The sequence below is a fragment of the Eurosta solidaginis genome, chromosome 3 (assembly GCF_040869045.1).
Source record: "Eurosta solidaginis isolate ZX-2024a chromosome 3, ASM4086904v1, whole genome shotgun sequence".
Classification (NCBI taxonomy): domain Eukaryota; kingdom Metazoa; phylum Arthropoda; class Insecta; order Diptera; family Tephritidae; genus Eurosta; species Eurosta solidaginis.
Window position 1 is genome coordinate 141299510 of NC_090321.1, and position 72089 is coordinate 141371598.

General features: G+C 38.2%; 1 pseudogene; it reads right to left on the reverse strand.

The window, feature by feature from the left end:
• Positions 1-27318: 27318 nt before the first annotated feature.
• LOC137246010 (vacuolar protein sorting-associated protein 33A-like) lies at positions 27319-49658 on the reverse strand (annotated as a pseudogene).
• Between the last annotated feature and the right edge of the window lie 22431 nt (positions 49659-72089).

A 72089-nucleotide genomic window follows, 5' to 3' on the forward strand; every position in this document is an offset into this window, starting at 1 on the left:
TCAGTTATCAAAAATTTTCATTGTTATGAAAAATAAAAGATATTGACGCATACATTTAGGGGTATTCTTTATTGAATAAACAGTTGTAGGTTATAATTAAAAGTTCTTTTTTTTAAACGTATTTTGAATTATATTTTATTTTGATCTTTTAACTTTTTTATTTTACCAACTTCCAACAATGAAAATTTTTGATAACTGAAAAATCTATATTGAAACTTAAAATATTGATAATACATTTAAAAATTACAAAGTTCAAAGTAACTAAAATACAAAGTTAAATAAAAATAATAAAAACCCTACATTACTCCCCCTTAAAGAAAATTTAACATTAAACAAATTGAACGTAACTTTCTTTTTATGTAAATTCTTGGTATTGTTTGTGTCGGTTGTTTCAATTATTACAGGTTCTAATCTGTCAATAGGAATAGTTTTAATATTATTATCTATTTCAAGTTTAAAACATTTTTGGTCTTTTTCCACAATTTTGTAAGGTCCTTCATATGGTTGTTGTAATGAATGTTTATTAATGACTCGAACAAATGCAAATTTACAATTTTGAAGATCTTTTGGAACGTAAATTCCAGTATAAGAATCTTTATGATGACTTAAATTTGATCTAACATTTCGAAAATGTTCACGTAAATTACTTAAAATTTCAGTTGATGAGAAATTTTTAGCTGATGGCACAACAAGTTCCCCACGCAAACGTAAATTCTGACCGAAAACCATTTCCGCTGGTGTAGCTGAAATATGTTCTTTGTAAATAGATCGCAAACCAAGTAATATGACAGGTAACTCGTTATATCAATTACTTGTGTCCTCTCTAGCTATTATAGTAGTCTTTAATTGTCTATGAAACCTTTCAACCATACCATTTCCTTGAGGGTGATATGCGGATTTTGTAATTTGGTGACTACCAAGTAATTTAGTTAACTCTGAAAACAATTTCGGAACTCCAAAACGAGAAATATATTCTCTAAAAAACTTATTTGCAATTGTAGTTGCTGAAATATCTTTTAATGCATATGCCTCAAGCCAACGGGTAAATCTTTCAATAATCGTTGAAATATTGGCGATTTACTTAAATATAAAACATTTTAGATATCTTTTGGAAGGACGACAATTTACAGTTTATACGGACCATAAACCTTTGACCATAAAAATAACAAACAAACAAAAACAAGAAGAAACGTAAGTCACAACAATAACGAAGATAGATATAACAGGCAACAACAAATCAAAATAAGAAAGAAATGGTGAGTTGTATCATATTATTCAAAACTATTTATATAAATTTTCATATATTTTAAATATAAATATATGTACATAGCTATATTAATCAAAATTTATCTGAAATTAAAATTTAATACATTTTAAATAGTTGCAAACTCTCTCCTCAGGAGATTTAAAAGAATATTTACCATTTAATAACGTTGAGTTTTAAACGTTATTTAATAAAAAAAATTTCTGATAGTCCATTTGAATTATGCTTCGCACGCGACCAAACGATAGAAACATGTCTACACCAACACATCGTGTTAACGATTCGCTTATTGATTTAGAAGGAGCTTCTTCGCAAAATGACCTAATAAATCCACATGCGAATCCTAACAATAACGAAATTTTTTCCACTTCAGTAAAACTTCCACAATTTTGGACTATTTGTCCAGAAGCGTGGTTTATACATGCTGAAACACAATTTTGTACCAAAAATGTAACACAAGAGAATACCAAATACGAACACATTATAACAGCACTTCCACAAGAAGTAATAGTAACAATTTTAGATTTTATATAAAATCCTCCCCTTACTAACAAGTTTAGTGAACTTAAAAAAGTTTTGATAGAAAGACATTCGCTTAGTGAAAATTCAAAGCTAGACAAAATTTTTGAGTTTTATAGGTCATTAATTTTATTAGCCGGTTCAAATTTTAGTGAAAATATTTTAAAGAGAATTTGGTTGAGAAAACTTCCTAAAAATTTAAATGCCATTTTGGCTAGATCAAGTTGTGACAATATTAATGAGTTAACAAAATTAGCAGATAACACTTTTGAAGTTATGAATAAAAACGAAGTTTTCTCAGTAAATACAAATTCAGATACAAAAGTTCAAAATTTGGTTGTTGAAAATTTAGTTAAAACCACTTCTTTAATGTGTGAAAGTTTCCAGAAACTTTCTTTGGAGTTAGCAGAAATTAAAACAGAAGTGTATCGGAATAAATCTAGGTCGCGTTCTAATTCTAGGAACAATTTTAGAAATTATAGGCATCGTTCTAACTCGCGTAATAATCCAAATTTGTTGTGTAGATTTCACTACAAATTTGGAAGTTATGCTAGAAGTTGTGAACAACCTTGTTCTTATAACAGAAACAAAGATTCAACAAACTAAATTCTTCCGTTGTTGCAGCGATGAACAACGGAAATTTAGAATTTTCGACGCGTCGCTTATTTATTTTTGATTTTTTAATTGATAGTGGAGCAGAAATTTCGGTATTACCCGCGTCTAAATTTTCTCATACGATACGTTCAGACATAATTCTCACTGCAGCTAATGGCTCAACAATTACCACTTACGGGAAAAGGCTTTTAAACGTAAATTTGGGTTTAAGAGGTGAATTTCCATTTACATTTTTGATTGCGGATATAGCCAAGCCAATAATTTGCGTTGATTTTCTTTGTAAATATGGTCTTCTTATAGATATTAAACATAAAAGTTTAGTAAATCCATTAACCAATCTCTCAGTTAATACAGTATCTTACTTTTGTGATATTCCATTACCCAAATTATTTGTGGTTCACAATAAATTTACAAAATTATTAAAAAGTTTCCGTCACTTATTTTAGAGCCAGATTATACTAAACCTGTTAAACATACAACAGTACATCGACTTGTAACAGACTTTATATAACTGTAGGTAAGGCTGGTGAGCAAAAAACTCACCCCACCCGACGAGCTAGCAGGGGCCCGCCACCATGACACATGCCACCTCCGCCTTACCCCAACAGTCAGTTATATAACAATGGCGCCCAACGACATAGCCCAGTTTTTTTATTCTTATTTTTCCCAAATGTCTGTCTATTTGCAATTTTATTTACTTACTTTTTTTACTTACTAACTGTAACATCAATAGCCCATTTCTCAGTCTCCTTAATTTTTTTTTACTTCATTCAAGTTTAAAAAAAAAATAGTTTTGATTTCTCTGTCACTTTCTTTAACAACCTTCTTTTCTTCGACTGGGCAGAAGACCGTTATAGTGGCAACATCACTTGGACGCTTCGATGTGATTAGTGCCACTGTAACAAATACGAGGGGGGATACTTAGCCTACAGTAGGAGTTCCTTATATAAGCTGCAACGCTTGTACAAGTGGGATCCTTCGGTAAAGCAAGTATAATAGTAGGGACACGCTTCGAGTGAAGGCCACTGTTTAAGCTACTGTGCAAGCAGTCCAGCACTGCTTGTACATGAGGTCTACAGTGAGCCTTCATCACGGTTGTTTGCGGCAGTGTGGCAGCCAAGCTTTGGGTCATGGCTTAGAGGTTTGATGTGCCACGCTGAGCAGACGGAGTGACAAAAAAAAAAATACAAAGGACCTGGACTTAGACAAATCACTGACAGACGACTCGCATCCACTACGACCTTGCCGAGGTGCAACACCGACACACACCAATAGCATAAACGGAATATTTAACAGATATAACAACAACAAAGAAATCAGAAAGATTTGTTTACTACACGTGTACTTACTTATAATCTACATAGATTCTGATACATTTGTATGTACATAGATATTTACATACATTATTTGCAGTTTATTTAATTTCTTGTTGCAATTTTTCTTTTATGCGCAAACGTTTGTCTTTCTACAGAATTTCCTCTTAAAGAGTTGTTGGAATTTTAAGTTTTTTTTTTTTATTTAACCTTTTTGTAATATTAGTGAATTTTTATACCAAATTGGTTGATAGTAACTAAGACCCTTTTCTGAATTTTTTTTATATTTTTATGAATACAATCTTATATTTACATATATACATTTTATTATTAAGAATTTAATTTTTTTTTTATTATTTTTATTTTTTTTATTTTATTTTTTTCATTTTTTTTATTTTCTATTTTGCTTAGTTAGAATTTTTTTTCGAAATATTCTCTTCAGTTTTTTTTATATTATTATATTTTTTACACATCCTTTGTTAGTATATTGAAATTTTATCTCTACCTATTTATTATTATTTAAAATTTTGTTTTAATATAGTTTGTTGTTATAAATACATTTTTATTTACAACCCCTTGAAGTAGTGGCTTTTGGGCTTTGAATTTAATCTGGTTGAATTTTCAAAAACAATTTTCTTTATAGGACTACTTGCTGATTACCTATTTTGGCAAACCTCCATAATATTTTTTTTTGATTCTTATATATATTATTTATTTTTTTTTCTTCGTTGAATTTCATTATATATTCTAATAGCAGTCTTGAAGTTCAGTTAATTGCTGAAAAATATTAATTATTTTTAGTTTAACCAAATCGTTATTTTTGGGTACCTGGGGTTGATTACACAATCCCTCAAATTTTGTTGTGATTGTTTTTGCCTTTTTTTACTATCGCTAAACCGATCAGGGTTGGAATTGGTCTTGGCGTGCTTATTTATCTCTGTGTTCAACCCCAAATTGTTCAAGAAAGTTTTCCTTTTTCTTGAGTGTCTGTCTTCGTGTATGGAGGAGGAAGACGCACCGGAATGAGTTGCTGGTGGGTTGGGGTTATTCAACGCAAATAAGAGAGTGACGAGGAGCGTGAGCAGAGCACTGCAGAACCAGGTCGTCGGATCCATCTTCACGCAGATCGACACGGGCGTACCCCATTCCGTAGACTTCTTACCCACGGACTTTTTCAACAGGTGTACTTCGCGGGTTTTCGGTTCCGTTATGGAGGAAAACATCCGTCCGCCTAGGGTTAGAGTTTCCGACAGTTTTTATTTTAGTGAAGGAGATAGCAGCCTGAATTTTTCGAGGAAAATCGAGCAACTGTTTGAAATGTCTGACACGGAGGAGTCTGGTGAAACTGGCGGTGCAACTGTAGGTGTAGCTGTAGGGGCAGCTGGAGGGGCAATTCATAAACGGATTGGGCCAGCAGCGAACGCGGGTGTTGCGGTGTCAGAACCTCGGGGTAGCAGAGCCAGCACGACAGCTGCCAACATCGAACAACTTAACCACATGATGCAAATGATGGCACAACAGAATGAGCTCATGTCGCAATACATGAACGAGGTCCGCCACATTCGAGACAACGTTTCGAACCTCGGCACACGCGTCGCTGACGTGGAGACATCGGCACAGGCGCTAGGGCACCGGTCAGAGCGGGCATCTCCTGAGCCTAGAAATGGTAGGAATGAATCAGCCAACCAGCGTCTCAGCGGGGGGGGGGGGGGGGGGGGTTTCGGGTAGCAATAGGAATGTCCAGGACCCACCGAGATGAAAGAAGTTGGACCTGGATAAGTGGCATGTTAAATTTGACGGTACAAGTAAGGGGATAACGGTGGAGAGCTTTCTTTTTAGAATTGAGAAGTTGCGGCAACAGCACAACATATCGCACTTCCAGCTCTTCACCGATTTCCATTGTCTCGTAACGGGCTCTGCCTTGAAGTGGTACTGGCAAGTTCTAGAAGATCATGCCGATGAACCCGACTTTGGGTATTTAGAGCTGAAAACAGAGCTTCTAGCCCACTTCAAGAAAGCAGAGTCCGATTACGAGATAATTCGGGAAATTATGGAGCGTAAACAACAGCCACAGGAAGGGTTCGACGACTTCTAAGGTGAGGTCCATAACCTGACTTTCCGCCTGCGGAAAAAGATACAGGAGAAGGAATTAGTAGGAATAATCCGAGGAAACCTGAAACCCTACCTTGCGAACTTAACCTTCGCATCTAAATTGAAACGCTGGTTGAGCTTAAGGCGGAATGTAGGAGGGCGGAACGGCTAATTAAAGAAAACCGTAGTAGAGCTAAACCGGTCAACGAACTCGAATATCCCGAAGCGACACCTGGGGATGAGGGGATTAACCGGAAACCCGTAGACGCGATCGCCAATCATGTGAAGCCGAAGGCAGCATTCCAACAACAAACACAGTCAATGCCCGGAAGTGCGTCTCAAATAAAGCCTTTTTGTAACCCCAAGCCCGCCACCAATTCCTTTTGTGCGTCCCCTTTCCATCTCATGTTATGTTTTTCGTGTGGTATGCCTGTCGAATTTTTTGTTAAAAATCCGTCCGAGTTGAAGAAAGAGAACCATTGTAAGTCGTCCTTCCATAACATGGTATGTTTTTCGTGTGGCGGTGATATGTCTTTTTGTGTATTCAAAGCGGGTAAGGGAAACTCCCAGCTGGCGGAGATTGCCGGGAGCTCTCGCCAGGGCACAGACTGCCCGGAGACCAACCCAGCTACCAAATTTTAAAAAAGGTTGATAGTAGTTTGTCTAATGAAAATGCGCGGGTATCGAAAGTCGAGCCAAAAAGTCTACATCAAAGAAAGTTGGATTATGGGGCCGCTAGACACCGAATTTTTTGTGAGGAAATGTTAGCAAGGAAAACAAGCAGGAATTAAAATAAAATAAAGAAAATGAGAGAAAAAAGAGAAATCATGAAAAGAATTTTTAATAAAATAGTTTCAACAATCGTCACGTTGAAGGGCGACAACCGTTTCTTCGCTCAAACGAAGATCGGTGATAGGGATGTCTTAGCCTTGCTGGATTCAGGTGCTGGCGCGAGTTGCCTAGGGAAAAATTATGAAAAGGTGATAGAAGGCAGAGAGGGTAGCATCATCCCATTAAATAATCACAATATACGTACAGCGAATGGCGGCGAAACGCCGGTGGTTAGTGCTATCACTCTGTCTGTCTTTTGGGATGGAGTGTATAAGGACCTTGAGTTCCTTATCGTGCCAGGCCTCCAGCAAGAGGTTTATTTAGGGGTAGACTTTTGGCAGCCTTTCGATCTGGATGTTGTTAGTCGAGGAAAGATGGTGCGTTCAACCCGCACTGCCGTTGCGGAGTTGGTCCCCGCTGCGGGCGATTTGTCGTTTGATGCCGTGCAACATGTCCTCAGGAAAGAGCAAAGTATTGCCTTAGAGGGGGTCAAGGCGCAGTTCCCATCCTTTGCTGTATTGGGGTTGGGAAAAACCAACGTGGAGGAACACGTGATCGAGGTCTCGGATGAGAATCTCCCCGTGAAACAGAGGCACTATCCGATATCACCAGCTATACAAAAACTTGTTTTTGCTGAGCTAGACCGCATGCTGGGTCTACGGGTGATTGAGGAGAGTAATAGCAGTTGGAGCTCTCGCGTATCGCTGGTGATAAAGGGTGAAAAGAAGCGTCTCTGTCTCGATGCGAGGAAGGTGAATGAGCGAACTATAAAGGACGCTTATCCCCTTCCGAACATTGATGGGATTCTCAGCCGACTCCAAAATACCAGGTTCATTTCGGCCATCGACCTAAAAGATGCCTTTTGGCAAATACCATTGAAGAAGAAGTCCCGAGAGAAGACTGCATTTACAGTACCAGGGCGTCCCTTCTACCAGTACACAGTCATGCCGTTTGGACTGTGTAATGCAGCACAAAGAATGTGTAGACTAATGGACAAGGTTATACCCGCTTCTTTACGTGATTGTGTTTTTGTGTATTTAGACGATTTGTTAGTTTGTTCTGTGGATTTTTCGTCTCATTTATGTTTGTTGGAAAAGGTCGCTAAGTGTTTACGTGAAGCCAACCTTACCATAAATGTCGAGAAAAGCAAGTTTTGTTTCAGGGAAGTTAGGTACCTAGGTTATGTAGTGGGCGATGGATGCATTCGAACCGATGCGAACAAGGTTGCGGCGGTGAGGGATTTCCCCGTACCAAAAACGCCAAAACAGCTCCGACGGTTCCTAGGGATGTCTGGCTGGTACCGCCGTTTTATCCAAGACTACGCAACCATTGCATCGCCGCTTCACGACTGCCTCACAAAAGAAAAAATCAAGAGGTTTATGATGACAGAAGAAGCAAGAAACCCGTTTGAGCGACTAAAAGAGAGCTTGATTTCCGCTCCCGTACTGGTACACCCTGACTTCAACAGACGCTTTTATATCCTGTGCGATGCTTCGGCGGACGGAGTGGGCGGGGTACTCCTTCAGTTAGACCACGAGAACAACGAACAACCCATAGCTTGAGTTTAAAACTTCAGGCGTACGACTTTCAAATCGAGCACAGAAAAGGAACACCCAATGTTGTACCCGATACGCTGTCGCGAGCTCACATGGAGGAAATGCAGCTATCAGACAGACTAATGGAAATTGACTTGGACTCGGACTACTTTAAAACTGGAGAGTATGACGAACTTAGAAAAACCGTGACAGAAAACCAGGACAAACTTCCATATATATGCGTGTCGGACGGTTACGTATATAAACGGACTCAGTTTTACCGATCTTCAGCAGGACCAAGCCTGGAAACTCTGGATACCGTCGGAGTTGCGCGCAGGGTTGGTGGAATCCTCCCATAGCTCACCTTCGGCCGGACACGGGGGCATCCACAAAACCTTGGCCCGAATACGCGAAAAGTACTATTGGTCTGGTATGGTAACCGATGTACAAACCTTCCTAAAAGAGTGTGAAGTATGCAAGGGAAACAAAACACAGAACGTTTTTCACAAACCGCCCATGGGAAAGCAACACGTAACCGAAAGACCTTTCCAACGCTTGTATATTGACTTTATGGGTTCCTACCTACGTACTAGTGATGGTAATGTCTATGTGTTTGTTTGTCTTGACCACTTTTCCAAGTTTGTCCTTTTAAAACCAATGCGTAAAGCCACGTCTGTAGATGTTTGTAAATTTTTGGAAAAAGAGGTGTTTCACATCTTTGGGGTTCCGGAGTACATTCACTCCGATAACGGAAAACAATTTGTCTCCGACATGTTTAGCAAATTTTTAGAAAAGTATGGAGCGAAACACATTCGAACCGTTTTTTATTCCCCTCAAGGAAATGCAGCGGAGAGAGTCAATCGCTCGGTGCTCCAGATAGTGCGATCTTTTGTTAAGGACAATCAAAAGAATTGGGATAGGTGTATCAGCGATGCGGCTTTTGCCCTTCGCAGTGCGATACACTCTTCCAGTGGCAAGAGAATCGGCATATATCACGCTAAAGACATTTTTTTTGCTTAAATCTGTGTTGCATGTGGTTTGTGTAGAAGTGTTGCATGTTTTATGTTGTAAAGTCTTGACGGTACATAAACATGTTGACAATCAGTTATACCCTTTAGTTTTACCCCTGTAATTATATTCGTATTTATATATTTTTTGTATTATTATTTATTAATCATTTAATTATTTTTTTGTAATTATTTATTCATTTATTTGCCTATCTATTGATTAATTTATTTACGCATTTGGTTATTGACACCCTTTTTATTAACCTGCAAAACTATGATATAGATATAGATTCTCACCTGTGATTTAGGTTTAGATACTTACCTGTGATATAGCTTTAAGACTGCGCTTTGAACCCTTCTATGGACACTCTCCATGTTGCATGCAACATCGGCGGCATCCGAGCCTGTAGCGGCAGCCTGTGGGTCAATGCAACATTGCAAAAGTCCGAACACCGCTGTATCTGTGTGTTAACAGCAACGGAGTTACCCTTATGTGTGTTAGTAACGTGATTTGGATGTATGAATATGTATCTGTTAGTGTGGGTGAAATTAGTATCGTGAAAGCTTATGTCTGTCGTTTCCCGCCAAAATAGGATTGTATGTATTTGTGTCTTTCGTTCTTGAGTGAAAGTGGTGAGAAAGAAATGCTTTCGATCTATGGCGTACGATTGCCAAACGATGACAGGGCATGTCTCAAATGTAAAGTACATTCAAGTGAGTACGGAAGCTACTAAAGTCGTGGTAAATGCAAAGTTAGTCTTTTGTGAAAAAAAAAAAAATAACTTTCGGTTTACGGTTGTTGCTAACCGCGTTATTGGCCCGTTAAGCACCGGTACAGAGAAAAAAAAACTCGGTGTCCTGGATCCTATTCAGATTGCGGCACAAAGGTTTAAACTTGCCACACCAGCCACCATCATTAGTGCCACGACACGCACGCACACATACAGACATCAAAGATAAGCAGATAAGCGGGGTAGTATCTGAAGTCCAGCAGGAGGGGAAACATAGAGCCGGTGCCGGACTCCACGCCGAAGGGTATAAAGGAGGGGAATTTTGGCGCTCCTGTCCCGGCACCGCAGCTTCGCCTGCAGAGAGAACAACGAAGGGGAGGAGCAAGTCTCGAGCTACCGCCGAGCAGAGATCAAAAATTAATCAACATTTTTTTTTTTTTGGTTTTTTTTTTGATTTTTTTGTTAATATAATATTTGCATTCGGGTTTTTTATTAGACGGTTTAGTTTTCCGCATTTGAGATTAATTTTGATTTGGTCATTTAAATTTGAGAAATTTTTCGGTAAATAATTTCAGTTTCCTAAATTATTTTTTGGTTCAGATATACATACATACATATGTACACATATGTGTATATATGTAGATAATTATATGCATATAACTAGGCACTAACTTGGCCCCTCCTGTTTTATTTTTTGTCGTTCATATTAATTATTTATTTTTTTGTTTACATATTTTTATAAATGTTTGATTCTTGCCAAAACCACAATTCCCCTTTTTTTTGTTGTTTGTCGATCATTTGCCTTTATTCGTAGTTATCTTATTTTCTCTTTATGCATAATCAGTTGCACAGTTGTTTTGAACTTCTATTTTATTTTACTTGCTTTTAGTTTCAATAGTTCTCATAAGGCCAATGAATTTTTTTTATTTCATCTTGTTTAGCTTTCTTTGCTTCTAAATTACCTTTTTTTTTGTTTTTTTTTTTTTTGTTGAGTCACTATTCGCTTTTTTTTAAGCCACATTTTTTTATTTCTGTGCTTTTAATTAAATTAGCCAAACATTATTTTTCGTCCGCACAAGGAAAAGAGGAAATATTCCGCTTTGATTCGGACAGCGACCGCATGCCCGAATAACGTCAAAGCAAAATATCCCCTCTTCCATTGCCGGTAGTTGATTGGGAAACTTCCAACATAAAGTCTCTTAGGTATATGATACATATGTATGTGCTTTTGAATTTTCAGCTACCCTCCCCCTCCGACGCAGGCGCCTTCGTTGCTGGTTAGATCGGTGAGTGCTAATATTTAAAGTATTACATTTCTGAGACAATACACTATGTATACATTTGCATATATATATGTATAAACCCATCTACCTTACAATAGGGAAGACTTTGCTTTTGAATTCGCACAAACTACAGAGGCGGTGCGATAATTCCTATTTTCACTACTTTTACAAAATTTTCCTTTCGATTTTATTTATTTACCGCGGGCCGAACTTCTAAACACTCATAAAATTCCATAACAACTTGGGTTTAAATCGTTATTACGTTATCCTCTTTTTTTCTTTAAAATTAATCCTCTTTTGTGTATTAGTTTATTCAGAAGCATATAAATAGATACATACATATATGTATTTATTATTCATTAATATTTGAAGTCAAGGTTAGGTATTAGTAATAAGTTAGATTAATAGATATTTCTTTTTTTGAATTCCAATTAATTTTTGACTGGATTTAGTTTCCATGAATTTGTAGTTCAACTAAATTAATTATATAATAAACTAATTGTAAAATTTCCAGCTGAAATCGGATAGTTTTCTTGTACATCATTTGGTCTTACATTGAATGGGTTGAAGTCTAAATAATATGTCAGGCTAATTATGTAGGCATAAATCTGGTGTGGGTGTTGCACGGGTGTATTAGAGGAGACGTAGATGTGAGGTTACCGTGACAGACTAGACAGATTAGGGACATGGGACATTGACGGACGGACACATGTCAGGCTAAGGGGGCGTTGCTAAAGTTTCGGGAGTCAGTGCAACGCCCAAGGCTGCGTCGAGGTTTTACGCAGAAGGGGAGGAATGACTCCACCTGACACGGACAGGCCTTTGCTTCAAGCCTTTCTCTTTATCCCCATGCCTCTCTCCTAGGCATGAACTCAAATTTGTTTATATAACTGTAGGTAAGGCTGGTGAGCAAAAAACTCACCCCACCCGACGAGCTAGCAAGGGCCCGCCACCATGCCACATGCCACCTCCGCCTTACCCCAACAGTCAGTTATATAACAATTCTTTTCTAAAAAACTTTCTCCAACTGAAATTAAATATAGTGTTTTAGATAGGGAGTTATTGGCGATTTACTTAAATATAAAACATTATAGATATCTTTTGGAAGGACGACAATTTACAGTTTATACGGACCATAAACCATAATTAACTACTGCTTTAAATTCAAAAACAGAACGAAGTCCTATACAAACGAGACACTTGGAATTTGTAGCAAAATTTACTGATGACATAAGTACAATACATTAAAGGAGAATCCAATGTTGTAGCAGATACACTATCTAGAGCTTTTGAGGTTAATGTAATAAATAATACAGAACTGAATTTTAAAATTTTACAAACTGAACAACAAAAAGATGATGACTTAAATCAACTTGTATCTCATTCTCAATATCTAAATTTAAAATTAATTAATATTCCCATTTTAAATTTTAATATTTGGTGTGAAGTTTCAGGAGAAACTCCTAGGCCATTTGTACCGAGTAATTTGCGAAAGACAGAATTTGATATTTTACATGGAATAGCACATCCGCGTACAAGAGCTACACGACGGCTCATAGTTAAAAAATATTATTGCTCTCGTATGAATAAGGATATTAATATTTGGTCAAAAGAGTGTCTTAATTGTCAAAAGTCTAAAGTTTATCGTCATACAAAATCCCCTGTTGTCAAAATTCAAATTCCCAAGACTAGATTTGAACACATCCATTTAGATATAGTTGGACCATTACCTATTTCAAATGGACATCGCTATATTTTAACGATTATTGAAAGATTTACCCGTTGGCCTGAGGCATATGCATTAAAAGATTTTTCAGCAACTACAATTGCAAATAAGTTTTTTAGAGAATATATTTCTCGTTTTGGAGTTGCGTTAAAGATAACAACTGATCAAGGTAACCAATTTACATCGAAATTGTTTTCAGAGTTAACTAAATTACTTCGTAGTCACCAAATTACAACATCCGTATATCACCCTCAAGGAAATGGTATGGTTGAAAGGTTTCATAGACAATTAAAGACTACTATAATAGCTAGAGAGGACACAAATAATTGATATGACGAGTTACCTTTCATATTACTTGGTTTGCGATCTATTTACAATGAAGATATTTCAGCTACACCAGCGGAAATGGTTTTCGGACAGAATTTACGTTTGCCAGGGGAACTTGTTGTGCCATCAGCTAAAAATTTCTCATCAACTGAAATTTTAAGTAATTTACGTGAACATTTTAGAAATGTTAGATCAAATTTAAGTCATCAAAAAAAATTCTGATACTGGAATTTACGTTCCAAAAGATCTTCAAAATTGTAAATTTGCATTTGTTCGAGTCATTAATAAACATTCATTACAACAACCATATGAAGGACCTTACAAAGTTGTGGAAAAAGACCAAAACTGTTTTAAACTTGAAATAGATAATAATATTAACACTATTCAGATTAGAACATGCAATAATTGAAACAACAGACAAAAACAATACCAAGAATTTACATAAAAAGGCAGTTACGTTCAATTTGTTTAATGTTAAATTTTCTTGAAGGGGGAGTAATGTAGGGTTCTTATTATTATACCTTTCATGAAAATGAAATGGTATATTAATTTCGTCACGAAACCCAAAATTGTAAGTCCTTAAAGGAAAATAGATAGACCCACCATTAAGTATACCGAAATAATCAGGTTCAAGAGCTGAGTTGATTTAGCCATGTCCGTCTGCCCGTCTGTCCGTCTGTCTGTTTGTATGCAAACTAGTCCTTCAATTTTTGAGATATCTTGATAAAATTTGGTGAGCGGGTGTATTTGGGTGTCCGATTAGACATTTGTCGGAACCGGCCGGATCGAACCACTATAGCATATATCCTCCATACAACCGATTTTTCAGAAAAAGAGGATTTTTGTAATATCTTACTCAATTTAACAGATTGAAGCTTCAAACTTCATCATATATGTTTATTAATGATGTTGGCTCATGCATAAACAATTCGAATTATTTGCTTTATGCTGACGACTTAAAACTCTTTCGGAGAATCTCCTGTACTTCTGATGCATTGCGTCTGCAAGAAGATCTGAATGCTATAAATAATTGGGCCTGTCAAAATAATCTGCGACTCAATATTAGTAAATGCTGCCACATGACGTATACTAAGTCTACGAATGTGGTTTCATTCGCGTACTCGATTTCAAATGTAACTCTTGCGTCAATTAATGAGTTTCGCGATCTTGGCGTAATTTTTTACTCATCTTTTACTTTTTGTAATCATGTAAACTTTCTCATACCAAAGGCTTATACCAACTTAGCTTTCTTGCGACGATAAATTCGTCACGAAACCCAAAATTGTAAGTCCTTAAAGGAAAATAGATAGACCCACCATTAAGTATACCGAAATAATCAGGTTGAAGAGCTGAGTTGATTTAGCCATGTCCGTCTGCCCGTCTGTCCGTCTGTCTGTTTGTATGCAAACTAGTCCTTCAATTTTTGAGATATCTTGATAAAATTTGGTGAGCGGGTGTATTTGGGTGTCCGATTAGACATTTGTCGGAACCGGCCGGATCGAACCACTATAGCATATATCCTCCATACAACCGATTTTTCAGAAAAAGAGGATTTTTGTAATATCTTACTCAATTTAACAGATTGAAGCTTCAAACTTCATCATATATGTTTCTTAATGATGTTGGCTCATGCATAAACAATTCGAATTATTTGCTTTATGCTGACGACTTAAAACTCTTTCGGAGAATCTCCTGTACTTCTGATGCATTGCGTCTGCAAGAAGATCTGAATGCTATAAATAATTGGGCCTGTCAAAATAATCTGCGACTCAATATTAGTAAATGCTGCCACATGACGTATACTAAGTCTACGAATGTGGTTTCATTCGCGTACTCGATTTCAAATGTAACTCTTGCGTCAATTAATGAGTTTCGCGATCTTGGCGTAATTTTTGACTCATCTTGTACTTTTTGTAATCATGTAAACTTTCTCATACCAGAGGCTTATACCAACTTAGCTTTCTTGCGACGATATGCCAAGGATTTCAAGGACCCATATACCAGGAAAATCTTATACAATGCCTTAGTGCGTTCCAAGTTAGAGTATGCATCAGTCGTCTGGAATCCCATATACTCCTCACACTCTTTAAGAATTGAAAGAATTCAGCGCAAGTTCATACGATTTGCTCTTCAACCTCTGCACTTTGTTAATCCCCTGCCACCCTACAATGCAAGATGCATGCTTATCAATGTCTTGCCACTTGAAGTTAGACGTCTTGTTCAAAACGTAATGTTTATTTTTGACATAATATCCGGTGCCATTGACTGCTCAGAACTACTTGGGCAGTTGAATTTCAATGTCCCTAACAGAGCTCTCCGCTTTCACAGTACATTCCGCGTTGAAGTGCTGCGTTCGAATTACTTCAGTTTCGCACCTCTTATAAGAGGTATTGTAGAATTTAATCGCCTATCCAGAAGCTTTGACCTGGACTTTGCCATGCCAAGGTCTCTGTTTAAGGCACGCATTGAGTCCTATTACTTATCTAAGTAAATCTAATTTTAAAATTGTTAAACTAGTACTAAGTTAACCTGTAATCTAGTCAGTAAGGTTGTTACCATTTGACTTAATAAAGATATGAAATATGAAATATTTTGCACATATTTTTGCCTGAAAAAATTGATGACATCGGTCGTATATATAGTATATATCCTCCACAACCGATTTTTCAGATAAGAAACTTTTCGTAATTACTGCCCTATTTTAAGAGCTAGAGGATTCAAATTTCAATGAATGCTTACGTATATGGCATATATTGTTGTCTGAAAAAATCATAGAGATCGGTTGCATATATAGTATATATCTCATACAACCGATTGTTCAAATAAGAAACTTTTCGCAATTTCTTCCCCATTTTAACAGCTAGAAGCTTCAAATTTCACCGAACGCTTACGTATATGGCATATATTCTTTTCTGAAAAAATCATAGAGATCGGTTGTATACATAGTATATATATGGTGGTATATATAGTATATATATATAGTATATATATATATTTTCGCAATTTTAGCCCTATTTTAACAGCTAGAAGCTTCAAATTTCTCTAAACGCTTACGTATATGGCATATATTGTTGTCTGAAAAAATCATAGAGATCGGTTGTATATATAGTATATATCTCATACAACCGATTGTTCAGATAAGAAACTTTTCGCATTTTCTTCCCCATTTTAACAGCTAGAAGCTTCAAATTTCACCAAATGCTTACGTATATAGTATATATTGTTGTCTGAAAAAATCATTGAGATCGGTGGTATATATAGTATATATCTCATACAACCGATTGTTCAGATAAGAAACTTTGCGCAATTTCTGCCCCGTTTTAACAGCTAGAAGCTTCAAATTTCACCAAATGCTTACGTATATGGCATATATTGTTGTCTGAAAAAATCATAGAGATCGGTTGTATATATAGTATATATCTCATACAACCGATTGTTCAGATAAGAAACTTTTTGCAATTTCTTCCCCATTTTAACAGCTAGAAGCTTCAAATTTCACCAAATGCTTACGTATATAGTATATATTGTTGTCTGAAAAAATCATAGAGATCGGTGGTACATATATTATATAACCCATATAACCTGTATTTTTTTGCCCCTTTTTTACGGCTAGAAGCTTCAAAATTCATAACATTTCATCAAATAGTTACGTTAACGTCATATATTGTTGAAATACGTGATTCGTTGTCATAGTTTTTACACGCAGACCACAAAAAACCTGAAACTTTGAAACTTTGCATCCTCACACAAAGTACCTACCTATTTTTTAGCTCCCATGAAAATGAAATGGTATATTAATTTCGTCACGAAACCCGAAATTGTAAGTCCTTAAAGGAAAATAGATAGACCCACCATTAAGTATACCGAAATAATCAGCTTGAAGAGCTGAGTTGATTTAGCCATGTCCGTCTGTCCGTCTGTCTGTTTGTATGCAAACTAGTCCCTCAATTTTTTAGATATCTTGATAAAATTTGGTGAGCGGGTGTATTTGGGTGTCCGATTAGACATTTGTCGGAACCGGCCGGATCGGACCACTATAGCATATATCCTCCATACAACCGATTTTTCAGAAAAAGAGGATTTTTGTAATATCTTACTCAATTTAACAGATTGAAGCTTCAAACTTCACCATATACTTTCGTATATTGCACATATTGTTGCCTGAAAAAATTGATGAGATCGGTCGTATAATAGTATATATCCCCCACAACCGATTGTTCAGATAAGAAACTTTTCGTAATTACTGCTCTATTTTAAGAGCTAGAGGCTTCAAATTTCAACGAATGCTTACGTATATGGGATATGTTGTTGTCTGAAAAAATCATAGAGAGTGGTTGTATATATAGTATATATCTCATACAACCGATTGTTCAGAAAAGAAGCTTTTCGGAATTTCTACCCCATTTTAACAGCTATAAGTTTCAAATTTCACCGATTGCTTACTTATATAGTATATATTGTTGTGTCAAAAAATCATAGAGATCGGTGATATATATAATATATATATGATGGTATATATAGTATATATATACATTTTTTTTGCGATTTCGGCCACATTTTAACAGCTAGAAGCTTCAAATTTCACCAAATGCTTACGTGTATAGCATATATTGATGTCTGAAAAAATTATTGAGATCGGTGGTATACATAGTATATATATGGTGGTATATATAGTATATATATTTAGTACATATATATATTTTCGCAATTTTAGCCCCATTTTAACAGCTAGAAGCTTCAAATTTCACCGAACGCTTACGTATAGAGATCGGTGATATATATAATATATATGATGGTATATATAGTATATATATATAGTATATATATATTTTTTTTGCGATTTCGGCCCCATTTTAACAGCTAGAAGCTTCAAATTTCACCAAATGCTTACGTGTATAGCATATATTGATGTTTGAAAAAATCATTGAGGTCGGTGGTATACATAGTATATATCTCATACAACCGACTGTTCAGATAAGAAACTTTGCGCAATTTCTGCCCCGTTTTAACAGCTAGAAGCTTCAAATTTCACCAAATGCTTACGTATATAGCATATATTGTTGTCTGAAAAACTGTCATTTTTGCCCCTTTTTTACGGATAGCAGCTTCAAAATGCATCAAATCGTTACGTTTTCTTCATATATTTTTGAAATACGTGATTCGTAGTCATAGTTTTTACATGCAGACCACAAAAAACGTGAAGCTTTGCATCCTCACACAAAGTACCTACCTATTTTTATACTCAGTTGAGCAGAGCTCACAGAGTATATTAAGTTTGATTGGATAACGGTTGGTTGTACATATATAAAGGAATCGAGATAGATATAGACTTCCATATATCAAAATATTCAGGATCGAAAAAAAATTTGATTGAGCTATGTCCGTCCGTCCGTCCGTCCGTCCGTCCGTTAACACGATAACTTGAGTAAATTTTGAGGTATCTTGATGAAATTTGGTATGTAGGTTCCTGAGCACTCATCTCAGATCGCTATTTAAAATGAACGATATCGGACTATAACCACGCCCACTTTTTCGATATCGTAAATTTCGAAAAACCGAAAAAGTGCGATAATTCATTACAAAAGACAGCTAAAGCGACGAAACTTGGTAGGTGAGTTGAACTTATGACGCAGAATAGAAAATTAGTAAAATTTTGGACAATGGGCGTGGCACCGCCCACTTTTAAAAGAAGGTAATTTAAAATTTTTCAGAAACGTTACTCCTATTACTATATGTACGCTTAATAAAAATTAGTAAAATCGGAGAAGGACCACGCCCACTTTAAAAAAAAAAAAATTTTTAAGTAAAATTTTAACAAAATATTTAATATCTTTACAGTATATGAGTAAATTATGTCAACATTCAACTCCAATAATGACATGGTGCAACAAAATACAAAAATAACAGAAAATTTCAAAATGGGCGTGGCTCCGCCCTTTTTCATTTAATTTGTCTAGGATACTTTTAACGCCATAAGTCGAACAAAAATATAGCAATCCTTTTGAAATTTGGTAGGGGCATAGATTTTATGACGTTAACTGTTTTCTGTGAAAATGGGCGAAATCAATTGATGCCACGCACAGTTTTTATACACAGTCGTCCGTCTGTCATTCCGCATGGGCTTTAACACGATAACTTGAGCAAAAATCGACATATCTTTACTGAACTTAGTTCACGTGCTTACTTGAACTCACTTTATCTTGGTATGAAAAATGAACGAAATTCGACTATGACCACGCCCACTTTTTCGATATCGAAAATTACGAAAAATGAAAAAATGCCATAATTCTATACCAAATACGAAAAAAGGGATGAAACATGGTAAGGTAATTGGATTGTTTTATTGACGCGAAATATAACTTTAGAAAAAACTTTATAAAATGGTTGTGACACCTACCATATTAAGTAGAAGAAAATGAAAAAGTTCTGCAGGGCGAAATAAAAAACCCTTAAAATATTGGCAGGTATTACATATATAAATAAATTAGCGGTATCCAACAGATGATGTTCTGGGTCACCCCGGCCCACATTTTGGTCGATATCTGGAAAACGCCTTCACACCACTCCCTTTTAAAACTCTCATTAATACCATTAATTTGATACCCATATCGTACAAGCTCATTCTAGAGTCACCCCTGGTCCACCTTTATGGCGATATCTCGAAAAGGCGAACACCTATAGAACTAAGGCCCACCCCTTTTAAAGATACACATTAACACCTTTCATTTGATACCCATATCGTGCAAACAAAGTCTAGAGTCACCCCTGGTCCACCTTTATTGCGATACCTCGAAAAGGCGTCCACCTATAGAACTAAGGCCCACTCCCTTTTAAAATACTCATTAATTCCTTTCGTTTGATACCCATATTGCACAAACGAATTCTGCAGTTACCCCTGGCCCACCTTTATGGCGATATCTCGAAACGGCGTCCACCTATGGAACTAAAGATTACTGCCTTTTAAAATACTCATTAACACCTTTCATTTGATACCCATATCGTACAAACACATTCTAGAGTCACCCCTGGTCCACCTTTATGGCGATATTTCGAAACGGCGTCCACTTATAGAACTAAGGCCCACTCCCTTTTAAAATACTCATTAACACCTTTCGTTTGATGCCCATATTGTGCAAACAAATTCTAGGGTCACCCCTGGTCCACCTTTATGGCGATATCTCGAAACGGCGTCCACCTATGGAACTAAGGATTACTCCCTTTTAAAATGCTCATTAACACCTTTCTTTTGATACCCATATTGTACAAACAAATTCTAGGGTCACCCCTGGTCCACCTTTATGGCGATATCTCGAAATGGCATCCACATATAGAACTAAGGCCCACTCCCTTTTAAAATACTCATTAACTCCTTTCGTTTGATACCCATATTGCACAAACGAATTCTGCAGTTACCCCTGGCCCACCTTTATGGCGATATCTCGAAACGGCGTCCACCTATGGAACTAAAGATTACTGCCTTTTAAAATACTCATTAACACCTTTCGTTTGATGCCCATATTGTGCAAACAAATTCTAGGGTCACCCCTGGTCCATCTTTATGGCGATATCTCGAAACGGCGTCCACCTATGGAACTAAGGATTCCTCCCTTTTAAAATACTCATTAACACCTTTCATTTGATACCCATATCGTACAAACGCATTCTAGAGTCACCCCTGGTCCCCCTTTATGGCGATATCTCGAAAAGGCGACCACCTATACAACAACAACCTTTTAAAACCCTCATTAATACCTTTAATTTGATACCCATATCGTACAAACACATTCTAGAGTCACCCCTGGTCCACCTTTATGGCGATATTTCGAAATGGCATCCACATATAGAACTAAGGCCCACTCCCTTTTAAAATACTCATTAACACCATTCGTTTGATGCCCATATTGTACAAACAAATTCTAGGGGCGCCCCTGGTCCACCTTTGTGGCGATATCTCGAAACGGCGTCCACCTATGGAACTAAGGATTACTCCCTTTTAAAATACTCATCAACACCTTTCATTTGATATCCATATCGTACAAACGCATTCTAGAGTCACCCCTGGTCCACCTTTATGGCGGTATCTCGAAAAGGCGACCACCTATACAACAACCACCACTCCCTTTTAAAACCCTCATTAATACCTTTACTTTGATACCCATATCGTACAAACGCATTCTCGAGTCAACCCTGATCCACCTTTATGGCTATATCCCTAAATGGCGTCCACCTATAGAACTATGGCCCACACCCTCATAAAATACTCTTTAATGCCTTTCATTTGATACACATGTCATACAAGCACATTCCAGGGTTTCCCTCGGTTCATTTTCCTACATGGTGATTTCCCCTTACTTTGTCTCCACAGCTCTCAACTGAGTATGTAATGTTCGGTTACACCCGAACTTAACCTTCCCTACTTGTTTATTTTATATTTATCTTAAAAATCGTTTAGGTATGTAGATCTCTTCACTAGATATTTCTTATCTTATACATCCGATTATTCGGAGATTACGAACGGGATAAGATTATTGTTCAGCCCCATTCATGAAAGTTATGAAGTCTTCGGCATAGCCGAAGACAGTCACGTCCTTACTTGTTTTTTTTAACTTTGTATTTTAGTTACTTTGAACTTTGTAATTTTTAAATGTATTATCAATATTTTAAGTTTCAATCTTGATTTTTGAGTTATCAAAAATTTTCATTGTTGGGTATCAAATGAAAGGTCTTAATGAGTATTTTAAAAGGGAGTGGGCCATAGTTCTATAGGTGGTCACCTTTTCGAGATATCGACGTAAAAGTAGACCAGGGGTGACTCTAGGATGCATTTGTACAATATGGGTATCAAATGAAAGGTGTTAATGAATATTTAAAAGGGAGTGGGCCTTAGTTCTTTAGGTGGACGCCTTTCCGAGATATTGCAATAAAGGTGGACCAGGGGTGACTCTATAACGTCTTTGTACGATATGGGTATCAAACTAAAGGTACTAATGAGGGTCTTAAAAGGGAGTGGCCCTTAGTTGTATATGTGAAGGCGTTTTCGAGATATCGACCAAAATGTGGACCAGGGTGACCTAGAACATCATCTGTCGGGTACTGCTAATTTATTTATATACATATGTAATACCACGATACTGTTCCTGCCCAGAGTTCAAGGGCTTTTGATTTCGCCCTGCAGACCTTTTTCATATTCTTCTACTTAATATGGGAGGTGTCACACCCATTTTACAAAGATTTTTCCAAAGTTATGTTTTGCGTCAATAAACCAATCCAATTACCATGTTTCATCCCTTTTTTCATATTTCGTATAGAATTATGAGATTTTTTTACTTTTTCTTAATTTTCGATATCGAAAAAGTGGGCGTGGTCATAGTCGGATTTCGGCCATTTTTTATACCAATATATGGTGAGTTCAGATAAGTACGTGAACTAAGTTTAGTAAAGATATATCGATTTTTGCTCAAGTTATCGTGTTAACCGCCGAGCGGAAGGACAGACGGTCGACTGTGTATAAAAACTGGGCGTGGATTCAACCGATTTCGCCCATTTTCACAGAAAACAGTTATCGTCAAATTTCACAAGGATTGGTAAATTTTTGTTCGACTTATGACATTAAAAGTATTCTAGACAAATTAAAGGAAAAGGGCGGGCCAAGCCCATTTTGAAGATGCCACGCCCATTGTCCAAAATTTTACTAATTATCTATTTTGCGTCGTAAGGTCAACCCATCTACCAAGTTTCATCGCTTTAGCCGTCTTTGGTAATGAATTATCGCACTTTTTCGGTTTTTCGAAATTTTCGATATCGACAAAGTGAGCGTGATTATAGTCCGATTTCGTTCATTTTAAATAGCGATCTGAGACGCGTGCCCAGGAACCTACACACCAAATTTCATCAATATACCTCAATATTTACTCAAGTTATCGTGTTTACGGACGGTATGGCTAAATGAATTTCTTTTTTCGCCCAGATCATTTTCTTATATAGAAGTATATATCTCTCTCGATTAGTTTATGCCGTTACGGATTACGGTTATGCGAACAAAATTAATACACTCTGTGAGCTCTGCTCAGCTGAGTACAAAAATAGGTAGGTACTTTGTGTGAGGATGCAAAGTTTCACGTTTTTTGTGGTCTGCATGTAAAAAGTATGACTACGAATCATTTATTTCAACAATATATGACGTAAACCGATCTCTATGATTTTATCATACAACAATATGTGCTATATACGTAAGCATTTGGTGAAATTTGAAGCTTCTAGCTGTTAAAATGGGGCAAAAATTGCGAAAAGTTTCTTATCTGAACAATCGGTTGTATGAGATATATACTATACATATATACCACCGATCTCTATGATTTTTTCAGACAACAATATATGCTATATACGTATGCATTCGGTGAAATTTGAAGCCTCTAGCTCTTAACATGGGGCAGTAATTAGGAAAAGTTTCTTATCTGATTAATCGGTTGTGGGGGATATATGCTAATATACGACCGATCACATCCATTTTTTCAGACAACAATATGTGTAATATACGAAAGCATATGGTGAAGTTTGAAGCTTCAATAAATTGAGGAAGTTATGACAAAAATCCTCTTTTTCTGAAAAATTGGTTGTATGGAGGAGGATATATGCTATAGTGGTCCGATCCGGCCGGTTCCGACAAATATCTAATCGGACACCTAAAAACACTCGCTCTCCAAATTTTATCAAGATATCTCAAAAATTGAGGGACTAGTTTGCTTACATGACTAAATCAACTCCTCTCTTCATCCTCATTATTTCGGCATACTTAATGGTGGGTCCATCTGTTTTCCTTTAAGGACTTACAATTTTGGGATTCGTGACGAAGTTAATATAACATTTCATTTTCATGAAAGTTATAAAAAACGAGTTCTCTATAGGTATATACACTTGTGTACACCATAATGCCTTGACGTGGGAGACCAATGGTAGAAACTTAAAATGAATAGTTATAAAAAATATAGTTTAACAAAAAACAAGTAAAGGCAGGGCCGTAGAGAGAAAATCCGGGTATGGGAATAAACAATTTACGGCCCCCTATAAAAAATCCATTAATACATTTGATTAATTTGAATTAATGACGTCTCAGTCATGAGTCATTATTAATGGGTTACATCAAAATAAAATTTTGAAACATCAACTAAATGATTTTTGTACTACTTAAGAGCTGAAAATAAAATTAACACATAATATTTACTATTTATTGTAACGAAGAAATAAAATTCTCTTTTAACAGCCACGTATTGTTTTAAATAATCTTTTCTAGTTGTTTGGTAACATTTTAGTACATTTCTGATAAATATAGTGATGATTATAAATTTTAATTATTCAATATAAAAGGTTAGGATATCAAAGAGCGGCTTTTCTTGCTTTTTTCGCTGCAAAATTTTTTATAATAATATCAAAGCTTAACTGTCTTGCCAACACGGATTCAACACAAAGCGTGGCAAGTCCTGAAACTCGCTCTTGAGATGAACACGATCTATAAAAGTTTTTGATTCTTGCAAGGACGCTGAAAGAAGTTTTTGCACCAGCTACAGTGACAGGTATAGTGCAAAAGATACGTAAAACAACACAAATGTTGGGGAAAATCGTATTCAGATTTTGTACATAGATGGCATTTAGCAATTCCAATGGTGGCAGACCTTTATCAAAATTTGCTTCGTAAATGTGTTTCAAGTGAATTATTTGCATTCTAAGCTTTGATAAACCTCCGACTTGTATTTTTCGAACAATTTTTCTGCGCTCGTCCGAACCGTAGTTTCTTTCATCCATGTCTTCAAATTGCCACAAAAACGAAAACGTCTCGTTCAAATTTCTCATAGCTGCAAATCGTTCAGTAATGCCAATGATTACCGAATCAACGATTACCAAGAATGTATTGCTTTTAAAATCAGACTGTGGATCATCCGTAATCATGTCATTTAAATTATCTTCAGAAGGTCTTTTGGGTTTTCTCTTTCGAATGTCCGAAAACTTTGGCGAGATGTTTTATTGAATAGCAAGCAACTGTTTTGCATTCGTTTAAATTGTTTCCCATTGATTCGTCATCAACTTCAAATCAGCTAATAAGGCATCTAGATGTCGGACCTCAACATCTATGGTAGCGTCTCTAGCTTGGAGTATACGTTTCTTTCATTAATGGTAGTCAGTATTTTGAACCAAATTGAGGACAGCAAGATATATTCGAACTTTTTGATGTACTTGAGAATGCCGGTAACATCCCAGTATGCTTGTGCAGTCAAATTTAGCTTAAGTAATGCGTTTATTGCTTGTGTTAATCCTGGAACATGGTTTGCGAATGGTCTGATTGCCTCAATTCTAGCCGACCACCTAGTGTCTGAAAGACCGTGAAGAGAGCTCGTTACATTTTTATTTTTTTTGAGGATGTCCCATCGTTGTGGACTGCTGCTGAATATAGTAAAACACTTTTATACAACTCCGAAGAAAGCAATTGCAGCCGTAAAATATTCTGCAGCATCAACACCACATAAATTGAGACTGTGGGTTGCGCAAGGCGAGTAATCAGCATTCAAGTTTTTGTCGAGAATGTGACGTTGTGCTCCGTTGTGCTCCGTTGTAAGCTCCTTTAATATTAGCGCCGTTCTCGTACCCTTGTGCACGATAATCTTTTAATGGGATTTCATGTTTACCTAGAGTATGGCAATTTAATCAGCGATTTAGTTTTTTGGTTACAATTAGAGCTTACGATTTCCCGAACTTGTTCGAAAAGAGATTTTTCACGAGTCTCGCCTTCTCGCGAGATTCTCGAATCTCGAACTACTCGTACTGTTCGAAAATGACGAAAATGACCACAAAACCACAAGTGAAAAACAGCGAAATGTATAGAATACTGCCAATGCAGCGACTGAATTGAAAGCCGAGAGCTCGAGAGTATTTCGAGATTCGAGAATCCCGTGAGAAGCCGTGTTCTCGATGTCTCGTTAAAAAAATAAAATATTGTGAACAAAATTATATGCATGATACAAAAAATGGAGGTAGTTCCATTTAGTGTGACATTAACCACTAGACTTTTGCGGGGAAAATGACAATTTCACCAAAAACAAACTACCAGATTGAAAAATGTTACGAACTTTTCTAATTTTGATGAATTTCATATTAACGGATACGACCATGGTACAATTAAGAGGTAAAAGCATCAGAGTTGCAGCTTACATGTTTTTTCATTCGAGGCTGGCGATAGATTGTCAAACTTTGTTTACATTTTTTGTTTATTTACTTTCGTTGTGAAATATTAATATTTCGGAGTTTTTTTCAAATAATTTAGTAATTAATACAATAGAATTTATTTTTACACGGAAATAAGTTTTAGTAAAACATTTTGTGTGGAAGCTCCAAATAGATTACACAAACAAATCCGAAACAATAACTCAAACCAGGAACAATTCACCCGTAGGCCTTGGGGAGTGTTATCGATGTTGATGGTCCCTTGCTGGATGCAGATCCAGTACGTTCCGGTAACAAGCACCATTTAGTACCCGACCATCTCGGGAACGATTTCGTAAGATCACATAAAACGGAGGCCATCCGCCCTGCCACCCCCTATATCCTTGAGGAACTTGGGTCGCCAGAGCCTCGGCTGTTAAAGAAACAGGATTCGCTACGGATAGGTGAGGTTAGCAACTGGTTTGGAGAAGCTATATATTGTGCACCCTTGAAAGGGTTGCGCTACATAACCCCACACAGGCATACCTGCCGCGGGTACATTCTAAACCCCTAATGCGCTTGCGCATTTCTTCGCATCGGATAGCACTTTGACCCCTAAGAAGATGGATATTTTACTAGGCTATATATCCCTTGGTAGTGTTATCAATACGATAACCTGCGGAATTGGCAGATGGGATATGGTCAGCAGATACGTAAGGAACATTTTTCTCGCCAAACGGGAAGACGTTTGCTAAGCCACTAATATGGGAGTACCAAACGCTCACGTAGCGATCTTCCGTACTCCGTTGTTAATATTAGTTTTATGTATTATTTTTATTTTTTTTTTTTGTTCTTAATTTTATTATTATTAGTTTTATATTACTATTAAATCAAAAATGGTGCATAAAAATAGAACGAAAAATATATTATTCTATTATATTTTATTATTTTGCAATCAATAAAAGTATCCTTATTTATAATGTTTGTTGTTGCTATAACAAAATCAACATTATTATCCTCCTGTTGCGAAAGAAATCTTAGCGCTGAAAAATATTAAAAGTACTCGAGGAATGCTTAGAGCTGAATCTTCGATTGGGGTGGAGTAATTATGACGACCACCAATACCAATCAATTGAGCTTGAAAATCTTTAAAAGTTGGACCCGGTAGATTATTGATTTTACTCTTTAATGACTGCCAACCTAATTTTTTAATTGTTTGTTCAACAATACGTGCGGTCTGTGGTGCATAAAAACAATGAACATAGCTTATATCTTTCGGTTCCACTTCGATCACATCGTCAACAGTCAAATTAAGAGTCTACAAATTAATGTATAGAAGTTTAATAAAAAAAGCTATTCATCCGTTGTACAACGAAATACCTTTCGTAATACTGCATATGCACGTGATTCGGACTGAGTATACAAAAGCCCAGTCTTCTACAAATTGCTTATTTTAAGCAAAACATCAAGACCATATGCATGCACCAGCTCACGCTTGTAATAATTTAAAACCTACAAATAAAGATATGCAGTTAACATCGAGTATTTACAATGACTTTGTTATATAAAATGCACCTTCTCTTTAAATCCGAAAGCCGCAGCACATTGCATTGTTATTAAACGTAAAACATTTCGTAGAACACCTTTTTTAGCTATCATATCCTCAATATAGGCACTAACCTTTTATTCGCACATCATAAATTCTTGCTCAGCGGTAAGATCATCGGAAAATTCAAAGTCGTCCAATTTATTACGAATTAGTTCAGAAATGGTTGAATGAACTGCTACAGATTGCTTCTATACCAATAACGCCGGTAGCGTCTACAAATCGTTTCATATTCTGCACCGATGCATTCCGTGCATTAGCATTCATTTGAAAACTAAATTCACGAGCATTTCGAGATAGTATTTTCCCTACCTCACTAAAGTTTTTGTCTCGTAGTTCACCATACAAATTTTCTCTTGAATTCATAAAAAGCGTTTTCTTTCCAACTACAAGTTGTGATTGCCATGTGATTGCACTGAACCTTGTTCATCCGTATGCATGTTGTTTTTTTTTTTTTTGTTTTTGCGGAAAAAATAAAGTGTCATTTCTCTTCATACATCAATTTTGACAGAAGAAATTGAAAGAAAGATAGACATTTTATGGACCGTCGGCAACAACAAAATACACATCAAGGTTGCATTTTCACTTCTGCTTCTACCTGGTAATTGCATCATGGATACAACAAAAAAAATTAGCCGCATGCGTTGGAAATATCTTAATACGAAATATCAGCTTAGAAAAGAAAGTTTTAATAAGTTTTTCGAGCTCCCGAAAATTGCTTTGGTGGAAGAAACATGGATCGAAGTATACAAAGCAAAGGAATATAGCCTTCTTAAGTGTCCGCACGTGCCCAAAGGAGGTCCTTATAAACAGACACCGAAATTTCTAAAGAGTTTAACATACTTGAACGCAATTTTTATGAAATTTAATGGTGATAAATTGGCTACAAGTCCACATATTTTATTTATTGTATAATTCAAGCGTAGCGCTTGAGGAGGGAATTGTAAAATAATTTTTTAGGGAGAACATTGCCCTGTAGCTCTGCAGGTTAGCAGTAGTTATGAGAGTTATTTTGCCGGTTGTACCAGGGGTCACCTTGGGACAAGCCCCGCCTATACACATGCTGTACCCCATTAGCATTGACGTCCCACAAACGTAACAAATTAAACACTTTTTCTCAACATGCCTTGAGAAATATCCACTGTAGAGGAATGATAATAGCGCCATGCTAGAACAGCAGGATTTTTCGTGTATTTTTTTTCTGTCTAGGGATCAAGTTGCCATAAAGATATGAGTCGTTAACCAATGTATGAGTCATTATCCACTATTTTTCAATAAATTGCATGTTTTACTGTATTCTCAATCGATATATATGCACATAAGTCGTGCCAAAGCATATTATTATTGTCTCAGTTGATAATTGCGTTTTCATCCTGAACGCACAATTTCGGCTTAAACAGTAACGATATGGCAACGCTTCTAGCAAAACAACAAAGATTATGAAACTTCAAAAATCCCCAAATTTGAGAGGTACTACCTTCTTCTTTATACCATGATTATATGTATAATAAATATGTTTTGAGTAAAATGTCATTGGAAAGCAATAAAAGCAAGTAAGAAATCACAAGTAAAAAAAAAAAACTCCAAGTGTAGCAATACTGTCCATACAGCAATTAAGTTTATGTCGACAAATTCGCGACATTTACGAATACTACATGAGAATCTCGCGAGAAGTCGAGTTCTCGATTTCTCGGGATTCGAAAATCTCGATTGTGTTCGAGAATAAATCGTAAGCTCTAGTTACAATCGACGAAAGCCAAAAACCGTTCTTGAATTTAAAAATTTGTTGCTTTCGAATTGAAATGGAGGTAGCGCAAAATGAACGTAGTCTGTTCAACGTGACTAGCATCAGGCGTAGCATCAACGATAATTGCAAACTACTTCGCTTTCTTGCGTCGATCTAATATAGTTTCCCTCACGTTTTTTGCACAAATTTATAAACAGCGTTTTGAGCCAGCTGCCAAATGAAATATTTATTCTTAAATTTTAAGGAAAAGGACTTTTCAAAATGTTTTTCACACTTCACTATAATATTAAAACGAAATGCAGATATTCGTTGCTTTTGAAATTCGGCTTAAAAATTACACATGAAACAAATAAAGACCCTCCTGAATTAAAAAAATGTCTTATTACCTCTAAATCGCGGGCCCCCTCAGAAACCCCCTCTCGTTGGGCCTGAGTATAGGTGTCTAAGTTCGGGTGTAACCGAACATTATTTACTCAGCGTGAGCTTCAATTGTACATTTAATTTCAAATAAATTACTTTTCTACATAACACGTGGCACCGTCCGTTTAAAAAAAATTTCTCCCCATTTCCTCTTACAATAAAACTTGATAAGTGCAATATCTTTGATTCGAAACTATTTTTTGTTATGTTGTAGCTTATTATTCTAGTTTACGATCATTTTAAACTTGTTTTATATCTAAGTTGCCGTGGTCTTTAACCGATCCCGTCCATTTTTACTAGAAATATTTTCTGCTATAAGGAAAATATCTATACACAATTTCATTACGATATGTTAATTTTTCTTCGAGTTATGGTTCCCGAAACAAAAAAAATTGCTTAGTCATAAAGGGGGCGGTGCCACACCCATTTTCAAAAATGTTAGTGTTTTCCAATTTAATGTTATAATTAAATTTAGAAAGTAAAATTTTATTGATACAAAGCTCTTTTTCGCTAAGATGTAGCTTATTATTTTCGTCTACGACCTTTTTAGAAATCTTTTATGTAAAAGTGGGCGTGATCTTTAACCGATCTCGTCCATTTTTTCTAGAAATATTTCCTGCTATAGGGTAAATTTGTATACCCAATTTTATTACGGTGATTGTGCGTCTTTGTGTGTTGTTTCAGATGTTTGTATGCTACTGTGCTCTCTGTTGGTTTCTTGCAATTGTGGTAGGTAGTGGTTGTTACCGTTGTTTGCCTGGCACCTGAGCTGTTGATGTTTTGGTGGTATTATCGTAGGTATGGTTGAGTTGTTTGGTTTGTTGCCGGGTATTTTATATGTATGCGTGTACCTGATATGTGTGTGTGGTTAGCTGTCGTGTTCCGCGCTACTTCTGTGATTGTGTATGGTGGTTGTTAGCTGCTACTGGAAGCTGAGCGCCGATGGCGCTGGTGGGTGAAGTCGCAGTTTTGTTGCGATGTGTGGCGTTGCTCTAGAAAAGAAAATAAAATGCTATTAGCAATCACTCATAGGCAGGTTTTTAGGGGCTTTTTAATTTCATGACAAATTTGAAGAAAAAAACTAAATAATTTGGGTTTTTGGCTTTAACTTACCATTGTTGGTGTTGATGTATTGGTGGTGCCGGGCCTGGTGTTCCGTTTGGTTGCTCCACCTTGTTTTTTTTCGCACTGTGCTGTTTCTTTTTAGAAACGGTAACTTTGTTTAATTTGGGTAACTTTCAGTGCACTCGCGATTTTAACTGCATGGCACTACGGTTGACTATTTGTGAAAGACGAGACTGCAGTAACCAACTTTTTATAGACAATCTCTGTCCTGTTGCAAATATGGCTTTGCCTTAGAATTTGCGATTAAACCAACTTACTAAAACACTCAAAAATCCTTTTAGGCGTCGAGCATGTTGCGTTCAACCCTATACACGCACATCCACGTAGTACAAAGGCGGGTTGCAGACTGTTGGCACGGTCATATGCAAAGACAAGGGCGCTTGCGCACAGGTGCGTAGTTTTTCTGAAGGCTGTCGTTACATACTATGGCCGTTTGGTCTGCAAGCTGCCCGAGGCACTGACGATATATTCTTTGTCACCAGGTCTACACGAAGAATGTTCAGAATGGCATACAGTGCAGCCGTCGGGGTTGTTCTCAGGGCTCCCGTTATGCTAAGCATTGATAGCCTGCATTACTATAGTTATTTTGAAGTATGTTCTTTTTTATATGGCTGTCTATGAGCTTCCACGAAAAATTGCTGTCTAGTAGGATTCCGAGATATTTTGTGCAAGGTTTCTGATACAGGGTCACCCCTTCTACCTTAAGCCTGGTCCAATTTGGGACCTTGTACCTCTTAGTAAACAATACAATTGCCGTCTTCTCTACATTGTCTGTCAACCCGACATTTGATGCCCAGGTATGTATATCCCGAAGTATCAAAGAGCTAATCGTTGCAGATATAAATAAAAGAAGATTACCAGTGTTTAAGTAAATGGACGAGAAAAAACGAAAAATTTCTCTTTAAACAAATACATAATCTGTTTGAACTTTGATATTCAAATTTTAACATAACCAATTTAAAAAATTTTACGAGGAACACAAGTTGTCTGGTCTCTGGGTTATCGGGAAGTTCCAAAAACTCGAAACCATTAATATCCAAGTTCGGACGATTTTTAATTTTCACGATCTCTGGACCACCTAACGAAAATTGTTTTCCTTTGCAAAATGTTTTTCAACTTCACCACTCAGATATGTGAAAATCTCGTTAAATAAATTTATAAAAAAATAGGAAAAAACGTCTATAAGCGTTCGAACTGTCAAGTTTTTTACATCCTTACAACCTTGGCTGCTAATGTTTTTAGAAAAACCACTTAAGGAATCGTCCCACTGCAATCATACCTACAGGTATACTGCAAACATGCATCAGCTATAAAGTCAGTGTCTTGTTTAGCTAATACTTCTGACTTAGTCATAATATGAGGCGATTTCAATTTTTCGTGTAAAACCTGAAACATAACTGACAGTTCACTATTCATCTAGTCATTTTGAGTTTTTAAACGAAATTTTGAATTTTTTCCTTGTCATTCTTTACTGAAATGAATTCATGGTCTCAAGAATCTAGCTCGACGGGTTACTCAAATAGCGGTCGTAAGATTCCACATGTTGTAAATGGACTCTATACATTTCTCTGAATATCTCAATCAATGTCCCATCTAGAAAACTCGTTTGTCCTAAATATTAAAACCTTATAGAGGCCTTTGCGTTTAAAGTTCCTGAAACTCTAAGTTGTTGGAAAATTCCTTGAAACTCTTAAGCAAAATTTCCCAGCTCGGATGATTTTTTGAATTCCTACGATCCATGGACTACCTCTCGAAACTTTTTTACCTTATATTGAACTGCCATCGGGTTCTGGAATATGTTCTTATATGTTTCAAGAGTCTAGTTCCACGGGAAGTTACTCAAACAGCGATCCCAATATTTCACATGTTTTAAATAGACTTTCTAAATATCTTGATCCCTGCCCAATGCAAAAATATCAACAATGGGTTGACTGGGAAGATCACGGAGATTGTAGGTTTTATGAAGCGGCATAAGATCCGCATTGCAGAGATCCAACAGACCATCCTCACGGCAAGATATGCCTTACAGATCCGCTCTGGGTATAACGTTAACAGAAAAGATCACAAGAGTGGAAATGGAGGCGGTCTCACATTTATCACCCACCACTCAGCGCAATATAATCTATTTCATCCCGACATCGGCCGGAACGCCAAGGCATATGTGTTCGGTCAGTCGATGCAAATTTAGAAATCATCAACATCTACATCTCTCCTGTCACCTGTTGCCCCTGTGGATACTGACATCAGCGCACTACCTATTGGCGATAATCGCATTATTTTAGGCAATTTCAATGCCCACCACGATCTGTGGCATTCTAACCTACAGGCGGACAGCAGGAGTGAGATTTTGGCGGACCAAATAGAATAAATGACGTTCTGAACAATAAACGGAGATACCCTCACTCGTATTGTAAGGAGCTGTCACATTTCGCCAGATATATCTATCGTCAGCGCAGGACTAGTAAATTTCGTCAACTGGCAGCCGATGGTAATATTGGCATCCGACCACCCACCCATAATCCTTTCGCTCGAGCGATCTGACAACTTCATCACCACTGAAAAACGTACTATCATCAATTTTAAGAAAGGAAAGTGGGACGATTACAAAACTTAGACTGACAATAGTTTTGCTGCCCCCTATCCCGACTGATGCCCGTCAAGGGGATTGTACTTTCCGCAACGTCATTGAATCCGCTTCGGCTCGTTTCATTCCCGCCGGAAGTATCAGGAAATTTGACAATATTTTCCAGCGAAGGTCGCAACTGTAGCGAGAGAACGAGACCTTATATGTAAGACAGAACGACCCCGGCGATCCCCAAATAAGGGATATAAATCAACGCATCAGATTGCTAGTGAGTGAACACAAGCGGGCGAAATGGGAGGGGAACTTAAAGAACTGTAACCTCTCTGCAGTTGGAGGCAAGCTATGGTCCACCGTAAAGTCCCTATCGAACCAGACTAAGAACAATGACAAAATTTCCATCGCCTTTGGCCATAAAGTGCTGTCGGATGCAATAAAATGCGCAAGCCTTTTTTGCCGACGGCGAACCAACAGACGTGCACACAAGCATAAATTCAGCGCGTCCGAAATTACCATCACCGCCATGCCAAAATGCCATCGTTCATGCTAAAACATCTAAAGCAATAGGCCAGGACGGCATAGCCATGCCGATGCTTAAAAAACTAGGTAAAGAGGGATTTAATTATCTATTATTAATTATATGTCGTTCGATCAGGATCTACATTTCGGAGATCATGCAACCGCAATTATTCCTAAAATCCAGAGCCGTAATAAAATCCTTGCCGGCAGCACTTGGGGTAAAGACTAAGAAAGGGCCATTACCACTTACAAAGGAATTGGCCGCCCGATTGCATGTTCCGCGTCCCACATATGTTCGACAAGCCTAAAGGTTACTCACTGGAAGAAAATACAGGCCTGCCAAAATACTGCCCTCAGAACCTCTACGAGCTGTCTTCTTATGTCCCCATAACACCACTCACACAATAAGGCGAGAGTAGTCCCCATTAGGGAGAGAAATGAAATGCTGAACAAACAGTTTCTGTTGAACCCCTGGAAATCTGGGCATCCCAACAGACATCTAATTGATGAGGCGACACCTCCCCGGGGCTTAAGGGTCATATCCGTAAGAAATACGGCTCCTGAGAACACAGCGGTATGAAGCAAAAAACACAAACAGGTCCTTAGTGATATCCACAAACAGGCATCGGACCTCTATGTCAGGAATTGCCCGGCGAATCCAGTGCGCAGGAGAGCAACGCACTCTCCCTAGAGAAACGCGCGTCACTCTAGCTCAACTTCGATCTGGATACTGTAACAGCATAAACTCTTACCTATCCAGAATCAGCCCCGACATACAAAATGTATGTCCTGCTTGCAATGTGTCCCCATATGACACCAACCATCTGATCAATTGGAATGTGGAACAAACGCCTCTAACACCCCTCTCAGCATGGTCCGCCCCTGTTGAAACTGCAAGCCTCCTTGGACTCCCGTTAGATGCCATTGATGACAATATGTGATCGGTCGAACCTATTGGATGGGGCGAAGCACTGCTACAACAACAAAATATCCTTCGCATTTGGCGATGAAGTGCTGTCGGATTTGAAGAAATGCGCGAGCGCTTTCTGCCGACAATACGTTATGCATTCCACGGAAATCAAAGCTAGTCGGCGGGCCAACATACGCGCACACAAGCATCCCCTATTACCATCACCGCCAAGGAGGTTGAATGTGTCGATCGTACATAGCACTACCAATGCGCTGAACGCAATCAACACTTAGATAAATTGCGGATTGGATCAAAAAACCAACCAGATGACAGTACTCGTAGCGCTAGACTTATCAAAAGCTTTTGATACAGTACACCACTGCAGGTAACTCCGAGCTGTCTGGTCAGCAGACATCGGTGCAATTCACAGTGAGGCGAGAAACCTAGGCATCCCAACAGACATCTGATTGAAGAGGCCCCGCCTCCTAGGGGCTTAAGAAGTCATCTCCACAAGCCTTATGAAGAAATACGGCACCTGAAAACTCAGCAAATTGTAGAAGAAGAAAAAAACGTCAGTGATATCCACAACAATGCGTTTGACCTCTATGCCATTAATTTCTCGGCAAACTCCGTTCTTAAAGATAAATACCCTGAACTCGCAGAAGAGGAAAGCAATCTCCCTAGGGAGAAGCGCGTCACTCTAGCTCTACTTCGATTTGGATACTGTAAAAGGTTAAACTCTTACCTATCCAGAATCAATCCAGATATTCATAATGTATGTCCTGCTTGCATTGTGTCCCCAGGTGACACCAGCCATCTTTTCAAGTGTAATGTGGAACCAACACCTCTAACACCCCTCTCTCTCTAGTCCACCCCTATTGAAACTGCAAGTTTACTTGGACTCCCGTTAGGGGAAATTGATGACAATTTGTGAGTGGTCGCACCTATTGGATGGGGCGAAGCACTGCTACAAGATGGTGGGGAAGGAAGGAGAACGGCGGCTAACGGTCGTCGTAGCAGAGGAGGGATCGGCAGGGCAGTTGAATATTGGTAGGGTAGCGGACGGCCAACAGTAGCGGATGGTGGTCGTAGCAGCGGAGGGATCCACACGGCGGTATGGTATCAGTGTCGGGATCAGCACGGTGGCTGAACGGCGGTAGAGTAGTGGACCGCCAACGGTCACCGTAGCAGCGGTGGGATCAGCACGTCGGCACGGTAGCAAGGTCGGGATCAGCACGGCGGCTGAACGGCGGTAGAGTAGAGGACGGAAAACGGTCGTTTAGCAGCGGAGGGATCAGCACGGCGGTATGGTAGCAGTGGCGGCACCAGATGGGGGACAGCGACGGGCTTCGGGACGCGTACCAGGGCGTAGGTGGAAGGGGATGAATACCGGTGACGTGTTTTACCTTTGCAGCGGCTGGTTGTTCCTTCAGGGGTAGTCTTCGGCGGTAAAGGCGGGATCGGACTTGTCGGTAACCTGCGAGGACTGAAATTCCATTAAAAATTCACTTCTTTTATACGGCCTGCGCTATAAAGAATTTAAGAAATGAACCGCTCTTTGGCACTTCTGTATATTGCCATTTACTGTCGATCGTCTTGCCTTGTTGCTGTAACTGCATGCTATAAGCTGGTATATGTTGTTGTGCTGTATCAAGAATAGTTTCAGGCTAAAGTAAGAAAGGAGGTACAGTGGGGGTTGTAACCGGAAACTGTTTGTTTCCTGGAGATTGACTTTTTTAGTGATTTTTTTGCCTATTAAATGTCACCAACGGTGCTCTGGAAACCACAATACAGTTTCAACAGGCGTTATACGCTTATTTGTAAAATATATTTTGTAACTTAATTGTAAAAGTATAATAATATTTTTTTAAACATTTAATTGTCTTTTTTGTCTCATTATACTTTTCATATGGATTTGGTAAAATAGTGCTGAGTTAACTTTCTTAGTTATAAATACTGCTAGTAAATAATAAAGCATTTGCTTGTGCGCCCTACTTATAAATAAAAATAAATGTAAGGCGCGATAACCTCCGAAGAGATCTAAGGCCGAGCTTCTCTTCCAATTTGCGTCGTGCTCCTCTTGATTTTTCCCTACAAATTGGCCGGACGGGACCTACATGTTTTATGCCGACTCCGAACGGCATCTGCAAGGCAGATGAGTTTTCACTGAGAGCTTTTCATGGCAGAAATACAATCGGAGCGCTTGCCAGACACTGCCGAGGGGCGACCCCGCTTAGAAAAATTTTCTTCTAATTGAAAAATTGCGCCCTACTTAAGTATGTATTTATTTATAGTTTTTTGCAAATACTCCTTTATATGAGGTTATTAATTTTGAACTCACCTCTACATACATATGTAACAAGTAACAATTAGAAAAATAAGAGAAACAAGTGTGAAGGGAAATATGATAGCTTACTTTTGTTTAATATTTTATACCCAAGGGAATAATAATGACAAAATGAGCAACTTCCATGCGGGTCGCCGACGTTCTTGCGACAGGATTAAAAACAACAGCAACAGCCAAACCAAAGGAAAAAGCATACAGAGATAATATTAAGATAGAGATGTTGCAGGCGCAAACTTCGGTGGAAAGCAGCGGAGCGTAACAAAATTCTAGTAGGTCACTTCCACTACACCAAGAACTTTAACACAATTTTTAACATAATTTCAGCACACAAATACACTGATTGGTGTTTTAGAAAGTAGAAGTTCTGAACACATTAGCTGAATAAAAAGTGTACAAATAATTGTTAAATAACAACTACAGACAGTGGTAGTTTAACAAATTCTGCTCTGGTAAGTGGTGAATGTGACCTACTAGAATTTTGTGAAGCTTGTTTCACACGATTTTTCTTTCCTGCAACATCTCTATTCTTAATTTATCTCTGCAAGATAATCCGCACAAAAACACACACAAATAAATACCCTCGTGTATTCACACACAGAAACTGAATCTCATATACCCAGTCTCGTTTATTCACACACAACGATATATTAGAACAGAAATATGGCACATACGAGTATGTATGTCAATATATGTACCCCAAGTGATTATTCGCACCAACGTTTTTACCGGGGTAGTCAAGAACATAGTTATGACTGTACATATATATGTACACCCATGCCCAGAAAAAAATGTGTAAGAGATTGTTACGGTTATATAAGCTTTACGTTATATAACCGACCATGCTTATACTAATCTTAGAGAGGGATTAACGCCAGATGAAATCAGCAGAATCTTATATATTATTTCTAATTGCTGTTTTTATGTGCAGGCCCCTTTTTCGCTCTTATTTGGAATCCTAATCTATAAGTTTTGGTTGTAAAGATGGAGATTCATGCTATTAGCAAGCTTTGGGCATTATTGGTCATAGCCCTTTTGTTCAACTATATTTTATTAAAATAATTTGTTAAAAACAAGCGATTATGAGAACACAAAGAAATCTATTTGTACTATGACACTATTGTGAATATTTGAACATTCGCCAGATGGCAGACAGAGCAAGCGCATGTAAGTTTTTATTGATAGATGATTGATTGATAGAACAGCTCATTTCTGTTGATATTTGATATGAGATTTTTGTATTTTGTTGCGCAAGATGCGCACGTGTCCGGCTAGTACAACATATAAGGTGTAGTGGTATGTACATTAGAGTGGTCAAATTGTATGGATGGATTTTTTTCATCAGGAGTATAGCAAAAACGTAATCTACAGATGATTAGTGAAGACACCATAGCCTAAGTCCGATTTCGAGTCCCCCACATTTGCAAAATAGATATTCATATTGGGCTTACTTTAAAGGTATTTTACGTGCATTTCAGAATCTGTATTAATTTAATATCTATAGTGTTTCTGAATTTTAGTAGAGATGTCAGGCTCAAATTATGAGAAATTAGCCTACAATGAACTCTTAACTACTATATTATAATTTTTAACAAATTTTTTATAGAAATTTTTTTTCTTTACAGCTAAAATAAGTTAAGAACATTTCAAACTTTCATTCAGAATACATTTTCAAAAAAAAAAACTTTTTTGAAATTAATAAGCAAAAAACACAATTTTTAGAATGCAATTTATTTAAAAAAAAAATTTTTTTACTGTTTGTATGATTTAATCGGGGATTGCCCGTATTGCCTTTTTTAAATGTATGAAAACATTTATTTGAAGCAATTTTTAATTTTATAATTTATTTAATAATTTGGGAAAAATTTAAACAACGTGACATCAGGACGGACCAGGCGTCAGCTATCTCGATTATACCTTGTAAATCTCTTCAAAGCCTTTTCTCCCGGTAGTGGGAGTCGAACCCGCATTCCTACGATAGTTGAAATGGTTACAAACACATTCAGCTACGTCATGCCTTAGTTGTTGTACAGTTTTTCCCAATTGCCTTCTTTTGCATATTTTAATCTTTTACACATTGCATACTTCGTATGCAATTATGTGTTAAAGCTATGCTTGCTGGTACGGCGGTTTTCGAAGAAACTTTGGTATTGTTGCTGTTTTTGTTCTATTTATAGAAATACAACGAATTAACCAATTTTGTCTGTTTTTATGATTTAATCGGGGATTGCCTGTATTGCTTTTTTTTTAATGTATAAAAACATTTATTTTAGGCAATTTTTAATTTTATAATTTATTTAATAATTTGGGAAAAATTTAAACAACGTGACATCAGGACGGACAAGGTGACAGCTGTTCCGATTATAACTTGTACATCTCATCAAAGCCTTTTCTCCCGAGAATGGGAGTCGAACCCGCACTCCTACGATAATTGAAATGGTAACAAACGCATTCAGCTACGTCATCCTTAGTTGTTGTAAAGTTTTTCCCAATTGCCTTATTTTGCATATTTTAATCTTTTACACATTGCATACTTCGTATGCAATTATGTGTTAAAGCTATGCTTGTTGGTACGGCGGTTTTCAAAGAAACTTTGGTATTGTTGCTGTTTTTGTTCTATTTAGAGAACTACAACGAATTAACACCAATTTTGTCTGTTTGTATGATTTAATCGGGGATTGCCTGTATTGCTTGTTTTTAAATGTATGAAAACATTTATTTGAAGCAATTTTTAATTTTATAATTTATTTAATAATTTGGGAAAAATTTAAACAACGTGACATCAGGACGGACAAGGCGACAGCTGTTTCGATTATACATTGTAAATCTCTTCAAAGCCTTTTCTCCCGGGAGTGGGAGTCGAACCCGCACTCCTACGATAGTTGAAATGGTTACAAACACATTCAGCTACGTCATGCCTTTTGGTGATTTCTTTTCTACACGAACATGTCGCCACTTTCAGGAGCAAAAATTTTCAAGATTCTCACTTCGCCCTGTGAATTTGTAGCTCACTTAAAATGTTCAGTGCCACCCTGCATGACTTGAAAAGAACAAAAATTGTAACCCTGTCACGTAATCAGCTGTTCTCCTGTCATCTGTGGTTTTTCTTCGCGCCAAATAAACAAAAACTTTCGCAAATTATATTTATTCAAATAAAATTCATTTGTTTTAATAAAATTGATTTGATTTCTTTAAAACCATTTGTTAAAGTGTAGAAAATCCAAATTAGTTCCTAATTTTATAAGAAATTCAACTAGAAGTGATAAATTATTTGCATATGACGGTGACAGACACACAGATATAGATAAGACATTAGACAGACACACATACAACTACCACTTGAAAATTCTAAGCCTACTTATAAAACAGAAACACAACACATTAAAACGGCAACAAGAAAAAATGGAATATACAACAAAAAAGCTAAAGAAGAAGCTGAGCGAACATGATTTCGACGAATTTGTGAAAAGAGAAGAAAATGCCACCAACCAACTTACCAAAACATTGAAGAAGAAACAGGAATCAAAGCACGAGAAACTACGAAACAAACAAAATAACATACTCGTCGACAACAACAAGAGCAAAGAGTGGTTTGTAAACAAAATAAACGTTGAATTCCCCCAGATATAAAAGCTCTGATAACAAAAGGTCCAAAGTTTGCGCTGCCGATAGAAAATGAGAGATTTCCATTATTCCAATATATCGCGGATGGTGAGGATCTCATACATACTATTAAAACAAAGGAAGAACAAGAAGAAGCGCGAACTAAATTCTCACAGCTAATAAAACATCATACAACAACAAATAAACCAAGTGCAATAGATCGTGCAATATCGGATACAGTGAAGCGGACACGGAATTTTCTGAGCAAAAATAATAATATTCGTATTTTAACATCGGACAAGGGAAACCAAACAGTAGCAATGTATATGTGTGATTATGAAAATAAAATGAAAGATATATTAAAAATGACTTGACAATGTATAGAATACAAAGACAGGACCCCACATCGAGGCTACAAAGCAAAAACAATAGCTTAGTTGATAAGCTTTTCAAATTGGACCTGATTTCAAAGGCCGAAAGAAATAAGTTAACCACGACCACGGCACTATCCCCATGAATTTATGGACTTCAGAAAACACACAAGGAAGGAACACCACTTCGGCCGATTTGCTCTGGGATTGGATCACCATCACACGGCCTATGTAAATACATTGCCGATATATTAAAAAACGTCATGACGAACTCCATATATAATATTAAAAATTCGCTAGAGTTTAAAGAAAGGATAAATAACTCATATATTTATGACGAGGAAAAACTTATATCTTTTGACGTAATTTCCCTATTCCCCAGTATACCCACACAGCAAGCACTTGACATTATAATAAGAAAATGGACGTTAATAGAAAAACATACGAAAATGCCAAAGAAACTATTTATGGAAGTATTAAAATTCTGTATAGAAGAAAACAGATATTTTAAGTTTAAAGAGACAATATACACACAACTAAAAGGATTACCGATGGGATCGCCGACTTCACCAGTGATTGAAGATATCATAATGAAGGAATTATTGGAAAATATAACTGCAAAATTGACTAGAACACCAAGATGCATTACCAAATATGTGGACGATCTATTCGCTATTATAAATGAAAATGACGTAAAAAGTACACTTGACGCATTAAATTCATTTGACAAAAATATAAAATTCACAACAGAACTCGAAGACGACGGAAAATTACCTTATCTCGACACAATTATTATTCGATGAGTAAACCAATTAAAGCTCAAGTGGTATAAGAAATCAACATCTACCGGACGAATCATCAATTTTTATTCAAAACATCCAAAAAAGATGATAATGAATACAGCAATGGGCTGTATACGACGTATGTTACAAATATCAGACGACACCTACCACAAGGAAATACTAGAAGAAATTAAATTAATTATAAAAACAAAAATATTCAAATCGCTAACATATGTATCAATATTGTCAGAGCGTCTAGCAAAATCAGATTGCTATAATAGAGAAAAAGTGAACATAGCTCACAAACCAATAAACACATTGAAAAATATTTTTAACAAAACGAAATCCAAAATTCCTAAAACAGAAAAAAGTAATATTGTCTATAAAATCCCTTGTAATGAAAACAAAACGGAATCATGCAATAACATATATGTGGGAACAACGAAAGCAAAATTAAAATCTCGACTAGCACAACATAAATCCGATTTTAAATATTGTCATGAAACTATTAACCAAAAAACAGCATTAATGACACACTATGCAACGAAGAACCATTTGCTAGACTTTGATGAAACGACGATACTCCAACAAGAAATCAATTATAACAAAAGATTTACACTGGAAATGCTGCATATAATTAACACACCTACCAGCATAAGAATGAACTACAAGACGGACATCGATAATTGCACGAGCTCCTACAGACATTTGATAACAAACAGACGGACAGTACAAAACTCCGCGTTGAGCAGTGAAGACGCGTAAAATAATGTATGTAAATAATGTTTTTTTTTTTTATGAATGTTTGTTTTGATGTCAATTGTTATTATACCTTTCATGAAAATGAAATGGTATATTAATTTCGTCACGAAACCCAAAATTGTAAGTCCTTAAAGGAAAATAGATAGACCCACCATTAAGTATACCGAAATAATCAGAATGAAGAGCTGAGTTGATTTAGCCATGTCCGTCTGTCTGTCTGTCCGTCTGTCTGTTTGTATGCAAACTAGTCCCTCAATTTTTGAGATATCTTGATAAAATTTGGTGAGCAGGTGTATTTGGGTGTCCGATTAGACATTTGTCGGAACCGGCCGGATCGGACCACTATAGCATATATCCTCCATACAACCGATTTTTCAGAAAAAGAGGATTTTTGTAATATCTTACTCAACTTTACAGATTGAAGCTTCAAACTTCACCATATACTTTCGTATATTGCACATATTGTTGCCTGAAAAAGTTGATGAGATCGGTGATATATATAATATATATCCCCCACAAACGATTGTTCAGATAAGAAACTTTTCAACGAATGCTTACGTATATAGCATATATTGTTGTCTGAAAAAATCATACAGATCGGTGGTATATATAGTATATATATGGTGGTATATATAGTATATATATATATATATTTTCGCAATTTTAGCCCCATTTTAACAGCTAGAAGCTTCAAATTTCACCGAACGCTTACGTATATGGCATATATTGTTGTCTGAAAAAATCATAGAGATCGATTGTATATATAATATATATCTCATACAACCGATTGTTCAGATAAGAAACTTTTCGCAATTTCTACCCCATTTTAACAGCTATAAGCTTCAAATTTCACCGATTGCTTACGTATATAGTGTATATTGTTGTGTCAAAAAATCATAGAGATCGGTGATATATATAATATATATATGATGGTACATATAGTATATATATATTTTTTTTTGCGATTTCGGCCCCATTTTAACAGCTAGAAGCTTCAAATTTCACCAAATGCTTACGTGTATAGCATATATTGATGTCTAAAAAAATCATTGAGATCGGGTGTATACATAGTATATATCTCATACAACCGTTTCTTCAGATAAGAAACTTTGCGCAATTTCTGCCCCGTTTTAACAGGTAGAAGCTTCAAATTTCACCAAATGCTTACGTATATAGCATATATTGTTGTCTGAAAAAATCATAGAGATCGGTGGTATATATATTATATACTTCATACAAACTGTCATTTTTGCCCCTTTTTTACGGATAGAAGCTTCAAAATTCATCAAGTTTCATCAAATAGCTACGTTTACTTCATATATTTTTGAAATACGTGATTCGTAGTCGTAGTTTTTACATGCAGACCACAAAAAACATGAAGCTTTGCATCCTCGCACAAAGTACCTACCTATTTTTTATTTTATATTTATCTTAAAAATCGTTTAGATATGTTCAAATTTCACCAAATGTTTACGTATATAGCATATATTGTTGTCTGAAAAAATCATAGAGACCGGTGGTATATATAATCTCATACAATCGATTGTTCAGATAAGAAACAATTCAATTCAATTTCTTCCCCATTTTAACAGCTAGAAGCTTAAAATTTCACCAAATGCTTAGGTGTATAGTATATATTGTTGTCTGAAAAAATCATTGAGATCGGTGGTGTATATAGTTTATATCTCATACAACCGATTGTTCAGATAAGAAACTTTGCGCAATTTCTTCCCCATTTTAACAGCTAGAAGCTTCAAATTTCACCAAATGCTTACGTGTATAGTATATATTGTTGTCTGAAAAAATCATTGAGATAGGTGGTATATATAGTATATATCTCTTAAAACCGATTGTTCAGATAAGAAACTTTGCGCAATTTCTGCCCCGTTTTAACAGCTAGAAGCTTCAAATTTCACCAAATGCTTACGTATATAGCATATATTGTTGTCTGAAAAAATCATAGAGATCGGTGGTACATATATTATATACCCCATATAAACTGTATTTTTTTCCCCCTTTTTTACGGCTAGAAGCTTCAAAATTCAAAACATTTCATCAAATAGTTAGGTTTACGTCATATATTGTTGAAATACGTGATTCGTAGTCATAGTTTTTACACGCAGACCACGAAAAACCTGAAACTTTGCATCCTCACACAAAGTACCTTCCTATTTTTTATTTTATATTTATCTTAAAAATCGTTTAGGTATGTAGATCTGTTCACTAGATATTTCTTATCTTATACATCCGATTATTCATAGATTACGAACGGGATAAGATTATTGTTCAGCCCCATTCATGAAAGGTGTGAAGCTTCGGCATAGCCGAAGACAGTCCCGTCCCTACTTGTTTTTATTTTGTTTATGTTTCTTTATATTGTTATAGTTAATCCTGAAGACGGTTACAGTAGGTAACCGAAATATATTGAAGAAAAAACTCAACAATTTTTGAAAATTTTATTTACAAAATTGGACCGCAAGCCGGCAAGAAAATTATTTATTTAAAAAGGAAAGATCGCTAAAAACTTATAATAATATAAAACCATTACGATGGAAACAATCGATATCGATAAGCGCAGGTTTCAGTGCAATCGTGCCTGTAACAACCTATAGGATGGAATTAAAAGCTGGAAGTCCAGGGAGTAGTAAAACTGTAACAGGTGAGTTTTTACGGCTAAATATACTTTATTTGTATTAAAGTTTGTTCATAAGTGCTTTTTGTTACTGGTTTTACCAATACCAATGCTAAAACAACACCAAACCTCGTTAATTTAAGCAGAAAGCATGAACCAGGGTATTTCTGAATAGGAGGGCTACCGCCCGTGTCCTTTTTTTTTTTGTTATAATTGCAATAACAGCAGTTTCGCAAAGTTTTAGGACTTTCTATACTCGCCCCAGGCGTGGCCAGAAAGTCACTTCGAATATGCACTAAAGCTTTTTATATGTAAACGTAATACTTAAACATAAACTAATTTTTTGCAGTGTGGACGGAAGGGGAAACCAGGCTTCTGCTCGATAGGTACGCGACTTACTTGCTGGAAATAGGACCGATGAAGAAATTAAAAACAAAAAAGAGATGTGGGCTAAAATATGCGTAGAGCTTGAGGGAAAAACTGCCAAGCAATGTGAAGAAAGGTACAAAACAATCATGAAGCGTAAGAAGGCAGCAGTGGAAAACAATTCTAGCACAGGGGCAAAACGTCAAAAAGTGCTGTTCGAAGAGGAGATAAACAAGATATGCCAATTAGACGAATCGATTGAGCAAGCGATTAAACTGAGTAACCAAAAAGTCGTAAGAAAAGAGCAGAAGGAATTAAAGGAAAAAAAAGAGAAAGAGGAATACGTTACAAGAAACGTTGAAGGAAATAGCTGCTAGGAAAGAGGAGGCCAGAGAAAAGAGACATAGGGAGCGAATGGAGAGGGCTGATAAAATGGAAAGCCTTTTGGAAAAACTTATGGCAGAAAATATGTGGAATACTGAATTTATATCTTAAGATAAGACTGAATCGATTCAATTTTATTATTTTTATTATTTTAAATTCACTATTATTATTTTGAACCATAGATGTTAAGTAATGATTAGATAATGCTAATGATTGCTAATTAACCTTCATCAAGTTCTCTAATTCATTAAATAATTAGAATTAGTACAACTAATTCCCATTAGATAATTGAAATTTTTATTCCAATGGTATATCTAATCGCAATTAGTTGCCATTAGCATAAAAAATTGGATTACCTTTACAATTAGAAATCTAATTGACTTCTGCTAATGCAATTAGATATTCAATTAGCTCGAATTAGAATCAATTATTTTGATAAAGAAAAATTTTTTTCAAAGAATTATTGAAGTGATCGAATAATGATGTAAATAAATATAAATAATTGATTCTAATTCGAGCTAATTCAGTATCTAATTGCATTAGCAGAAGTCAATTAGATTTCTAATTGTAAAGGTAACCCAATTTTTTTTGCTAATGGCAACTAATTGCAATTAGATTTACCATTCGAATAAAAATTTCAATTATATAATGGGAATTAGTTGAACTATTTCTAATTGTTTAATGAATTAGAGAATATAAATCAATTGCATCAATTGCTAATTCTAATTGGAATTTAACATGTATGTTTTGAACACACATGTATATGTCCTTACAAATGCATACCTAAATACTACAACTTTGTATAAAATGCAGAGGAGGTATAGATCTAAATTTAGATCTTTTCAAATATATTCATTCCTTTATTACAGTTTATTTCTAGTCTTGATATATTGTATGTTTCGTTAAATTGTTAAAAAGTGCCTGCATGAAGCAAGCGGATGTTCTCTTAATTTTTAATAAATATAATTACATACATATGTATATATAAAAGAGTCTTTGTAATGACTATGGCAACTGCACACTATTTTGGTGACAACGTCGTTCTGCAGGATAACCTTAATTTGATTTGTGATTTTATTTTCCGTCTAAATAAAAGAAAATTTGGTTTGAGATTTGAATTTGATTTCAAATCAAATACAATTATCTTTAATTTAGAATGAATATATTGTCTGGCTATAGTTAACGAAATAGTTAAGCTACTGCATATGTGTATTAATGCGTTTGCCGTGTTGGTTTGTTCAGTGGAAATACTTTAGTAACTACGCCGATGCCTTTGTTTGCGCCTTCACAAAAAGCATCCAAAGCTTTATCATTGGTACCCATCTTTTCAAGCTCATCCCCACTCAGCATTTAGGTGATTCAATTTTGAATTTCCCTACATATCAATACAATTTGATTACTCTTTCTGACTAAATAATGAGTTATCATACAATTGAACAAAAAAAATTATCAAATATGAATACTTTTGATGATGAAAAACTAAAAAGCATTTTTCGATCACTTTTTGGAATCATTTTTGAAGTCCTTTAATGACTAAGTTTTAATATTTCATAAAAACCAACAAAAAGAATAATCAAATATGCTTACCTTTGATTATCAAAAACTGAATATAGTTTTTCAATCACATTTTGGAAACATATTTGAATCAAATGTGTTTACTTTAGGTGATCAAAAATTTATAATAATTTTTCATTCAGCTTTCTGAATCTTTTATGAATAATGAATTTTATACTTGTTGACATTTTACTTATTATTAAAAATTTAATTTTTTTCACATACACATATTTTTTCAATCATGAAGCTAAGAAGAAGATATATATAAATTTTATTATTTATGCAAAAGATATTCCTCAAGACAAAAATAATGTAATGCTTCTCGTGAACGAAGATTTCCCCAACCATTCCTTACCTTCAGCTTCCCAGAAAATACATAATGATTGGTCAATACATAGGTTGTGAGCTATTTGAACCGCAGGTTAGTGAAACTGTTTTGACATACCTGGATACGGCTTCAACATCCCTTATCGTATCCATATTTCAAGATGTTGACGATCATAGTTGATGCTGGATGTTGCAGTCGAGGTGTATATCGGTCAAGTTTGTTTGCGAGTTAGCTGTGGTTCGAATAGCTCACTTTCGCATGCTTTCTTCCCCTGATGAAATAAGATTATTATGTAGTATCCTATTTTGAATGAGATATGAAGAATAAATGCATTATAATGGCATTAAAATATGATTCAAAAATCTCAACCAAAACTAAGATGTTCACGAATATGATCAGAAAATGACTGTGAAAAGCGGTCAAATATTACTCTAAAACTATTAAAGCTCTATTTTACAATGATATCAAATATGAACAAAAAGCGTTTCGAAATAGGAATCATAAACGATTATTCAAGAATAATCACATTTATGCATATATGTAATACTTCTATATTGCTACAAAAGGCCTAGGTACATTCCCAAACATCAGAGTGCCGATATATTGCTGTTTAAATGTTTTTGTTTTTGTATTCAAAAAACGAATGTACCTAAATTTAAATTTTTTCTTGTCACACTTATGCTTCCACAATCACAAAAATTTTGTAGGCTGTCTTGTTTTGATTTCGAATTCAAAACTCATTGCGAGTATTTTGTATTAGCAATACATATATGCATTTATGGTACTTTTTTTTCCCGACGATACGTTAAGTTTCGAACAGAAAATGCTTTTAAATTTGAACGTTTTAATCATCTTAGGGTATGATATTTAAATATTTTTTGATCAAAATTCTCAAAAATGCTGGCTAGGTCAATTGCTCGGATAACTGCTGTTTGTCGAATGCTGGCGATATGTATGGCGGTCTGGAAACCTACATAAATTGCTGTAGCATGAAACAGTACTGATACTTCGGCCTAAAACGTTAATATGAATGAAATGATTATAATTTTGCAAACTATGAGGTGCATCGTAATTTGTATTTTTTACCTGAAACAGCAGTGGGCCATATGGTTCATCATCAGAACCGCCTAATAGCGTCATACCACTTCTAAGTGGTGGAAAAGTTTGATTGGGGCCTATTTTCATTTGCATATTGTCATCAACTACAGGACCAACTGCATTTACACGAAAAATTTCGTCTATGTGAAATTCATTTGACTCTTGTTCCAAACCTTGCTTTACATGTGAGTGAAAATATGTTCAAAGCGATGTTTGGATGGACTAATTAGTTTTAGTTTATATTCTATATTTCCCAATTGTGGTTTAGGTGATAAAATTCCTTGATCAAAATCAATAGTTTTATTATTGAGAGAATCTAGTTCTCCTTCACTACCGCTACAATTTCCGCACTCACTTTGTCTCTTATTTTTACCACCGTCTTTTTTGCTAGATGATTTTCGAGATTTCTTTTCTTTACGGCGGTTTACGCTGTTATTGTTTGCATTGCCAATATCATGAGTTTCCTCATCGGGATCGAATAGACTTAAGAGCCCTCGATCCATCGTCTGTAAAAATTTAAACATCAGAAGTATAGGACCACAAATACAAAGGCGCTCAGGTCGTGTTGATATCAGTTCCAAAGGCGGTAATTCTAATTCTGTTCCCACGATTTAACTGGTATTGCTGCTGGTACTGGACGCTTACTAATTTTTCGTGGTGCGATATTTCGCTGGCAGTAGCGGGCAAACACTGTATATTTGTTGGTGGTTGGTTGTACTTGTCGTTTGTTTAATTATATTCAGGATAGTAATAATTCATTAATTTCATCATAAAAAAGTGGAGTTTTAATAGGAATTGTTTTTTAAAATAGTAATTTGATTTGATTTCTCTTTATTTTGCCAAGCTCAGTGAGGACTGAGTCGATAGTTTCAGGAAGAAAATGTTCGTCAACAGTAACAGGGGGAACATAATACTCTTCTGCTTCTATTATATCTTTTTTGTCTATGCAAATATTATGAAGTACGCAGCACGCTAATATAAAGTTTGCAGTAGTCTCAACTTCATGGAAATCTAATCGTATGAGTTGCCTGAAGCGGCACTTTCACAAACCATACGCGTTTTCGATTCGTACACGAGTTTGACAAAATTTGAAATTGTAGGTTTTTTCTTGTTGCGTTAAGTTCCCGTAATCTCTGTAGGGTGTCAACAAGTAGTTTCTTTTCGGATATGCAGAATCGCCCAACAGGTGATATTTCGGCAAACATAAATTTGGTAGCTGTTTACTTATAAACGATAAATTAAGAACACGCGAGTCATTGACTCTGCTCGGTACACCAGTAAAAACATCTAAAAATTTTAAATTTGCATCGCATATGCCCTGCATAGTCACAGAAATGGTATCATGCCTGCTAATGTATGTTGAACGAATTTTTAGTTTTGGCGCCCTTATCGAAATATAGGTCCCGTCAATACAGCCTAATACGTTGGAAATCCTGATATCGCTTCAAAGTTTTTTGCTATACCCTCTTTTCCATATTCACTTTGCGGAAATTTTATAACATTCCGTGAAAGCTCAACGAGAAACGATGTAACATTGTTTATCATGTAATGAGCAAAAGAATATGAAATATTGAATAAGGCTAACTTATCGTATGGTGGTCTTGTTGCTGCAAAACCTAAAATAAAAAAGGAGGAGTCAATCTCGCAAACTTATGTTTATCGCTTGGCCAGTTATATATATCGTCGCCTACTAATCAGAAGCATGAATGTGCAATTTTTCCGATTTTGTGTTATAGGTCTCGTTATATTACCCGTTAGATTCTCTAGGTTCTACTTAAGTCTAGAGCTTCCTACGCACATGGAAACCCCGATAATTTGTAGTGCCATTTTCATGAATATACAATTCAACCACACAAAGTTGAGCCAGAAAAATCAATGTAGCACATTCATATAGCACATTCATGTTTCACTCACCAAAACTTTTCGAGGTTAATTATTTTACTCAGGGACCTATAAAACTACCCATGCGATATATATGCTAGCTGATATAAGTAAAAGATGAGCTGTATAAGGCATTCTTCATAAATAATTATACCGATGAAAAATTTTTAATAGCTGAATATCCGAAAAAAAGATAGTTGTTTAATTGAAGACAAACCGATTTATTCGAAGCCGTTGCCTCTTCTCGAATCAAAACTAAAATACTTGAAAAAATTGCGCTTCCCAAGGCAGTCGGTTCTATGTACCGGAGCGACCCGGGATTTTTCCCGACCAAGGACTGTCTGTCATCTGACTTAAGGAGTCATCTCCGTAAGCATTATGAGGAAATACGGCATCTAAGAAATCAGCCGTATGAAGCCAAAAAACACAAGCAGGTCTTCAGTGAACTCCGCAAACAGGCGTCGGACCTTTATGCCAGGAATTGCCCGGTGAATCCAGTACTTAAAGAACAGTGCAGAAAACTTGCGGAAGAGCAACGCATACTCCCCAGGGAATCGCGGGTCACTCTAGCTCAACTTCGTTCTGGATATTGTAACAGGTTAAACTTTTACCTATCCAGAATCAACCAAGACATACAAAATGTATGCCCGGCTTGCAATATGTCCCCACATGACACCAACCATCTCTTTAATTGTAATGTGGAACCAACGCCTCTAACACCCCTTTCATTATGGTCCACCCCAGTTGAAACAGCAAGTTTTCTTGGACTTCCGTTGGAGGATATTAATGACAATATGTGATCGGTCGCAGCTGTTAGGTGGGGCGAAGCACTGCTACAACAACAACAACAACAAAATTGTGTGAGAAACTGGTTATACCAAAATAATGTCATTCTTTTTATAAAAATCTTGAGGGCAACGCTTTTCCCGAACCCAACATTTCAGAAGATTCTGATTCTGATCAGAATAAGAACTAGTTTTTATTTGCAGTAATATCTTGAAAAAAAAAACACATTAGTGTATATGAAATTGAATTAAATGTATAACTTTTTCATTTACATACATACTTTCGATAAGTCAAAGCCGCGGATGTTTTCCCTAGTACTGTGGTGCTCCAAATCCCAATCCGCCAACAGAATTGGCCTAGCAGGTATTGGCTTGGCCCTAACGGTATTTACAAATCAATCTGCAGTAATTTTTTTTACTTGTTTTGAGGTTAAGGCCATACCACGACCACTTGGGACCATTCTTATAGTTTATTTGCATTCAGCACAATTATCTCAGTTGAAAGAGCATAGTGGGAGTATAATATATAGATGCACTTTTACATTAGAAACAAATTCTTCTAATTTTAAGGGAGCAATAAACTTGGAAACTCGATTTCCCAACATTTTCATTTTGGCACATTAATGCTTCTGGCAAGCGGGCGGCGATATAAATATTTATTTACAAATACCTAAGCTAGTAATATAATAAATATGAATTACCATAAAAATAATAGCACATGTGTGTTTGGCGATAATTGTGGCATTCCTCCTTTATAACTCCTCTTTGCATAATATGGGCTGATAGAGTATTTAGAAATTAAATACTCCGCACTGTCACGTTCAACTCGAAAATGTTTTTTGAACTAGGAATGCGTAAAAGAAAAATATTAGTGCTATGGGCCAGAGATTTATAAAGATACCTATTGCACTAAAGGTAATTGCATCCTTCCCAAAAACTTACCTCGACGTTAGTGTACAAATTGACTACGCCTTGCACAAAATCCATTACGCGCAAATATTTATTTGTTGGGTGCAAAACTAGAGCCAGCTCCTCGTCGTCTGATGAGGAAGACGATGACTCCAAAAGATCGTCGACGGCGCTATATACAAAATATGTGAGGCGTTTATCCATCTCCTAGTCCTTCTATAATAATGAGAAATATGCAATTAGCAATGCAATTGAAATATGTACATAAATATGTATATTGTCTTGTTTTTTCGCGTTAGCATACTCACCTCGAACCGACAAATATAATAATTCACTTATTTACAAAATATGTAACTTTTTTAGCAAACATTTATCTTGGAAAAATAACATTGTCGCCAAAATGAAATGTCAAAATTTTGCATGCTTTATCGTATCGTAGGTGATTTATGTTTGCTAGAAAGTGACAGATAGTATACTGTATTTAGTTGTCAATGTGATTCATCAGCTGATTGACAGGGCTGTTCTTTGCACCGTCAATGGCAGCGAGGGCAAGGAATGTTGTATTTTTGGCCATATTTAGGGGTAGGTTGTTGAGAAAAGATAATGATACCCTCTATTGAGGCTTCACTAATTTTACAACAGAACACAACTTTTTGAAGAGTTGGCGTGAAGGCGACATTTTCGTGAAGAAAAGAAAACACTATTAGTTGTTGTAAAGTTTTTCACAACTGCCTTCTTTTGCATATTTTAATCTTTTACACAATGCATACTTCGTATGCAATTATGTGTTAAAGCTATGCTTGTTGGTACGGCGGTTTACAACAACTAAGGCATGACGTAGCTGAATGCGTTTGTAACCATTTCAACTATCGTACGAGTGCGGGTTCGACTCTCACTCTCGGGAGGAAAGGCTTTGAAGATATTTACAATGTATAATCGAAACAGCTGTCGCCTTGTCCGTTCTGATGTCACGTTGATTCAATTTTTCCCAAATTATTAAATAAATTATTTTTTTACTTTTAACGTATTTTAAAATAAAGTAATGTTATATTGTTATTTAAAAAATCTTTTTTGCTCTCATTTCGTGGTTGTTTTCTGCTGTAACAGCCATAACACCTTAACATATGTAGTAAGCTTCCGTTATTGTCAAGATTAGTTTTGCGATAAAAATTATTAGAAACGGGAGTAAAGAGAAACATTTTCCATATTTATTGGCTATCAGTCAACAAATGCACTCTTCCATCTACCACTTTTTTATGAAAAAAATTCAGTCGTTGTAAGCACTTGCGCACGACGCTGTGTTTTACTGGAAGAATTTTCAGCTCTCTAAACAACTCCATGATATGGTGGAAACGGTTCACATTACATATTTTCCTTATGACACATTTTTGAATAGTAAGAAGTTGCTGATTTTACTGTAAGAAGCACCACCCCAGCAGCTTATGTCATATGAAGCTTGGAGGGAACCAAAGCGTAATAAAGCATCTTAAGCGTTGCTTTTCAACATATCTTCCTTAGGGTATAAAATAACGCACAATAGATCGCATGTATGACTTCAGGTGAGAAATATGTGTTGACCAACATAAGATGGTTCACAGAAACACCTAGATATTGGAAGGTATCAACTCTTTCAATTAGAAACACTTATCGCTACAATTTATTATATAATTAAACAATGTGCCAGAGCACGACATATTGCTAAGAGCGAAACGTCTGCAGTCAGTGGCGTGGAATATAATAGCAATATCAGGTGAGGTTTTTGGATGTAAATTGAAATACATTAGTTGAGTTTTCTTGCTGACGATCAGTTTATGTTTAGCAAACCACACTCTCAACAAACGAACATCGAAGTTGATGCCTGCTACCAAATCTAGATAGCTATACCAAGGTCGTCCGCAAAATCGGTAACCTTTCCATAGAACGGCAAAGAAAATATATAGCTCAAATAAACAAGTGTCACAACACTAGTTGTTAGAGTTTTAATTATTACTTTAATAATTCATTTTGTCGGGATTTACAAAGTTTAATATATATATTTGATTAATTTCATTTATTGCAAAAGGATACGAGACGCACACGCGTCGAGCGCTCACGAGTAAATGCAACTAATTAACTTCTTCTTCATTCGGTCAGTGATGGTTCAAAGGTTCAGGGTTACCATTGACAGCTCGGCCCTTTCTGATAATGACATCGCCCCCGATGTTCGTTAGCATATAAATTAACGTCGCTATCAGATAAATAGTCATCGCTAAAGCCATCGAGTTCAGGTGGCATTGAACACCAAGGCTTAATTTTGTCGGCGGTATAAACGGCCACCGTGGTGTGATGGTAGCGTGCTCCGCCTACCACACCGGATGACCTGGGTTCAAACCCCGGGCAAAGCAAAATCAAAAATGTTAGAAATAAGGTTTTTCAATTAGAAGAAAATTTTTCTAAGCGGGGTCGCCCCTCGGCAGTGTTTGACAAGCGCTCCGGGTGTATTCCTGCCATGAAAAGCTCTCAGTGAAAACTCATCTGCCTTGCAGATGCCGTTCGGAGTCGGCATAAAATCATGTAGGTCCCGTCCGGCCAATTTGTAGGGAAATTCAAGAGGAGCACGACGCAAATTGGAAGAGAAGCTCGGCCTTAGATCTCTTCGGAGGTTATAGCGCCTTATATAAACGGATATGAACTTCTTTTGGCTTTGTTGCATACCATCGATGTCGGTAAGAAGGTAACGATCCTTCCCAAGAACTTTCGCTATTACATAGGGACCAAGAAATTTGGGTTCGAGCTTACGTAACTCCCCTGTAGCAGATGGTTCGTTGTGTATCACCACCATATCGTTAACGTCGTAGATGTAGGGGTTTTGTGCTTATTATCGAAGCGCTCCTTCCATTTTTGTCGCTGAGTATTATTGAGGATATAGCATTGTCCCGTTTTTCTAATGTCGTTTCTTCATTATCATCGTCGATTACTGCGGCCAAAAGTTTATTATGTATTATGTCGTTTAGTTTAAAATCGAATATTAGTTCGTTGGGAGATTACCCAGTTGTCGAATTTTGTTTTGGTTGATTGACCATTGTAGATTGCGCAATTGGTCGTCCCATTCTTTCGGATTCGAAGACGCTGTACGAAGGTAATTTAATATAACCTGATTTGCACGCTCCACTTGACCGTTAGCGCGTGGAGTTCGTACCGCAGTTTTTATGTGTATTACGTTGTTTTCGTTGCAATTGTTTACAAACTATTTGGATGTGAACGCAGTACCACGATCCGTTACTGTTCGCGCAGGGAGACCAAAATAACTACGGAATGTACTACGGACCGTTTTTACGACGATATATTTGGTAACTGCATCACTTATTGCAAGAACGTACATATTACCGCGCTTAATCTTAACAAACGGCCCCAAGTGGTCGATATGTAAGAGTCTAAACGGTATAGGTTCGGTTGGTTCGGTGTATAACACACCTTCGGGTTTTCCTCCTTTCGTTTTATTATAACAGCATTCTATACATGATGCTACATACTTTTTGACGTATTTTCGCATTTTCGGAAACCAGAAATGTTTGAGAATGCGTTGAATCGTTTTATCAACACCAAAATTTCCAAAGTCATTATGGCAGTATCGAGCTATACGCCAACGTACAGCTTTTGGTACCACATAAAGTAGTTTGTTATCTACTCGTCGATATAATCTGTTTCGTTCAAAAGAATATTCTTTTCGGAATTGTTTCGTTTGGGTGGACTCAGTTTCATCCCTTAGAACTGGAATAATATCTCGTATGTATGGATCTTTTAATTGCATTGTCAACAACTAATCGTCGTCAACTACATCAACACGTCGTATTTTGTCAGCCGGGATAGGAGCACGGCTCATTGCATCGACATGAGTCATTCGACTATCTGGTCGATGTATGATTTCGTAGTCATACTCCATCAAACGGACTAACCATCTTGAAATACGTGGTATTGGTGGCGTCTTCCCTTTCAGGTTCGAAATAGCAGAATAGTCAGTAAATATTTTAAATGACTTACCCAGGAGATAAATTCGAAAGCATTGCAATGCTTCCAAAACAGCCAATACCTCAAGCTCGTAACTATGATAGGTCGATTCAGCCGGTGTACAGTGACGGCTAAAATACATTACAGCTTGCCAACCGTCGTGATCGCGTTTCGATTGCAATAGTACTGCTGCAATTCCTATACTGCTTGCGTCGGTATGTACCTGATGTTGCTAATTGGAATCGCATAGAGCTAACACTGGTGTACTACATAATTTATTAATTAACGTAGAGAACGCGTTTTGTTGAGCTTCGCCCCATTCGAATTTTTCAGCACATGCTTTCGTTATTAGTCTTGTTAACGGACGCGAGATTAATGAATAATTTTCTACGAATTTTCTAAAAAATCCGGTTAACCCGAGGAATCGTCGGACTTCCGTTTGCGTATTAGGTATTTTAAAGTTCTTTATTGCTTGCATTTTCCGATCACCTGGTTTGATACCATCACGTGATATTTTATGTCCGAGAAACTCGATCTCGTCTTTTAAAAAACCACATTTGTCCAATCTTAACGTTAGACCGTTCTCTTTTACGGCACACAGAAAATCATCTAATTTGCGTATACCTTCTTCAACAGATTTGGTAGGTATAATCACATCGTCCAAATAAGAAATTATATTTTTCGGTTTACACTGTTCGATTAATTTATTCATAGCTTCTTGAAAAACTGCCGGAGCATTAACGAGACCAAATGGCATCCGGTTATATTCGTAATGACCTTCCGTCGTCACAAACGCGGTTAGCTTTTTCGAATTTTCATTCACCTCGATTTGGTGATAACCCATTTTAAAGTCTAATGTCATGAAAAACTTATTCCCAGATAACATCGCGAAAAGTTCATCAATTATTGGCATTAGATATGGTTGTTTTTCGGTAATTTTATTTAGTTGTCGGTAGTCCACGCACATTCGGAACTCTTTATTTTTCTTTTCCACGAGCACAATAGGCGATGCGTACGGAGAATTTGATGGTCGGATTATTTCACTTTTCAACCGATTTTCGATAATCTCTTTTACGATAGGGCGATGCGCGAATGGCAGTATGTATGGTTTCATATTAATTGGCGTATCAGACAACAATGAAATATTCATTTTAACTATACTCGTTTTACCCACTGAACTCGATTCAGCAGAGAAACATCGATCATGTTTTCGTAACATCTTATTTAATTCACCGAATTCACCATCTGTGATGCTTAGAATTTCGTTGTGTTTTTCGACTACCCACATTTATTTTCCTTTGAATAAGAATTGTTTATTAGCGTCATATATTACGTTAATACCGATTAGCACTGGATAATCAATCATTTCATCATCTACGATTAGCATTTCCGTCTCGGACGCGTTTCCGTCTATATTAAGCATTACATTCAATTTGGACGTACATTTATATGATGCTCCACCCAAACCTTTTAATGTAACACAACCTTCACCGATTTTTCCGATTTTATGCGCGAGGGATTTTCTTATTAATGTTCTACTGCTACCCGTATCTATAAAAGCATTTGTCTTTACACCATCTATTTCAATATTTTTAAATATAAAATCACTTTTGATTTCATTCACGGTGTTACAATTATCTTTCGGCGTTTTTACTTTGCAATTGTTTGTGGAGTGCCCCACTTTCGAACACTATGAACATCGTTCGCGTTTATGTGGCTCAGGACAGTTTCGCGACAAATGTCCAGCCTTATTACAATTGTAGCATCGTTGTTTTCTCTGATTCTCTATTTTCGTATTTGCCTTTGTCGGCTCTTCGTTTTGTTTTGCATTTGCAAAATTCGTCCTTTCAAATTGTTGTGCTTACAATAATTCACAATCGCTCGTAGCAATTCACTACATGTTTGATAATTATGAACAGATACACACTGCTTTAAACCGTTTTCGTTCATACCATTAATTATGTATTTTATTATTGACGCATCGTCAACTTTACCTTGGCGACCAGTCGCCAATACACGATAGTAAAATGCTTCTACACTTTCACTATTATTTCTTTTCATGCTCATAAGTTCCATATGAATGTCCGCAGCATTCAAAGAACATGGAAATTCGTAAACAAAATGTTGCCAATCTGTAAAGATTTCCGCACTGGCATCTATCCACATTTTTGCAACACCTTCTAGTTTCGTTTGTATTGCATACAAAATAATTTTATCTTCCCAACAATAAACACTACGCAGTTGGTTAACTCGATTTATAAATTGTTCTGAATTTATTATCTTTTTACACGGATCGTACGACAGTAGAATTGCAATTATATGACGAACGTCACCAAAAACTGAAATTCTCTTTCTATTATATTCTTTGTTTACATTTGCAAATTCTTGCGACGTTATTTGTTCTTGTCTCGTTGGCATTGCACTTATTCTTATTTCGTTACTGTTCACACTCGTTTGCTGTATTGGATATGAATTTGCCGCTTCATTTCTACAAAAAAAATTTTGTCCGTTACCGATTGAAATTTCGTTTGACCATCTCGTTGGTAGTTCAACATATTGTTGCGCGTTCATGTCGGTTAGCTTTGTATCACTGCGCGGTAGGTTAGCGTTGACTGCGTTTGCGGCAGAGAACATTGGTTCCGGCGTTATCGTTGGCGCACCCCAATGAACGAGTCTGCTGCCACTTGCGCTAGCCGTTGAATTATGAATTTTCTGCTGGTCTTGAACGTTTGGCAGAGAAAATGCGTTGTATGGAGTTGTATATATATGAACTCCGTATGACGTTGTTGGTACAATATATGCATTCTAATTTCCATATAAACGTTGAACATATACGCCGGCCGATGGAATTAGCATATTCGCTTGCCCTTGTACGTTGGGCAGAAAAGACGAGGAGTACATAGGCGTGCTACCATAAAACGTCGGTAGAAAAACGTTTGCTTCTGTACTTCTACACGCAAATCGTGTTTCGTTTTGCAAAGGTGCCATTATCGCTACACTATTTGCCGTAGTTTCGATACATAAATATGAAGATGCAGGCACCGTCATTGTAACTGGCGATGAGCTACTCAGTAGCCTGTCTTCATGCTGTGTATGTACGAAGGAAGATTCGACTTCCTGACTACTTTTGCTTACGTTTGCACTATCATTTAAAGCACTTGTGAAACGTTCCTCACTGAAATGTTCGCATAGTCTTTCCACGAGTTGCGATTTATTACCGGCGGTGGATAAATCGATGTCTCGCAATTTTCGACGTAATTGCTCAACTTTTAAATCACTGAATTTCGGCATCATGATTTATTTTATCAACCCGACCGACCGACACAACGCATGAAAAATGACGTTCGTATGCGTGTTTTAGAATTTCACAATTTTTCTTGGCTTTTTAACGAAGCGCGCAAGCACAAACGAACGGTGCTTAATTTTATATTACATTCGAGCGTGTATTTCACTTTTGTAGCGGGCGTATTCAGCTCACTTCTTAAAATTTGTCACAACACTAGTTGTTAGAGTTTTAATTATTACTTTAATAATTCATTTTGTCAGGATTTACAATGTTTAATATATATATTTGATTAATTTCATTTATTGCAAAAGGATAAGAGACGCACACGCGTCGAGCGCTCACGAGTAACTTCAACTAACTAACTTCTTCTTCTCTTCTTCATTCGGTCAGTGATGGTTCAAATGTTCAGGGTTACCATTGACACAAGGAACAGTATTGGACCTAGTACAGATCCATGGAGTACTCCTATAATAGTTGTCACAGAATTACTTAAACAAGTGCCAACCTTTACTTTCTGCACTCTTCCTGATAAATATGATTTCTGCCAATTTTTTATTTAAAATTTTCAGCCATAAGTTTAAACTTATGGGTTTTGTTTTAAACACATACGAGTTTCTTTATAATAATTGTATTTTTTTGTTTTGTTGTATTAAAACAATTTTAGGATTTTAGACTTATTGTTCAAATAAGTTTGAAATTAAAAACCGGTAAAATTAAAAAACACATTAGTAAATAAAGAGGGCTATCACTGAACAAGCCTAATTTAAAGGCATGTGACGCAGAAGGCAGTGTTCAGTCAGAATACCCGTTATGACGTTTGTCCTCTCTTTTAAATGATAGGAGTAACTTTGTTTGTCTAAGGTTGTAATATCCACACATGATCTTCGCAACTTTACAGCCCCGCGCTTGAGTGTACGCCCTTCCCGCTTGGTCGATCCTGTTCAAATCTAGCCTTCTCTTAACTGTTCCCAACCTAATTGAGACATTTACGGAGCAAGCTTTTAGCGTCCTTTTTAGCTAGTTCATCCGCTTTTTCGTTCCGATCTATTCCCATATACCCTAGGACCCAAAATAGATGTATGATTCTCCCTATCTTCCCAGGGATTGCTTACACTCACACACTTAGCTCAGTCACTGCCGGCAAACAGTGAATGGCATATTAATTAAGGTTAGATGCGAATATTGAAATAAGTAGCTCCGACCAAGAGCGGCTGGCGAGGAGGGTTTGGCTTAAAAGGCCTAATGCATCCTGTGAACCCCCAGTGACAGGGCGAGTAGATGTCGGCCTGAAGGCTAAGAGAACATAGGGGGTCGCCCCTAGGCAGTGTTTGGCAAGCACTCCGAGTGTATTTCTGCCATGAAAAGCTCTCAGTGAAAACTCATCTGCCTGGCAGATGCCGTTCGGAGTCAGCATAAAGCTAGTAGGTCCCGTCCCGCCAATTTGTACGAAAAATTAAAAAAGGGAGCACGACGCAAATTGGAAGAGAAGCTCGGCCTAAAATCTCTTCGGAGGTTATCGCGCCCTACATTTATTTATTATTTAAAAAAATAAATAAATGTAAGGCGCGATAACCTCCGAAGAGATCTAAGGCCGAGCTTCTCTTCCAATTTGCGTCGTGCTCCTCTTGATTTTTCCCTACAAATTGGCCGGACGGGACCTACGTGTTTTATGCCGACTCCAAACGGCATCTGCAAGGCAGATGAGTTTTCACTGAGAGCTTTTCTTGGCAGAAATACAATCGGAGCGCTTGCCAGACACTGCCGAGGGGCGACCCCGCTTAGAAAAATTTTCTTCTAATTGAAAAATCTTATTTCTAAAATTTTGATGTTGCTTTGCCCGGGAGTTGAACCCAGGGCATACGGTGTGATAGGCGGAGCACGCTACCATCACACCATTTTATTAAAATAAAAACTAAATGGGATTTTTCATATTACGTACATATGTATGAAAATGAAAATTATTAGAGTGGGAGTAGTAGAGTAAGAAAATAGTAAGTGGGAATGGAAGAACAAACGGCAGTAGTTGGGATAATATATAATCAATAAGAGATAGGCGAAGGAAGATAATTTTGAAATATATGAAATCCAAATTTCTGAAAAAATAAAGTCTGCGGACTCGATATTTTGTGAGGATCAAATAAAACCTCATTAATTTGGCCCACACAAAACGAACCCCACACCATATGGATCACAACCATTAACACAACAGGCGGCCACAAGAGGCCCTAGCAACACCACCAACCGACAAGTCTTAGCAACACATCGAACGGTCGCAACATTTAACAGCAACACGGCCAACCAACAAGCCTCAGCAACACAACGAGCGGTCGCAACATTTAACAGCAACACGGTGACCATGGAAACGCAACCATCTGAGCAGGCAACACCAAACACAACAGCCATAAAAGGAGCGACACGGCAGCACAGTAGTGAGTCAACACTTAGCTGTGACCGGAGCCACTAGTGAAGCGCATCTTGAATGTGTCAGTTATACCACCAAGAGAGATCGCTTAATAGCAGCGAGTCGTGGCCTCAAGTTGTGAATGCGTCGGTTCTACCACCAAACACAGCTTGAGACTTCGTTCACACCTGCATAGGCAAAGGCCCTGCCACAGTAACACGTTCCCGCGAACAGGTGGCGTCCGCTCGCCTGCGCCGACGTCGACCGCGCCGCGACAGTAATAAATCGCACCGCAGCGACGCGACCGCCCCAACGCCACCGAGACGCCAGCAAGACGCCGACGCAAGGTGCGAAGGAAGACCGCAGCAGGAAGAGACGCCGACGCAAGGCGTGGCAGAGCATAGCCCAGCAATACAAGCGCTTCCCAAGGCAGTCGGTTCTATGTACCGGAGCGACTCGGGATTTTTTCCGACCAAGGACTTTCATTTCAGTGTAACCCCATTTAATTTGTTGCGCCCCTCCCACAAATTGTCATCCTCCCAGCAGCGCCTTTCAGCGGGACTGCTCCATATTCTCTTGTTCCGGGAAGGTATCGAATCCAATCCGGGTCCGTCTCCTGACCGCGGTCTTGAGAAATGGTTTTGCTGCATCTGCCGGAAAAGAATTTTTTTAGTACCCGCTGCTGCTTGCGCCCCGCGGCGCCAACAACTCAGACAGCTGCTACCACTCATAACTACTACCTCCGTAGTAGAGTCGGTAGCAATGCTGAGCATCAGCCCCTGCCCCCGTCTTCTGCTCCCCTCTTTTCCGGCAGCAATCGTGTAGGTCAGGGAAACAGACTCTGAGTCCCTAATCCCGCTTGCACCGTTTGCCAGCACAGAATATATATGTTTGCGATATCCGCCCAATGCAGATCCTGCCTTGGGCGGCGCCACTTTCCTAGATGTTCTGGTCTCCGCGACGGCAACCCCCGACGGGTTTCATTGCGCCATGTTGCCAGGTCGCAAACTCCAATCTACCGTGTACCCCAATGCTTGCCCAACGACGCCCAGTCCCAGGGCCACAACAGCAGTTGCGCCCTGGCTTTCCTCAACCTAGGCGTAGTCACCCGTCACTTACTCCCAGAGTGGCGACGTCTCCCCCTATGCACTTCAGAATACTGCAGTTAAACTGTAATGGACTAACTGTGAAGATCACGGAGATAGTAGATTTCATGAAGCGGCACAACATCCGCATTGCTGCGATTCAAGAGACTAAACAGCAAGATCTGCACTGCAAACCTGTTCTGGGTATAATGTGCACAGAAAAGATCGCATGAGCGGAAATGGAGGCGGCCTCGCGTTTATCATACACCACTCTGTGCAATATCATATATTTGATCCTGGCATCTACGGCAGGGAGAATGTCTTAGAACGTCAAGGCCTATCTGTCCGGTCAGGCGATGCAAACCTAGAAATCATCAACATCTACATCCCTCCTGCCACCTGTTGCCCCAGTGGATACCGCCCTAATATTAGCGCCTTACTCACTGGCAACAATCGCATTAACTTATGCGACTTTAATGCCCATCACGATCTATGGCATTTAAACTTGCGGGCGGACAGTAGGGGTGGGATGTTGGCGGATCAAATAGAAGAAACGACGTTCTGAGCATCGAACGGAGACACCCCCACACGTATGGTAGGAAGCTGTCACAGTTCGCCGGATATCTCAATCGTGAGCGCAGAACTCGTAAACTGCGTCAACTGGCAGCCGATGGAAACATTGGCATCCGACCACCTGCCTATACTTATTTCGTTCGAGCGTACCGCCGACTTCATCGTTACAGAAAAACGCACTTTCATGAACTTTAAAAAAGGAAAATGGGACGAATACAAATCTCCCGACTGATGCCCGCCAAGGGGAGCGTGCTTTCCGCAAGGTCATTGAATCCGCCTCAGCACGTTTCATTCCCGCCGGGAGAATTCCCGAAATTCGGCCCCACTTCCCGGCGGAGGCCGCAAGTTTAGCGAGAGAACGTGACCTTATAAGAAAGCTCGACCCAGGCGACCCCCAAATAAGGGATATAAACCAACGCATCAGATTGCTTGTGGATGAACACAAGCGGTCGAAATGGAAGGAGCACCTAAGAGGCTGTAAACTTTGGTCCACCGTAAAGTCTCTATCGAATCCGTCTATGCACAATGACAAAGTTTCCATTGCCTTCGGCGATAAAGTGCTGTCGGATTCGAAAAAATGCACCAGCGCTTTCTGCCGTCAATATGAAATGCATTCTACGCTCGACAAAGATAGACGACGGAGGGCCAACAGACACGCACATAAACATAAATTCAGCACGTCACCAATTACCATCACCGCCAGAGAGGTTGAAGATGCCATTGGCCACGCTAAACCATCCAAAGCAGTGGGCCCAGACGGCATAGCCATTCCGATGCATAAAAGCCTAGGGAAAGAGGGTTTCAAATACTTACCACATGTCTTCAACCTGTCTCTTTCCACCTTTGTCATACCCGAAAAATGGAAAATGGCCGAGGTGGTCCCGCTACTAAAGCCTGGGAAACCAGCTAACATAGGAGAGTAGTATCATCCGATATCTCTCCTATAGCCAGTAGCAAAGACGCTTGAAGCCATTTTGCTCCCCTTACTTACTTACTTAATTGGCGCTTAACCGTCTAAACGGTTATGGCCGTCCAACAAGGCGCGCCAGTCGCTCCTTCGCTCCGCCAACCGGCGCCAATTGGTCACACCAAGGGAGTTTAAATCGTTTTCCACCTGGTCCTTCCAACGGAGTGGGGGCCGCCCTCTACCTCTGCTTCCATAGGCGGGTTCCGATAGAAACACTTTCTTGGCCGGAGCATCATCTTTCATTCGCATAACATGGCCTAGCCAGCGCAGCCGCTGCGTTTTAATTCGCTGGACTATGTTGATGTCTGCGTATAGCTCGTACAGCTCATCATTAAATCTTCTTCGGTACTCGCCATCGCCAACGCGTAGAGGTCCATAAATCTTTCGAAGAACTTTTCTCTCGAACACTCCCAAAGCCGCTTCATCTGCTGTTGTCATGGTCCATGCTTCTGCCCCATATAGCAGGACGGGTACGATAAGTGACTTGTAGAGTATGATTTTCGTTCGCCGAGAGAGGACTTTACTTTTCAATTGCCTACCTAGTCCAAAGTAGCATTTATTGGCAAGATTGATTCTTCGCTGGATTTCAGTGCTGATGTTGTTGCTAATGTTGATGCTGGTTCCCAAATAAACGAAGTCTTTTACTATTTCGAAATTATGGCTGCCAACAGTAGCGTGGTTGCCAAGGCGCATATGCGCTGACTCTTTGCTCGATGACAGCAGGTACTTCGTTTTGTCCTCATTCACCATCAAACCCATCTTTACCGCTTCTTTTTCCAGCTTGGAGTAAGCAGAACTAACAGCGCGGGTGTTTAGGCCGATGATATCAATGTCATCAGCATATGCCAGTAATTGCACGCTTTTATAGTATATTGTTCCAGTGCGGTTAAGTTCTGCAGCTAGTATAATTTTCTCCAGCATCAAATTAAAGAAATCGCACGATAGGGGGTCACCCTGTCTGAAACCTCGTTTAGTTTCGAACGGCTCGGAGAGGTCCTTCCCAATTCTGACTTAGCTGATGGTGTTGCTTAACGTCATTTTGCACAGCCGTATAAGTTTTGCGGGGAAACCAAATTCAGACATAGCGGCATATAGGCAGCTCCTTTTCGTGCTGTCGAAGGCGGCTTTAAAGTCGACGAAGAGGTGATGTGTGTCGATTCTCTTTTCACGGGTTTTTTCCAAGATTTGGCGCATTGTGAAAATCTGGTCGATGGTAGATTTACCAGGTCTGAAGCCGCACTGATAAGGTCCAATCAGCCGGTTCACGGTGGGCTTCAATCTTTCGCACAATACACTTGAAAGGACCTTATATGCGATATTAAGAAGGCTGATTCCACGATAGTTGGTGCATTTTGCAGTATCCCCCTTCTTGTGGACTGGGCAAAGAACACTTAGATTCCAACCGTCGGGCATGCTTTCGTCCGCCCATATTTTGCTAAGAAGCTGCTCCATGCGCCTTACCAACTCCTCGCCGCCGAACTTGAATAGCTCCGCAGGCAATCCATCAGCGCCCACGGCCTTGTTGTTTTTCAATCTGGTTATTGCTATTCTAACTTCGTCATAATCGGGCGGGGGGACATATATTCCATCATCATCGATTGCGGGATCGGGTTCTTCATCTCTGCGCGGTGAATTGCTGCCTCCATTTAGGAGAGCAGAGAAGTGTTCCCTCCATAATCTAAGCACTCTCTGGACATCAGTTACAAGGTCGCCGTTTTCATTCCTACAGGAGTTTGCCCCGGTCTTAAAACCTTCCGTCTGTCGCCGTATTTTTTGGTAGAATTTTCGGGCGTTATTCCTGGTGGCTAGCAGCTCAAGCTCCTCGCACTCACGCCTTTCTGCTTCTGCTTTTTTCTTCCTGAAAAGGCGTCTCGCTTCCCTTTTCAACTCACGATAGCGTTCACACACTCCTCTTGTCGCGCTCGCTTTTAACGTAGCCCTGTAGGCAGCGTCTTTTCTTTCGGTTGCAACGCGGCATTCTTCATCATACCAGTTGTTTTTTCGTGGCCGCCGGTAACCAATTTTTTCCTCGGCGGCAGTATGAAGTGCTTTGGAGATATGCTCCCACTGCTCCTGTATTCCTTCAGGATGAGTTGTGCCCTCAGAGAGCAGGTGTGAGAGTCGAGTTGCGAAATCATTGGCAGTCTGTTGTGATTGAAGCTTTTCGACGTCTAGCTTTCCTTGTGTTTTTTGTTCCTTGTTTTTAGCCGCGTTGAGGCGGGTGCGTATTTTGGCTGCAACGAGATAATGGTCCGAATCGATGTTAGGTCCTCGGATCGTTCGCACATCTAAAACACTGGAGGCATGCCGTCCGTCTATCACAACGTGATCGATCTGATTGCGAGTATTTCGATCAGGAGACAGCCATGTAGCTTGATGTATCTTTTTATGCATGAACCTCGTGCTTGATATGACCATGTTTCGAGCACCGGCAAAGTCAATCAGCCTCAGTCCGTTAGGAGAAGTTTCATTGTGTAGGCTGAACTTTGCGACTGTAGGGCCAAAAACACCTTCTTTGCCCACCCTGGCGTTAAAGTCGCCAAGCACGACTTTTATATCATGACGGGGGCAGCGCTCGTATGTGCGTTCTAATTGTTCATAAAAAGTGTCTTTCACCTCATCGTCTTTCTTCTCTGTCGGCGCATGAGCGCAGATGAATGATATATTAAAAAATTTTGCTTTTATTCGAATAGCGGCGAGACGCTCGTCCACAGGCGTGAACGCCAGCACTTGGCGACAAAGTCTCTCTCCCACCACGAATCCGACGCCGAAACTGCGCTTATTCGCATGGCCACTCCAATATATGTCACAATTTTTGATCTTCTTTCTTCCTTGCTTCGTCCAACGCATTTCTTGGATGGCGGTGATGTCAGATTTTGCTTTGACGAGGACATCAACCAGCCGGGCATCTGCACCAATCCCATTCAGGGAGCGGACGTTCCAGGTGCATGCCCACAATTCATTGTCCTTCAAACGTTTGCCATGGTCGTCATCAATAGAGAGTGTATTTATCCGAGGCTTGTTGTTATATTTCATTGGAGTATGGTTTTACGTGGCGGGTCCCAAGCCCAGCGCACAACCCGCTCAGCGGGGGTAAAAATATTACTTGGCACGTTTATATAGCGAGCCGCTTGCTCCAAGACAGACGCCCGCTTGCAGCCGCACCTAGAGGTGTACAGACGCTGCCGATGAAATCTCCCCCGGCTAGCCCTTAAACCGATTATGTCAGAGTGGCCTAGCCAGGTTGTCGCCTTCTCACATTAGCTCACCGCTAAACGGGTGTTTAGCGGCTACCCAGAGGATACTTGGCCGCAAGCGACCGGGAGTAGTGAGCTGCTTGAACCGCATGCAAAAGAATCGCTCTGGCCATTCCCAGGTGAATGGCGGTCAGAAGCTTTCCCCACTTTCGTGGACTTCTACACACGGCCCCACCCTCCTACTTCCAAGCAAATTTGCAGCTAGCCTATCATCAACATGGCTTCAGAAAACTCCATAGCACCACCACCGCGCTAAATGCCATCAGCACCCAGATAAATAGCGGTTTAAATCAAAACCCCCACCATAGAACAATACTCGTAGCTATCAAAAGCTTTTGACACGGTCAACCATGGCACGTTACTGCAAGACCTGGAACGGTCTACCCTTCCCCCATGTCTTAAAAGGTGGACCGCAAATTATCTGGGTGGTCGGCAGGCATCGGTGCAATTTAGAAACGAAACACAAAAACCAAGAAGAATTAAACAAGGGGTGCCACAGGGTGGTGTCCTATCCCCACTTTTGTTTAATTTCTACATATCTAAGCTACCTTCACCACCAGAAGGAGTCACTACCGTTTCATACGCCGATGACTGCACAATAATGGCCACAGGCCCAGGCCCACAGATCGATGAGCTCTGCAACAGAATAAACGGCAACCTCCCTGATATCTCCAGTTTTTTCGCCTCGCGAAACCTGGCATTATCACCGACTAAATCTTCCGCGACCTTACTTACAACATGGACGTCCCAAATGTCGACCATTTTGAACATCCACGTCGAAGGCACTACGCTACCGACTGTCCTACACCCCAAAATCTTGGGTGTGGCGTTTGATCAAGATCTATATTTTGGTGAGCACGCAGCCGCAATTGTTCCGAAAATCCAGAGCTGTAATAAAATCCTCAAATCCCTTGCTGGCAGTACCTGGGGAAAAGATAAAGAAACGCTCATTACTACATCCAAAGCAATTGCCCAGCCGTTTACTTGCTACGCGTCACCCATATGGTCGCCAAGCCTAAAAATTACCCACTGGAAGAAGCTACAGGCCTGCCAAAATATTGCTCTCAGAATCGCCACGGGCTGTCTTCTTATGTCGCCAGAACACCATCTACATAATGAGGCGAGAATACTCCCCATCAGGGAGAGAAATGAGATGCTAACCAAACAGTTCCTGTTGAATACCCAGAAACCTGGGCATAAAACAAACATCTGATTGATGAGCCAACACCGCCTAGGGGCTTAAGGAGTCATCTCCGTGAGCATTTTGAGGAAATACGGCACCTGAGAACCCAGCCGTATGAAGCAAAAAAAAACACAAGCAGGTCCTTGGTGAACTCCACAAACACGCGTCGGACCTTTATGCCGGGAATTGCCCGGTGAATCCAGTTCTCAAAGAAAAGTACCCAAAACTTGTGCAAGAGGAACGCATACTCCCCAGAAAAACGCGAGTCGCTCTTGCTCAACTTCGTTCTGGATACTGCAACAGGCTAAACTCTTACCTATCCAGAATCAACCCCGACATACAAAATGTATGCCCGCTTGCAATGTTTCCCCACATGACACCAACCATCTCTTTATTTGTAATGTGGAAACAACACCTCTAACACCCCTTTCATTATGGTCCACCCCTATTGAAACAGCAAGTTTCCTTGGACTCCCGTTAGAGGATATTGATGACAATTTGTGATCGGTCGCGGCTGTTAGGTGGGGCGAAGCACTGCTACAACAACAACAACAAGTAGACGCCTAAGCAAGGCGCGACAGAGCTCCGCAGTCGAAAGAGGCGCGGGCATAAGGCGTGGCAGAGCATCGCACAGTAATACAAGTAGACGCCGACGCAAGGCGCGGCAGGCACCGCCTCAGCGATACAAGTAGACGCCGACGTAAGGTACGATAGAGCCCCGCAGCAGACAGAGCCGCCGCCATAAGGCGCGACAGTGCACAGACGCCACATACTAACGGGATCCGTCTAACGGAATGCGGCCGGACCCTCAAGGCCCGCCACCACAGTCGGGGATACCGCAAGATAATCTTAGTGACTTTGCAAATGAAGTATACAAACACGTTTTCTTTCATATTAAGTATTTAAGCAATCAACCAATAAAGTGAAGTATTATATTAAATCGATTTGCAAGGTACCCCTTAAATACAAATTTATTATAAACGAACCCCGCACACGGCGAGTATACCCCAGCAATTATTAAAGAGCAACGGGGATACGGTGTGTGTAAGGAGAAATTTTCGCTGCTAATTTAAGGAGAAAATCGAATAAAGAAAGAACACTTAACATAAAAAAAATATACGGGAATATATTTAAACCGACAACGAACGGAATAAAGTAAAAAAATATTCACAATGTGTTTGTACGATACGGGAATCAAATGAAAGGTGTTACTGAGCATTTTAAGAGGGAGTGGGCATTAGTTCTATAGGTGGACGCCTTTTCGAGATATCGCCATTAGGGTGGGCCAGGAGTGACTCTAGAATGTTTGTACGATATGGGTATCAAACGAAAAGTGTTACTGAGCATTTTAAGAGGGAGTGGGCATTAGATCTATAGGTGGACGCCTTTTCGAAATGTCGCCATTAGGGTGGGCCAGGGGTGACTCTAGAATGTGTTTGTATGATATGGGTATCAAATGAAAGATGGTAATGAGTGTTTTAAAAGGGAGTAATCCTTAGTTCTATAGGTGGACGCCTTTTCGAGATATCGCCATAAAGGTGGACCAAGGGTTACTCTAGAATGTTTGTACGATATGGGTATCAAACGAAAGGTGTTACTGAGCATTTTAAGAGGGAGTGGGCATGAGGTCTATAGGTGAACGCCTTTTCGAGATATCGTCATTAGGGTGGGCCAGGGGTGACTCTAGAATGTGTTTGTACGATATGGGTATCAAACGAAAGGTGTTACTGAGCATTTTAAGAGGGAGTGGGCATTAGGTCTATAGGTGGACGCCTTTTCGAGATATCGCCATTAGGGTGGGCCAGGGGTGACTCTAGAATGTTTGTACGATATGGGTATCAAACAAAAGGTGTTACTGAGCATTTTAAGAGGGAGTGGGCATTAGGTCTATAGCTGGACGCCTTTTCGAGATATCGCCATTAGGGTGGGCCAGGGGTGACTCTAGAATGTTTGTACGATATGGGTATCAAACGAAAGGTGTTACTGAGCATCTTAAGAGGGAGTGGGCATTAGGTCTATAGGTAGACGCCTTTTCGAGATATCGCCATTAGGGTGGGCCAGGGGTGACTCTAGAATGTGTTTGTACGATATGGATATCAAATTAAAGGTATTAATGAGGGTTTTAAAAGCGAGTGGCCCTTAGATGTATATGTGAAGGCGTTCTCGCGATATCGACCAGAATGTGGACCAGGTGATCCAGAAAATCATCT